A 72,089-nucleotide genomic window follows, 5' to 3' on the forward strand; every position below is an offset into this window, starting at 1 on the left:
TTGCTTTTATTATTTGCTTTATAATTCATATATTCCTCAATTATTATTTCTTGTTTGCCATACTAATTAATCGGTAATTCAGAGTTTAATCCTAACAAACTGGTATCAGAGCATTGTTTTGGGATTATTTACCGATTAATTTTGTTACTAATGGCATCAATGAAGTTTGACATTGAGAAATTTGATAGATCTGTGAATTTTGGTCTATGGAAGCTCAAGATGAGAGCAATTCTGATTCAGAACGGCTTGGAGAAAGCCTTGGCAGGGCAAAAGAAAAAGCCTGAATCCATGCCTAGTGAAAAGTGGGAGGAGATTGATATGAAAGCCATGTCGGCTATTCATTTGTGCTTATCAAACGAGGTTCTTCGTGAAGTTGCTAAAGAAACCTCTACAACAGAATTATAGTTCATGTTGGAATCACTTTATATGACAAAGAGCGTGATTAATCGGCTTCTGCTGAAAAGCAGACTTAAGGAACTTCGTCTTTGGGAAGGTAACTCGATTAAAACCCACCTTGATGAGTTCTTCTCGATTGTCATGGATCTACAAAATATTGATGTTGTAATTGATGATGAAGATCTGGCTATCACTCTTTTGTGCTCTTTACCTGCATCATATAAGCATTTTAAAGAGAACTTATTGTATGGGCATGAGGAGATTACAGTTGAAGATGTAAACAATGCATTGTTACAATGCGAACTGATTGATAATCAACTGACCAATAACCCAAGTAACTCTATAGCCGAGGGTCTCATTGTTCGTGGCAGACCACTTAAAAGAAGTAGTAGCAGTAAGTCAAAGGGTCGATCTAAGTCAAAGCATCGTAATTTGACTTGCAACTATTGCAAAAAGAAAGGTCATGTTAAGGCCGAATGTTTTAAGTTGCAAAATAAGTAGAAACATCAGGCAAGTGGTGACACAAAGAAAGATCCTCATGCCGAAGCAAGTGTTATGACAGATGAGTGAGAGAATGATCTTCTGCTAATTGCAGATGCAGTTGCAAGGAAGGGTTTAGAATGGATTATGGACTCAGGATGTTCTTACCACGTGTGTCCCAACAAAAGTGCATTATCCACATATGAAAATTTTGATGGTGGAGTTGTTTTGATGGGCAACAACGCAGCTTGCAAGGTTGTCGGTAAAGGGACCGTCCAGGTGTGTATGCATGATGGTATTGTGAGGACATTGAATGAAGTCTGCCATGTTCCTAATCTAAAGAAGAACTTGATTTCTTTGAGTACACTCGACTCCAGGGGTTGCAAATATTCAGTTGAAGGTGGAGTTCTTAAGGTAACCAAAGGTGCTTTGGTAGTTATGAAGCTAACAAAGTTGGTAGATTATATGTATTGCAGGGAAGTACTGTAATAGAATCTTCTGCTTTAGTCTCGTCATCCATGTCCGAGGAAGATCTTACAAAGATGTGGCATATGAGGCTCGGACATATGAGCGAGAAAGGGATGACTTATTTGAGCAAGCGGGGCTTACTTTGTGGGCATGCCATAGGTACTCTTGAATTTTGTGAACATTGTGTGTTTGGTAAACACAAAAAGGTTTGCTTTGCAAAAGGGATACATAGGACCAAAGGTACACTTGATTACATCCATTCAGATTTTTGGGGCCCTTCTCGTGTTTCTTCGAAGGGTGGAGCAAATTATCTTCTGTCATTCATCGATGATTTCTCCAGAAAGGTATGGGTGTATTTTCTCAAAAATAAAAATGATGTGTTTGAAGTCTTCTTGCAGTGAAAAACTATGATCGAGAAGCAGACAGGAAGGCAGATTAAAAGGTTGAGGACAGATAATGGGCTCAAGTTTTGTGAGTTTGACTTTACAAATTATTGTTTGAAAGAAGGTATCATTAGACACCGCACCTGTGTTGGTCGACCACAACAGAACGGTGTGGCAGGGCGGATGAACAACACACTCTTGGAAAGGGCTCGTTGCATGTTGTCCAATGCAAGTTTGGATAAGTCCTTTTGGGCCGAGGTAGTTTCCATGGCAGCCTATTTGGTGAACCGATCTCCGCATTCAGCTCTCGAGGCTAAGACTCCATTTGAGATTTGGTCAGGTACTCCTGTTGACTATTCATCTTTAAGAATATTTGGTTGTCCTGCTTATATTCATGTTAATGATGGAAAGTTGGAACCTAGAGCCAAGAAATGTATTTTCGTGGGCTATGGCTTTGGTGTAAAGGGTTACAAGTTGTATTGCCCTTCGAGCAAGAAAATTATTATTAGTCGTGATGTTATATTTGATGAATCACACATGTTATCTCCAAGGAGGATTCTATTGCTGGTGATTCAGGTATATCACAGGATGATCGGATGCAGGTGGAGGTGGAGCCCAGTCCATCTTCACAGCCTTCTCAGTCTATTTCAGATGAGCCAATCACATTGGATGATGTTCATCCCAGTCAGGAGTCGCATACTATTGCCAAAGATAGACCAAGGCGACATATAAGACCACCAAGCAGATTTGATGATTGTGTGTCTTATGCATTGACCGTCGCTTGTGAGGTAGATAGCACTACCAATCCGACCACTTATAATAAAGCCATATCCAGTCCAGACAGTGGTAAGTGGTTAATTGCCATGGAAGAGGAGATTGCATCCCTCGAAAAGAATGGCACATGGGAGCTTGCATCACCACCACCAAAGAAGAAAATTGTTGGGTGCAAGTGGGTCTACAAGACTAAGGAGGGTATTCCTAGTGTTGAAGATGCTCGACGCAAAGCAAGGTTAGTGGCACAGGGTTTTAGTCAAGTTGCAAGTATTGATTATATCGAAGTCTTCTCCCCTGTTGTTAAACATTCTTCTATTCGTACCTTGCTTGCTTTAGTAGCTATGCATGACATGGAATTAGAGTAGTTAGATGTTAAAACTACATTCTTGCATAGTGATTTGAAAGAGAAGATTTATATGAAACAACCGGATGGTTTTGTTGTAGAAGGAAAGGAAGACCATGTTTGCTTGTTGAAGAAGTCTGTATGGCCTTAAGCAGTCTCCAAGGCAATGGTATAAGTGCTTTGACGCTTTTATGACTTCTAGCGGTTATCCCAGGAGTGCCTTTGACAGTTGACTATATTGAGAAAGTTCTTGATCGTTTTAGCATGTCAGATGCCAAACCTGTCTCCATTCCTCTAGCAGTTCACTTCAAATTATCGACGAAGCAGTCACCAAAGTCTAATGAGGAGAAGGTCTATGTGGCTCGTGTGCCTTACTCTAGTGCTGTTGGTAGCATCATGTATGCTATGGTATGCTCGCGTCCAGATATTGCTCAAGCAGTCAGTGTTGTGAGCCGTTATATGTATTGTCTGGGGAAGGCTCATTGGGAAGCCGTGAAGTGGATCCTTAGGTATTTGAGAGGTATATCTAATTTCTGCCTTGAGTTTGGAAGATCCACGGAGAAGCTTGTCAGTTATTTTGGTTCTGATTATGCTGGAGATCTTGATCGGAGGAGATCTCTCACTAGCTATTGTTTCACTTTGGGGAGTACCTCTATTAGCTGGAAAGCTTCACTTCAGTTGACCGTTGCTTTGTCTACGACTGAAGCTGAGTATATGGCTGTGGCTGATGCCACTAAGTAAGCTTTATGATTACGAAATCTGGTTGGTGAACTCACAGGTAGACAAGAGGCAATAGTGATCTATTGTGATAGTCAGAGTGCCATACATTTGACTCATGACCAGATGTTTCATGAGAGGACCAAGCACATTGATGTGCGTTATCACTTTGTTCGTGATATTGTTGAGGATGGTCGTGTTTTTCTCAACAAAATAGCTTCTATTGAGAATCCTGCTGATATGTTGACAAAGCCATTACCATCATCCAAGTTCGATGCTTGCATCGACTTGGTAGGTCTTGTCTCATTTGATGCTTGATGCCCTTGGGGCATTTGGAGAGGGAGATTTGCTATTTGAATTATCGCCAAGGTGGAGACTGTTGATGTTTGGTATGGCTAAGTAATTCAATAGCCTCAATTATACCACCAAAACTGCTACATTTATCTTTTGGTATGAATGTTGTAACAGTCTCAATTTCACCACCAAAACTGATACATTTATCTTTTGGTATAAATATTGTAACAATCACAATTACACCACAAAAAACTGTTGCATTTATCTTTTGAGATGAATGTTGTAACAGTCACAATTACACCACCAAAAACTGCTACACTTATTGTGACTTCTCCACTTCCCTATTTTCTTCTATAAAAGGGGTGCCTCCTAGGGGTAGTATGTGTATGGAGAGAGAGCATTAGAAGGCTGAAAAGATTGGGAGAACTTCATCACCATCTTCTGACAAGATTTGCTCCTACTCTGTTTGGATCATTCTTCTTCTTCTTTGCTGCCATTAAGGGTTTCTCTCACACTAGCTCAAAGCAGTCATCTATGCCCTTTTTTTGAGTGCTTCAAGGCTTTGTTAAAGGCATTTCGGCACTAGTAAGGTGGTCAGTTTGTAGTTCTCTCATCAAGGACATGAATAAACATATTTTTCTTTCTTCTCCCATGGATGTAGGTCACTTTGACCGAACCACGTAAATCTGGTGCCATCTTTACCTTTCTTTTGCTCTTATTATTTGCTTTATAATTCACATATTCCTCAATTATTATTTCTTGTTTGCCATACTAATTAATCGGTAATTCAGAGTTTAATCTTAACACACAAAAAAAATGACATCATTTTTTCAGAAAAAGGTGCTTCCAACCCACACATCAGCAACTCCATTTTCTAAGAAAACGGTACTGTATCTGTAGCATCGATGCCAAACATATACTTAAAATTGTTATGAATATACCATAAAATAAAAAATTATGGGGTGGATTTCAGTGAGATATCTCCGATTTTTCTATTGGTTTGTGTATTTAGACAAACCACGGCGCTAGGGTGCCCAATTGTTGATACAATCTGAAACCAATTTGCTCTTAAGTTTTATCAATCTCGATTCTCGACCAACATGCATTTATCCAATTGGTACATTTTGATTTGTGCAGTATTCACCTTGGACCAACTTTTCACTACTCTGACCTGACTCTTTCCGTCTCCAGCTTGTGAAGCCTACCTTGCTGGTGAAGCTCGACTGTTTGATCAAATGCTTAATTGTGTCTGGGTTGGCCTAGTGGGCTTTTTGGACCAGTGCTGTTGAGTTCAAACCTTGATATCCATCTATGTTTATGGGTCTTTTCCATTTTTTTTTGGGTAAATAGACAGATCATTTGGCATAAGCAAACTTGCTTGGTACAAAGTGGGCTTGTTTGGCAAGACATTCTAATCTTCTTTTGTACTAGAGCCCAACATATCTGCATCTGCCCAGCCCATAAACATCCGCATACATGCTCTCATTTGAATGGTAGTTTAAATGAATAGAGTGTTGAGAGTAGGGGTGGATTCGAGTGAGTCGAGCTGAATACTTGGTTAGTCAAGCTCGACTCGCTAAAATTTTGTTAGGTTTGAGTTCAAGATTGGGCTTGGCTCAGTTCAAAGCTTGTAAGTTCGAGCTCGGTTCGGCTTGAGCTCGATTGCAAGCCAAGTTTTTTTCTAAAAAATAAAAATTATACATATAATTTTTTATTTTATATACAAAAAATTAAGAATTATAAAAATTATTTATTATTATACATATAAAAAATAAAAAATAAAAAATAAAAAATATACATATAAAAATGTTTTTATTTTACATACAAGAAAATATGAATTATAAAAATTATTTACTATTATACATAAAAATAAAAATATTATATATATAATAAAAACTATTTATTATTTTATATTTGTATATTTATAAGTATAGGTATGTATGTATATATGTATATAATAAAAAAAAATATTTATTTATTATACTAGGCTTGATTAATCTCATGAGCCTCATGAACCAAACTTCACTGGACTTGTACTCAACATGAAGCTCGATTTAAACCGAGCTGAATCGAGTTTTTTACAAGCCGAACTCGAATAATTAGCCACTCCTAATTGAGAGCAAAATAGATTGCCCCCCTTTTGTAACAAATATGATCCATGAGGCCTGAGGTTGATCGCTACCTTGAAAACTGATTTATTGGGCTTGGACCAACATTTGGGCTTTACCCTTGGCTTCCAAGGTCTGCCTAACCATAGTCCATAATTCAGATGGAGATCCAAATGCTGCCAAATGTAAGGCCTGTTAAATTCTTTCTCCCTGTTACAGATCAATAACTGTCTTTGTTAATATACCGATGTGAATGCAAATTTGGTCCAGTATGAGCACAAACTTTATTTGCTTTTGCACTGGTAAATTTAAGTGTATTGTTTAGTTGTGATAGGTGCAAACATCAATAATCTCAAGGTTGGAACCCACTTGTTTTACATTGATCAACTTTGAGTGCAAAGTTTGCTTAATTTTTTGGTATTAAATTTTGTTTCCATTTTGAAGCAAAAACGTTGGAGCAAACAGATTTATTTTTATTTTCAGTAAAAAAACACATTCTTACCAAACACCTGCAAAACCAAATCAGAGTGCAAATTCACCTCGATTCTGCATTTGCAATGGTGCCCAAAGCAGTAAGAGGGCAATGTGAGAAGAACGTGTCTCTTAGACCACCAAGTGAGTTGTTACGTGTAAAATTCTTGACCTGTTGAAGCTCAGATGCCAATGTGAGGTCGGAGCTAAGCCTGTCGCTTGCACGGGACCGCGCACTTAGTGAGGGTGAGGGTGTTGTAATCAGCTTGACCAAGCACCTTTGGTTGCATATCTCCAACCGTTCTTTTTAGCCACAAGGTGGGCTGATGTGGCTAGTTCAGACACTCACTCCATTGGATTTAGATAGATAGATAGATGAGACCCATTTGGATGAACCAACTCATTCGTTTGCAGTGGCCCATATCAACCCTCAAACCCAATCTACATTAGTCTCTTTTCCCAGTAATTACACCCACCTATCAAATTATTAAAGCAATTAAGCTTTCAGTTGTAAGATTGTCAAGTCTGGACTAGCATAGCAGTCCCTGCACCGGCTAGAAAAGGCACATTTGTCAAAAATGGCGGAGCTGAAACCGATTGGTTATTTATTGGAGCAACGATTAATCGAACTCATGGCAGTTCAGCGGGCTGTGGAACACATAGGACCCGCCAACTCAACAGCCATCGCGTTCATCTAATCCGAATTCTATTTATTGGCGTAAGCCACTTTTAAACGGTCTTCTAATCGGGGCCAAGCCCGCCCCATGACATGAAGTCATGAACAATTCCTGCTGCATCACATCGAATGGAGAAGCAAATGAGCCCTCAACATCTGAGAAGCACACGCCTTAGCTTGTTGGTCATGGCGGCCATGACATTGTTGAGCAAGGAACAGAAATCGTCATTGGGTGGTCATTGGTTTTGGGGTGATTAATCATGAATGGACACTAGCCGAGTTTTTTACGAGTTATTCGAGCTTGATTCATGAAAAGCTCAATTCAGTTTGATTTAAATTGAGTTTTGAATTGGACTTGAGTACAATATATAGGTTCGTTTGCTAATCATTCTGAGCTTGAGCTCAATAAAGCTTGGCTTATGAGTCTATTTGAACTTTTACATATATACATGTATATATGCACACAAACAAACACACACACATGCACATACATACATACATACATACATGCATGCATACATGCATGTTGTACAAATAATAAATAATATATGACTCAAGCCAAATTTAAGCTCAAGTCTCATCGAGCCTTATAGTTTATTGGGAAGTCGAGTTTAAATAGTTAGATATTTGGCTTAACTCGGCTCGAGTCCACCCCTACATTTAAGTATATGTAGAACTCATTTCATGGTGGATCAGTGCTTCTTTATGCTTGTTTAGAATATAGGACATGCAACACTTTGGGAATGAGAAAAACAAGGCCAGGTTATGATGTTTCATGCTAGAACTAAATAAAAACCTATGCAAAGGAAAGAGAAAAGTTTTGTTTGACTGAAAGTTGATAAAGAGGAAAGAAAGTCCAAAGAATGAGTGTGGTAGAAATGCAAATGTTGAAATGGATGAATAGAAAAAATTAGAAACATTAAACCAAAAATGATTTCAATTGAAGGAAGCCTAGGTGTAACTATAATATATTATAAAATGATATAAAGTAGGTTAAGATGATTTAGTCACATATATAGAAGACCATCTACAACACCTGTAAGAAGAAAGGACATGCTACAAGTTGAAGGGGCTAGAAGGACTATGAGCAAACCAAAACAGACGTGAATTCAACTAGTAAGAAAGGATTTAAACAATCATAGTTTTTAAAAAAGGATGTAAACAATGCATTCTTTATTGTTATTCCATGTAGAATATTATCCATTATCCCGAAACAATAGATTTAGGCCCCGTTCGCTTTTTGGTAAGTTACTTACCTGGATAAATGCAACAACCTGAGTAAGTTTTTCTTGGGAAATACTTACTCAGGTAAGTGCAGTTTCCCATGTTCTTTAATTTCCCAGGTAAATAAGGTAATGACCATTTTAGCCATAAAAATCCATTATTAAAAGGGGCATTTTTGTCCCATTCAAGTGTTAGTAACTTTCCCCTTAAGTGGGAAAGTTATTTACCCACCTACGAGATGGGTATCACTTACTACTTGTGTAAGTGATTCCCAGGAAAATAAACTTTCCCTCATCCCCACATAAATCTGAAAAATGAATATGGGATTCTTGGTACCAACTCCCCCCTCTCAAAATCTAAAAAAAGAATGCCCCCTTGGTGTTACAAAATGAGGTAAGAAGCTGTGGTTAGAACTCATGGGCCCACATGTCACATACATGACTCTATTAAATAATTTATTTTATTTAAAAAACATAGTAAACAACTGAATAAAATACTTCTTGAAGCAATAACAACAACAATAAATTCAAATTATCACAAGAAAAAATCACAGCAAATTCAAATTATAACTTCAATTATAAATAAAAAAAAAGTCTACTACCAATTTTTTCTAATTAATCACAAAAAAACTACAATATCGGAAGACAAATATTTCAAGCACCAAAACAAATTCAGATTAATATTTCAATAAAAATAAATAATGTTTTTCTTGATTAGTCACAAAAGAATTGCAATCAATATCATAAGCAAATATAAAATGTTAACCACATTTTCTATATAAATAATTCAGGTATTAGCATTCTCATTCACAATGATAGCTAGGGAAAATAAAAAAAATGATCATATATTTGTAAATAGCTAGGAAAAAAAAGGTTTAGAACTCACCAAACTAGAGACTGTTGTTGGCTAGGTGGTTTATCTCCTTCATAAATTGTAGATCTAGGGAATAATGGCACAAAACTAAAGGATTAGATAAAACCACCAGGGAAGCTTGCCCAAAATGAAGAGGAAATATAGAAAAGTGTGGGAAATTCCCATACCTAGAATGTGAGTTCTCTTGGGTTCCTTATCGTAGCTGTTGTAAAAATTAAAAAGGTCTTCACACGCAAATGGAGCTTTTCTATAACAAGGGCATTTGGTGTAAATTTGAAAACTTTATCGGGATGGTTTTGTCCTATAATAAGTATTTAAAATAAGTGATCCCAAAATGCTATAATAGTTTCCTTAGTCCAACCAAGATTTAGAGGATTGGCCTTAACAATATGTTATAATTGGGCTATTTAGGACAGACACACACCTATTTTATTGGGGCTGCAATGGGTGTCAGACAGTGTATGGCCTTAGCTCCAATTAGATTGATGTACATATACATTTATTGTAAACGAATAAAAATACATTATTGTTTCATGTTGATATTAATATGTTTATGTGAAATTACCCCTTAAACTGGACACTTATGAGACTCGTGCTAGTTTAGAATATTCTTAGCTGTTGGATAGGTTTGAAGAGTTTATCTTACCAAGACTAACACTGATGTGCTGCCAAAGAAGTTGGGGTAGCTTGTCTCAGTTGCTAGGATTAGACTTAAAGCACGTACAGTGTGTGTTTGGATGAAACACTGAGCTCGTACCATTTTCAAGTTATGCCCTATACCTTGGAGATTGATGAGCAAAACTAAAAAGTTACACATAATCCATAAACTTGATTATGGTACTGCACTTGGTGTTGGATTGAGCTGTCTTTGATATGCCAATTAATGAAATCCAATAAGAATCAAACTCATGTATGTTGGGGAAATCTAAGAATTCAATTGAGTGGGTTATCATAGTGATAGAATCAGCCCCTTTGTTGAACAAAGTGAATGATTGGGCTTACACACTCTCTGATGGAAACCTAAATTGTCGGTAGTGGATTTCAACTTTGTTTGAGATTTGGTTTTGAAAAATATATTTATAATATATATATATATATATATATATTATGTTTTATGAAATATGTTTGTAAAAGGTTTTAATTCCTAGGATTCATCCGAGTAGAGTGTGACACTATACCCTGCAGTTAGGGGAGATGTCCTTCCTTGTTGGGCAATGTTGTAATCATTATGGACCGAGATGTTAAGTGTAATAGACTATTAAGGGTTGATTATTTGATGGGCTTTATCTTACTTAAGTTCATTATCCTTGGGTCTTCATAGGATGATTGAATTCAATGATCATTTAAGTGTAAATATTGGGCCTATATTGAACTCTTAGTGATATGCTTAGGGGTTCATTACGTTTATTAGTGAATTCGGCCAAGCCTTTTTACAAAGGCTGAGCTGAACCCACGTGGACTTATGTGAGGTCATTGTGGGGTCCCACGCTATACAAATCAGACCTAAGTTGGCCATTCGACATCTTGGGTCATGAAACTTTGAAGGAAATGGGCCTAAGACCCATAATTAATAAGATTACATAAGGTGTCACATGATTTGGGTCATGTGCTCTTGATCAAATTTGGGTTTAGAAATGGGTATGGAGAACCCATCTTCTTAAGAAGATAAGGCTTATCTCTTGATAGAGTCCAGATCCAAATTAGATTTGGATAATCTCCTAATTTGATTGGGAGAGTGCTCCATAAGGAGATAAAAGAAAAAGAGGGTGAATCAGACTAAAACACCACTCTCTCTTGTTCTCTCTTCTTCTGTTTTGTCTTCCAAGAAACCCTATCACAACCTAGGCTTTCAAGGACTGATAGATATAAGTTTTTTATCAATTTTTGCAAGAAAAATTTAGAGGAATTTCAGGCTCACCTTCCCTAATTCTATCAAAGCAGTTAGGTTACAGTTTTGCTGAAACAACTTCACCTATACATTGCACCATCTTCAGTGGAGACTGGTTTTAGGACTAATTTGGGCATGAACTTCCACCTTGGGATCTGTGTTTGTGGTATCCATATTAAGTATAAATCTCCCTCCATGGTTTAAAGTATTGATACGCCCCTGTGTATTAGTACGGGCGTATCGGTACTTAAAAACACATGCTCAATGTTTTTTTTTTTAGTTTTTTTTTTCAAAATATGATTTTTAAAGATGTTTTTTAAAGATTTTTTACTGAAATAAATTAGGGTCCCGAAACACCTGTAAATAGGTGTATCGAGACCAAAAGATACGATCCAATATGCTCGATATGGGGTGTATTGTATCAATACTTTAAACCTTGTCTCCCTCTTTATTTGGCTTTAAATCTGGTCCGGTTCAATGCAAGACCGATCCTGGAAAATATAGTTTTTCAAAACATAGGGAATTCAATTCCCAAAAAGATTAGGAAATTTTTGAAATTTCGTCCAGCCATCTAGCATAGTTCGGGCATTCATATAGTGGATCCTAACCCTTTCAACAATGGGTCGGGTAGACTCGATAGTTGATAGTGTCAAACCTACCCAATTATATAGGTTTTAGGTCTGGATTATGTGTCTGAATTGGGCCTAAATTAGGTTTGGTTATTGGACTGATTAGGACTTGAACCGCTTATATATAATTATGTATATGTATATTTATCTAAAACCTATTTTCTCGCGCTATAATATTAACTTATTATGATATCCAAATTTGTCAAAAAATAAATAGGTTTTTTTTTGGTCAAATTACAGATTAAAAACATGGTTGTCAATTATACTCGGTTCTTGTCCAGTTTGACCCAATGGTCTCCATTAATAATTGGTTTCAGGTAATATAGGGTCTAGTTTGGATTGGTTTTGCAGATTTATTTATCTGGCCAAGACTCGGTCTACCCTGACATAGATCAAATCCGACTTATTGATGACATTATAAGCCTATTTGGGTCATGGGAATAGGGGTTTGGAATTAAATTGAAATAGTTCATTTGATTCTAACTATTTGGCTGGGTGGAATTAGAATGCAATTCTCATTCCTAGGGAAATGTCATTTTCCCATTTTAGAGAATGGCCATTCCCTCTCCTTCCTTTAGGAATGAGATTCCATTGTAGTTGATTCTAATTTTGAGTCTAATTCCCATTTGAACCAAATAGGCTATCGAAATAGACTATTCTGGTTTTGATTCCAAAGGAATTTGGTACGAATTTCGGGTACAAACCAAACGGACCCTATATATTATAGTTCACTAGGTTGAATTGGAAATTTTTGATGAGCCAAACCACCCAAAAGGAAGAGAATTTTTTAGATATTAGGAGGCCGATGAGTGGCAAACTTAACCCATGAAGAGCTGCCTTAGGCAACCATCAGTAGTTGGGCCCAAGTTGGATCCAAGCCCGAGGCCAAGTCTTATGCCCTATTTAGCACATCTTTCCGTGTGAGTTGTAGGCTATTTAGAAGTCCAGTAGCCTATGCTTTCATCTTTTTCCATTTGATCGGGAAAGATCTAGCCGCTGAAATATTGTATCTAAAAAAGACATGAAAGACTTGATTATAACTTTTTTTTGAAGGTGATTATAACTTATTTTGGAAAGCTAGAAATAAAACTTTTTGCATTTAAATTTCTTAAACTACCCTTGTGGTTTATCTAATTGACTAAGTGTACCCTTACTATTTTAAAATTGACTGATACTATCCCTACTATTTCAAACAATTGTCTAAACATTACCAGGGTCGTTAAAGATATACCGAAAAATGTAAAATGATTGTCTTACCCTTAAACTCAAACCCCTTCCACTGATGGGATTGTGCCCGTTGTTGACCCATTGCGAGCAACTGAGCGACTATGACATCTTGGTTGGTGGCGACAGAACCATTGCCGGAGACGCCATTGACCTTGACGGGAACTAACCATTCCCCCAAAAATTGAGTATATGGTTTGCTTCTTCAAATCCTACACAGAGATGCGGCGGTGGTGAAGTTAGACTAGGAGAAGTTGGACAACGCTTTGGCTGTTGGTGAAGTTGGATAAGGAGAACCAATCTTTACAGCTACTGCATCGTTGTTGGTGCCTCAGTTTAAAACCTTCCCCTCAATCTTCTTTGTAGTTACTAGAACCCGCCACTTGAAAATCTTCACCAATGGATCTCAGATTCTCAAATGGCAAAATGGAATGTTCTTCATCATTGTTATCATCATCAGATGAAGATGAAGTCAAGACCAGTGTTGTGCCACTGGACTGGGCTGCGAATCTTGCTTGGGTCTTTAGATTGCATGTGAGGGGTGCTTTCACAGGGGAAAACATCAACAGTAGCGGCAAGCTGTGGTGGTGGCGCTCAGTCCCAACCTTCACAAAACTCTGTTGACTTGAAACCCATTTCTTCACTGTTTCCCTCTCGTTCTCTTTCTATGGTGTCACAGGGGAAAGCACCAATAGCAGTGGCGAGTGGTGGCGGTGGTGCTTAGTCCCAACATTCGCAAAACTCCGGTGATCTGTGACCCATATTAGAAAGGATCTTCTTGCCCGCCACTTGAAAAGACCCTTATCCGTCGTGTTTGAAGGTCAGCCATAGCTTGTGAGGAGCAAGGGTAGGAAACAGAGCAAGAATGCCTTTACAAGATGACATGGTTTCCTTTTTTGCTGTAGAATAAAGTCTTTTTAACAACACTTGACTTGCCCAAGGAAGCATATCAATAGCATCAGATTTGGAGGAGCCTAAGACCTAAGAGCAGAGGATCAAGGGCCCTTCTGCATCGCTGAATCTCGACACTGGAAGACTCAAATCTAAAAGATAGGAGGAAGTATTCCTCTTCAAATTGAGGAACACTTATTTTTGAGAATCTAAAAGATTGGAGGAAGCGTTCCTCTTAAAATCGAAGATGATGAATAATATGAGATTTCCAAGGTTTGAGAATGATGAAGACAGAGGAAGAGAGGAAGAAGAAGAGTAAGAGAGAGAGAGAGAGAGAGAGAGAGTAGAGGTGGAGGAGTTGCAGTGGAAATCTCATATGGTCATTGACATCCTCTTCAGTTCTAGGTTGGGATGCCGATGCCCGGTTCTGAGAGATGTCGATGGCCATTCGGATATTTTTTGTGACTGCTCGTCCCCCAACAAATTCTTTCTAGTTAACATTATTTGATCTGAGTAGGGAATCAACCTATGTTATCTTCGTAACTCAGTTCTTCATCGTTTTATTGTGGTGCTTTGTTTTGCTTACTTGCCTCTTTTCTGTAATGGACTAATATTCAATTTGATTTTGGGGGAACTAGGATTGATGTTAGGGTTGTTCATAAGAAGACCCAACCCGACCAAACCGACCAACCCGGACCGACCCAACCTGAGTCGGCTGGGTTTTCTTCGGCACCGGTCGGTTTCGGGTTATAAAAAATCATAAACAGACCCGAACCAAACCGACTTAGTAGTTAGTTTCTAGTTAGTAGTTACAACATACTTAGTTCCTACTTAATTAAGTTGTCTCTATCCTAGTTACAACCTAACTTTACAGCAACTAAGTCACCATTAAGTAGAGTCGAAACTGACCCAAACCAACTCAAACCGATCAGGTCGGTTTTGCTTAACACAGGGTCGGTTTCGGTTTCAATTTCAGGTAACCCGACCAGGTCGGGTTGGTTGGAAAAACATCAGTAAACCGACCCAACCCGACCCGTGAACAACCCTAATTGATGTTTAGTTCTAGGAAGTGGGTGTTGTTGGCACCAAACAGAGTTGAGGCGTACTTTTGAGGTTGGAGTATCAATGCTGACCGAAGTTGAATATAGCAAGACATAATTTTTAGCTATGACGGCGATCATTGTGGGAGCCCAGTCCTATCAATTCATATGTGGACTCAGCAGTTGCTTATGAACCCACAAACAAGGTCACCTTCTCCACCTCCTCAACCACCTTCATCGTCATCTACCCCATCCATATGTTGCTTCCCAATCCATCCACTACTACTTATCTATAGAGATTTCAGTTGGACAGAGTTGTGGCTATAGCCGGAGTGGGCTTTGGTACTAGCTCAATTCATCTAGCACAATTCACTTGGGTCCAAGTTGGTGGCGGAATTGAGGACAGGAGATGGTGGGGTGTTCTATTACAATCTCGGAGGTGGTGTTTCTTCGGCCACTTCGTGCTAGTGGAATCCCAGTTGGATGACCCATCCCAGTTGACCAATCCATTAATGACTGCCGATGATTCACCCTGTGATGATTTCTTGCATTCTCCAGATTCCAGATAGCCGGCTGGATACATCACATCTACAAACTGCAGGGTTAAGAGTACAACTACATGGATATCTCCCTTTCAGTAGTTTAAAACTACAGCCACTTCTGGTTCCCACTGCTATGTATTCCCAAGAAACTCTAATCGGTTGCATCAATCAACACCTCAATGGGATTTCTTCCAAGAAGAAACTAGACGATTATGGGCCCTATGGCGATGATTTCTCTGATTTAGTAGTATCGGCGAGGATGAAGAAAGATAAAATCGATGTTGTTTATTCGTCTAGAGTGGAGGAAAGCAGATTAAGTCATAGCCTCAAGGGGAATGATGATTCCAGTGATGCTGGAGATGGGGTTTCCCATGCTCTATCGGAGCCTTGCAATAGTAGTTTGAGTGTGGGAGAATTACAGCCGGTGTCAGAGTTGAAACCTGGATTCATCCCAAGTAAAGCATGCGACAACAACAGACACAACTCTGGTCATAGAAAGGCGTTGTCGATTAGAGGAAGGGGATGAGGGAGGGGTAATATTGGGTTTTTAAAGAATTTTAAACATTATTAACACGGGTTCTGACGAAATATTAACGGATATTAATGATATGAGTAGAGTTAGTCAATTGTCAGAAACAGCGGGAGTAACGCTGGTTAGTTTGAAAACAGTAAGGGTACATTTAGTCAATTAGCTAAACCATAAGGGTAGTCTAAAAAATTTATCCTTTTTTATTTTATTTTCACGTACAAAAATGCACGGAAAATATGCCTCCAATCAAACTATATATAAACTACGAAGATCTTTATCTAAAACCCACCACGTCTGTTGGATTTTCAAAAAAGATTTTCTTTCTCAATCATCTCAACCTCCAAATCCAAGTAATCAATATTTAAATGTTGCATTTATCCTAATGAGTAACGTCACATACTACTACTAGAAAGGCAAACAATTATATAGGTGCCCATATGAGGATGGGCAGTTGTCCTTTCAAGGGGCGGCTAATGGCGGGAGAGTCCTTAGAGACAACACACACAAACGCCAAAAAGTACAGCACACGCTTAAGCCTATCCCACTTGTGGTCCGAAGTCCTAACCATAATTTTAATGGAGGTCGTGTTTTTCATTGCTCAAATTCTAAACTCTTCCGAGACATGATTGTACACACCACCCATAGATAGTGATACACTCCATTCCCTACCAATAGTGCCATTATCTGTTACCAAAAGCTTCTAATTAATGAGATGTGGTCACTCAAGGGTTAAAACCTTTGAGAAAATTTCACCACAAACTGCCTTATTTCTTTAGGTAAGACACAGACTGCATTGTTTTATTTTAAATATATCGAACTTGAATTAGGGTTTGAGGCTTAGAGTCCATTGAAAATTTAATAAATTCTCAACTTAACTTTACCCAATAGCACCCACGATTATTTTGTGTAAAATCTTGTATTTTATATTATTTTATATATATTTATATTATACATATTTGTATTTATACTATTTTGAAACTGAATTAGGATTTAACTTGGGCCGAATACAGCCCAAACTTCACTACTCAACCTTATGAAAAAGGGTAGATCGGGTTGATTTTGTTGTTCATTATATTAGGGTTTATATCAGAAAATGAAAAGAAAAGGCTGTTTACATAATTTAATGGTATTGCTATTGTTGATATTGACGTTTATGTATTACTTGTGCATGGTGACATGTGTTAGGTATGGTGGGGATACTTAACAAGATCCCAACCTCAACTAGAATTGGGGTGTTTATGTATTCCAATTTGTATTTGCGCGTTTGTTTGATATATAAAAAAGTAATGATTATCAGAGTAAAAATGTATTTTCTGACACTTTTGTATTTTGAAGAGAACATTATTATACCTATTTTTTGGATACAATTTTGTGTTCTTTTGATAATTTTTTTTATCAAATTTAAGGCATTTGAACATAAGATAGTTGGAGCATTTAATGATGGGCTCACACTTTTGCACCGATTTCAAACAAACAAGATGAACGCAAATATTGTTTAAAATATGAACTACATTTGCATTCATGAACCGAAAAATGGATAAATATGTAGTGTATATATTTGCATTTGCATTGCAACCAAACACGATCTTAAGAACAAAGCTCAACAAACGAGATTTTTTTTTGGGGAAAGATAGTAGGAATTCATTCATAAAAGAGGAAGTAGGATATTTCACCCAATCATATCTATAGGATCACAAAACCTCTTCCTATAATTGATCACTAAGAAAATCTTAACTCATAAGCTTGCCAAAGATTAAGTCTATACCCAGACGAAAAATACTTGGCTCCTTTTTGGTTGGAGGATATGTGCATGACCAATGTCATTATATACACTAATTTTAAGGTTCAGAGTGTCCGGGGTGATTTATCAGCTGTGGGCACTCTAATGCTTAAGTTAGTGAACTGGAGGTTTTTGAGAGAGCTGAAAGTAATACTGCTAGAGTATTGAGAGGGCTGAATCACGTGTACCTTGTAAGGTTAGAGGCGAGGCCTTTATATAGGCGAGCTGTCGTGGGCCTCATGATGCATGTCTAAGATCCTCAGCCCGTTTGGTCCGAAATTGGTTTCACACCTGAAAACAGACTCCACATAAGTTGATAAGACTTCTAAGCCTGTCCCAATCGGGTGGGAAGAAGATAAACTCCGTTGACATGGTACTGATCCCGAAGAGATCGGAGATAACTAACTTGTTTCTGAATCGAGGTTATGTGACATTTCGGTCTAAATGAGTGATCCGAGGTGCGTGAGATGATTGGAATCACTGAGGTATCACCTCATCGTTCTACCCCTCTACGTGTCGTCACATCATTTAATGGCCAAATAATCTCTCTATCACTAGAAACCAAAGTTAAGTGGTTAAATTGCCTTGACCCAACCTTTAAGGGTGGTAATTTGTTTGTTTGTTTGTTTGTTTTTTTTCACATTTGTGTTGTGTTGAGTATTGCCCTATCCAATCAACCTTAAGCTTAAGAGTATTTGGATATATGGGTCGATATAAATATGACATGTACGATTGTTTAATTATGCCAACTTTTCAAACATGAAAACAACATATTTATTATTTGTATAACAAGCTACGATCCGTATAATCCGAATTAATACGATTAACTTGTTTAGTTATTTATTAAGGCTCAGCTTGGAAAGATTATAAATACAAATATGTAGGATATTATTTTGTATGCATGTGCACTTTGCATATTTGTATTTGTACTCTTTCTAAGCAGAGCCTAAATGACACATATAATCTGAATTAACACAATTAACTTGTTTAAATCAAATAATAAATTGATTTAAATAATAAAATAAACATTTAATTATTCATTATCTAAACAAATTCATAAAAATCATTCAATGTCATACTTATCTATCACAATTTAAAACCCATTAACCTTGTGTTGTATTCAAATTGTATTCGAATGCCGTGCTCAAACCAATTAATTTCTTTCTTATTTTCCATCAAACCAAACATAACTTAAGGGTAGAATCATAATTAGAGTATAGGGTTACCATTGAAGGACGGGGTAGGGATAGGGTTCCGTATCCCATTTTATTTCAGATTCAAGTTGGAATAGCTTTGGGCCAGGTTTGGATTGAGCAAAACCTGCATTGGACCGGACATGTTGACATGTCTATCTAAGGCGTGTAAAAAATAACTAATAACCTTGAGTTTATTTGATTAATATAGTCTAGTGCCATCTTTAAGCCAAAAAAAAAAACTATCTATATATGGCATTTAATTTATGATTCGGACTTCGGACTTGAACCAGGCAACAAAAGCATAGACAAACAACACCATTTTCATTAGGAAGGACAATGAGGAGAGGGCAAGGCTGGGTTTTGCAGGCTCTGTCGCCGCCCCTGAATTCAAATGCCCTTCCCCACATCCTTTTGCTCATCGTTAGTGGGGAATGGAGATTCTCGAATTTTCCCCGCACTACCCCAATCATTCATACTTTCATACAAGATTTATTTATTTTTATTTTTTTGAGACTAGAACTATATTATATTTTGTAATATAATATATTATAATATAATATATATTAATATATAGTTGGGATGGGCTCAAGGCCGAAATCAGGGTTGGGTTGACAAATACCACCCCTGATCCCTAAAGTTATGGATTTTGGGGCAGGGTTGGGCGGAGCCCTATGGGAACGGATCAAATTGCCATCTCTAATTTTCGTAGTACAAAATAAATTCAAACTCTAGCCTCCTAGTTTCCTCTAAGGGACCAATTTGGGTTGACACTCAAAGTTCTAGATTGGCGACATTCACAATGAACTAACCCCAGCCTTTTAATTAAAAATGGGTGAATTACAAATCACTACTCTTGTACTTTGGGTTGTAGAGGCAATTATTCCCCTAAATTTTCATTTTTGACAAAGTCACAAAGACTCTTAAATATTCAGATTCTGACAAAGACCCCCCTCCATTAGCATTCCCTGGTTAACTCTGAAAAAATATTCTTATGTGATTATTTAACTTATTTTAAATCTCCAAACTATCCTTTTTTTCAGGATTTTTAGCAATTCTTTAATTTCCATTTGCTACTAGTTTAATTGATATTAATCGCATGTTATGTTAGTTGCAGTTCCAAGCTTTCATATAAATTTTCTGGTTTTCTTATTGTATTTTCCATTTTATAAAAGTTTCTTGAATGGATATTTTGGTAAGTTAACTTCTTCCGTCACTCAACTTAACAGAGGTAAAGGTCTTTGTTGGAATCTGAAAACTTAAGGGGTCTTTGTTGCAAAAGAAAGTTTAGGAGGTAATAGCCTCTACCCTTAAAGTATAGGGTACTGATATGCAATTTGCCCTAAAAATGCAAAACAAAATTAAAAACTAACAACTTTTTTAGATCATATTAGGGCAAGTTATAGATCTTTCTAAGTACATAAAATCATAAATGGCACCAGTTCTCAACCGCAGGTAGGTTGGGCTGTAAATGAGCCGAGCTAACTAGATTGCCTCCAATATTAAAGCGCATTTGGTTAAGGCTGCGTTTGGCATAAGAACTTAGTCATTTTTTTACAGTTAAAAACTCAATATTTATAAAGGCATATTTTAACTGCAAAAAGAATGCAGCCTAAATGAAATCGTAGCTCCATTGGTTTGGCTTTAAGCTGGGCTGGTTTGCTGCTGCACTATACATTCAATTTCTTTTATTTTCCTCTCTTCTGATGATGGATATTAGTTATCGACTTATCATGGAGCTAAAGCCTGTTCGGACTCAAATTTTAGGGCTTTCAACGGATTTGGAAAGTTCTATATTCAATTTGACTCTCGGATTATCCCAGATTTAGATATTAAAAGCTGATTTGATTATGATTAATAATTAGATTGGTTCTTGTTGAGATGTTGAATTCATCTGGTTGGGACGTTGTTGCGACAGTGCATTTGGACTCAAGACTCCGACCCTTTTGGGGGCTCATACCAACTTACCTAGTGGCACCTATATCTAAACAGAGTTGGATTGATTAGACCACTGAACCAATTTGTTACTAATCTTTTCTCTTTTATTGTTATTAGGGCAGGGCCAGCCAGTTTCTGCCATATAAATGACCACTCAACTTGTCAATCCAAGTAGGTTGTACCCACTTCACATTGGTCGTTTGAAGTTGGATTCGGGATCAATGGATCGATGCCAATTGTTCTAAATGATCTAAATTGATTGGTAAATAAAAATATATTCGATCAGAATCATATTGGTTTATTCCTCGTACCTGTTTGGTTTAGATATGAATCAGAATCTGAATCAGAATAGGCAGGAATGGATTTTTACTATCTGTTTGGTTCAATGCCTTTTTCATTATGAATGAGAATGGGATTTCGGTTCCACCCAATCAAACAATTGAAAATTGAATTTTCGATTCTAAACTCCTATTCCCACAAACCAAATGGACCCTTAATAGCATACAAGAATGTAACATGGTTAAACCTTGGCCTATGCCTATGCCTCTATGGGAGACCATACTCTCTCCATGCACGTTTGAAGCATTCTCTATATTGAAAATAGGACCCATATACAAAGTGGGTTGGACCCCAAGCCCTTGCATTCACCACGGACTTTGACAAAAAATGCCAATTTGGTTCTTCTTCACAGTAATGACCTAATGGGGCAGAGACCTTACTCTCCATCCCTGACCTTGACTTTAAATAAATCCCCATTCCTCACCTTAATCCTTGTCGGGAAAAAAATTAACCTCCATCTTAAATCTCCGATAAAGACAAATACCTCATCCCCATCAAAACAGTCTCCATCCCCAACTCGATAGGGCCACGAAGGCCAGGTACCCAGCACTGCCATCCATATGAAAAATGTCAGATCAGATCATGGAATGGGCCACGAACAAGAATAAGGCAAGAGCCTAAGACTCAATGGAGATTAATATAATTACAACAAGGTGGAGAGCCATGTGATGGGAGACTGCTTATCTACTTAAGGAGTAAGGACAGGTGATAAAGACGTGGCTCAAGGTTGATAAGCTGTACTTCAGCGTAATATGTACGTTCCTCCATATCACACTCCTTGTTGGCCAACCACCCTTCATATCTTATTTGGAAGTAGTTTCTGATGGGGACACTGTATATGAGACAAAGGATCATTATGGGAAAATTATAATGCCAAATCACGTCTCAGTGTTGTTAGTCCTGGATCGACCCAACGGTTGCATCCTTCAGATCGAGAATGACCCAACCAAAATTCAAATGGGTCTTGGGTTGCCCAGTTTTCAGAATTTTCCTTTTTGGACAATGATTTTTAGAAATATTGGCTTATTATTTTGATATCAAATGGTCTAGTCTACAAGATAATCTAAAACCATCTTTTTAATAATTTTTTTTTGACATTTAATCTTGTATAACTGAATGGTCGAACCATTCGTCCACCGACCAGTTTTAGGTGCACGGCTCTCTTGGGGCCCAATAAAGCGAATACAGAATTACAAATTGAATCTGGATTTTTGTGTCAACCCCTTGTCTCCTAGTTCACTAGTGCACATATTGAGGGTACATCCATGTGCAAACCCTATAAAATCCGAGTTCTGGCCCAGCCTATTCTCCATGATGGAATCCCATTTAAAATTGCCTAATTGAAGTGATATCGCCCGTATAAATTTGTTTTTTGTAGGAGTGGTAAATGGGTGGGGTGGGCTGGGTTGAATAAGGGTTGAACACCAATCCACTCATATTGATTCACCAACCCATCATAACCTATGCATCACCAATTCTTGTTAAAGAGTCATAACACACTTTAACCCTGACCCACTCATATTGATCAACTTGACCCATTCATATTGACCGGTAACCACCCTCACCCATACTAATCCATCTATTCTCACTTATAAATACAAAAATGGGTTAGGACAGCCCGTATATTCGAAATAATAACTTTTGAGAGAATAATCTCTCTTAAGATTGCCACATGACAAAAACAAGTTAGGTCAATCCGTATACCCGAAAATGCAAAAATTAGTAGAGAATTGCAGAAAATGCAAAAAATACTAAAAAATAGAAGAAAAGTCCGAAAAATACAAAAAATACCAGAAAATTACGAAAATGCAAAGAAGTACTAAAAATTGCAGAAAAATCAGAACACATGCAAAAAATACCAGAAAAATTGCAGACAATGCATGAAAACACCAGAAAAATGCAAAAATTATGCATTAAAGCACCAAAAAATTGTAGAAATGTAGAAAAAACAAAAAAATTGCAAAAAAAGCAGAAAAAATACCAAAAATTATGGAAAATGCAGAAATTAGCAGAAAATGAAAAAAATGCATAACTTTCGTAAAAGTGCTTTCACAAAAGTACTTCTGTAAAAGTGCTTTTATGCTTTCATAAAAAAACCAAATGGATATTAGAATTTTCAAAACCCTCATCTGCCCCCACACTCCCACAGAATGCGCCTAAAAAACGCCTCACATGCACATCTCAGAGTGCATTAAAAACATCTTTTATATACACGGTCACGAGCCTTGCATCGAGAAACCAATGATAGATCTATTAGTGGAAAAGGCTAAAGAAATCAGCTCCAATGAAAGAACAAAAAGAAAAGATATTGATATTTTTATTCCATTACCTTTTATAATGTTTCACTTGTTTCTTTAATTTTATTTTGGTAGATAAACTAACTATATTATAATTCCAAAATATCTACATAGTTTTGCACATTGGGAATCCCCTTGGGGTACTTTGAAAAATAAAAACAGTCATGGTCTAAAGTTTTAGCTATATTGACTATCATATGACACATAAGAGCTTGAATTTGAAGAAATCTTACCTCATTTACAAAAATAATTAAATCAATATTTGAGGTGACTTTTAAATAAATATTTGAGAGATTGAAAGGTGGTACTAATTTTTTTAATGATTCTATGAGGAACTAGTTTTCTATCTTTGAAGCACCTTTCATTCCTTGCAAACCAGATAAAATACAAAGTAATTGCATACCAACCTATGGCTAGATTGCATAAATTCTAATTAAGTAAAGACAAAAGTAAACCATTCACACAATTCAACCAACACCTATTAAAAATAGTCTATAGATTAATGTTCCAGGAGCTATAAGTGATTAATTGTTTCAGAGTTTTGATTACATAAAACACATCAATGATCTTGAGGACCTACAAACAAAGACTCTTTCACTAGGACATGGCTATTGATTGCTCTCCAAAGGAATAGTTGGTTTGGAGGGTATCAAGAAGGAACTAACAGCTTTCAAATGAATTTAAAACATTTTCTTTGAGTGAAAGAGACTAAATTAAAATGATATTGTTAGGCTTAGAGATAGTCATGTTTCATAGTAAATTTGCCTAAGGAATGAGGGGTCTAAATCCAATTAATTGAATTATCCTCAAGAAAGATAGGAGTATTAAGAATGTCTCTCATAACCTCCTCACCAAAGTGGTGCTAAAGAGCGTGATGATCCCAAGAGCCATCCACAATAAAAGCCAAAATTGGGATATTCACCAAAACTAAGGAAATAGGTTGGGGAAGTAAATGAGAGTTGTTGTTACTTTTCACCCAAGGAACCTTATCTACTACGATTGAAGAGTTTGAATTCACCAAATATCCCACTTATTGAGCCATCTCTCAAAGTTTGGGAACCATGGATTTCCAAAATAACGATCTAGAATTTTTGATGGAATAAGGAAAGAATAGATTATCTCTAAGGTATTTGGATTTCCAAAACTAAGCCCAAAGTTTATGTTGTTCATTAATGAAGTGTCAATCCAACTTTTTTAGAAAAACCAAATTCACTATTTTGGAAACCCTAAAACCAAGACAACTAAACCCTTTCAGCTAGGTTAATTTATTCCATGCACACCATCTATGGGGATGAGGATTTGACTTAGACTTAGCCCACCAAAAATTTTTAATTTGATTATCAATTTTTGAGATGGTTTTTTGAGGGAATTGAACAATGCTCATAGGATAGACATGAATAGATTGAAGAACAACTTAGATTAATGTACACTTTCAAGCCTAATTAAAGACAAAAGATTTCCATTGGTTCAATTTTGCTTTTATATTATTTGGCACAAATGAAAGACTGCTATTTTTATTCCTAGACCAACAGAAAAGAATCCCTAGGTATCTAGCTTGAGAGTCAAGGGCTTTAATTTGAAGTTGGTGTTTGATCATACGTTGATGTTTGTGATGTATATTTTTGCTAAAAGGATCCTTGATTTATCAAGATTAACTAATTGCCTACATAGATCTTGGAAGTAATGTATAAGTGAGTTAAGGTTGTCACGATCTTCCCTATGGGCTTGAATAAACAACATGCATGATACCATAAAAAAAGAAGAGATGTGTGATTGAAGGAGAGAATGGTAAAATTTTATTCCTTGAAATTTGTTCTCAGATTCTACTTGAAGCAACATTCTAGAAAAACCCTCCATAGCCAGAATAAAGAGATAAGGGGATAAAGGGTCCCCTTGTTTGAGACCTCTAGAAGGGTAAAGATGACCTTACGAGGTTTCATTTATGAGGATAGAAAAAGATACAATAGATATACACTCCTTAATCAATTGACAGAAATCAGAAGAAAACCTTAATAGGCTCATGACTTTTAGTAGGTAGGGCCAATGCAATTTATCATACGATTTTGCCATGTCTAATTTAATTGCTACAAAACTTGTACCCCTATTGTGATGCTTTATAAAATGTAACATTTCATGGGTAATTATTGTTTTGTCAAATATTTGTCGACCAAGAACAAAAGCAACTTGGGTAGGAGCTATGCATTTATCTAGGAGAGAGTAGAGATGATTAACAATAATCTTTGCTAGGATTTTGTATAGAAAATTAATAAATTGATGGGTCTAAAGTCCTAGACTTTGGAATAATCTACTTTCTTGGGAATAATACAAAGAAAATTATGGTTTAGCTATTTGAGCATTTTCTTGTTTTGGAAATATTCCTAGGAAAATCAAACCAAGTCATTTCCCATTAGATCCCAATATTCCTTATACATCAAAGCCGGCATGCCATAAGGGCTAGGGGACTTAAGGCTTCCTATACTGAAAAGAGCTTATTTAATATCTTCTATTGAAGGATTGACCATTGATTACTGGTTTTTCTCCTTTGAAATGGATGGAGTAAACAGAGAAGATAAATGTTGCAAATCCCCAGAAGTTAGAGCCGTAAAGAGCTTCGAAAAGTAGGAGATAAAAACTTGAGCTATATCCTTATCTCTAGCACCCAAGTACCACTGTCATTATTTATTCCCTCAATGGAATTCATTTTTTGCTTAAAAATGGTAGTTTTATAAAAACAATTGGGGCTTATCACCTCATTGTAACCACAATTGTTTAGACTTTTGTCTCCAAAAACTTTCTACATAGTTAGAGAGATCCTCATATTGTCTATACATGTCTTCAATTTTCTCATTATCCTAAAGTGAGGATTGTTCAACCACCATAATTTGATTCTCCAAACACTTAAGTTGTTCTTGGGGTTTTTTAAATGCAGATTCATAGAATCTAAAAGGTTTTAAGAGTTGTTGAGTTCTAGGGTTGATTTGTAAAATAATGGGACGGTGATCAGAACCCCACTTTGAGGTTAAAGACAATGAGGCATTAAAGAACTGGGCAATCGATCTAGGAGAGGAAAGAGCCCTATCCAGGGTATGGACCAGACAATGACCTTTCCTATATTTATTTGACCGATTTAAGCCCCCCCCCCCTCTAACACTTAACTCTAACATATTTTGGTCAAAAACAAGACTTCGATACTTACGAGGTGTTAGATAGTTAGGAGCATGGGAAGAGCCAAGGTCTTGAACTTGTACAAAAGCTACTTATTGAAGTCACCAATAAGAAGGAAAAGGAAGATCAACAATTTATAAACAACTTTTCAAATTTGCCCAAAACCAGTTTCAATGGGCTTTGAATGACACAATACCAATAAGCCAATGGTCCACAAGAGGAGGAGAAGAGATTTTTAGAAAAAATATACCTTTCACTTACCACAAAAAAATAGAAACAACCAGACCAAACTTCCTAAAGACCACTAAACTTATGGCTCACCCTTTAGGAGGAATTAAATAAGAGTTAGCATATTTCAACTAAGAGGCTTAGATGATCCATCTTTTCTCTAGGGATTTTGGTTTCACATAAAAAATATAAAATCCGGATTGTGGCAATGTACCTAATCCTAAAGGCCCTGAATTGCCTTGGGATGAGCTACCCCTCAATAGTTCTAGCTTAGGATTAACATTGGTGGTAGTGGGGCTCTTTTGGGCCAGTCATCACTACCCTCATTGATAAAAAATGCAAGATGAGTCAATACAGACTGTAAGAAAGTCCACTCAACAGCCATCACTACCCTCAAGACTTAAGGAGTTTCAATTGTAGTATTGTCTAAGGAGATCAGGTTGATCAAATAGTGGGAGATCAAGTCTTTCATAATTTCAAGACTTGAAATAAAGTCAACATGTGGTCATTTTCCTTGTAAAATGGATGATGTACTTAGGGTATCATCCAAGGGGATGTGATTAAGCATAGCTTGCATATTGGAAGCAAGATGAAAAGTTTCAGAAGAAACCCTGACTAGAGAAATTGATGGATGCATGGAGGCCTCAGCTCTTTTTGATTGAGGGGATAAGGTAAGTGCTAGAATGTCCTCAGATAAGTTTTGGTTTTGTTTAATGGGTTGAGGGATTGAGTGTTGAGCAATATGGATGGATTGTACCTCAGGTCAAGCTTCTGGCTGGGGTGGAAGGGGAAAAATTCATGGATATAAGGTCGGTGCCTATTTCATCACATATTCAACTCAGCTCTCAGCAAATGTCTAGGAAGGTTCATTGAATGCCAATTAAAAAGTTAATCAAGGGAGTGGCCATTACTACGTGGAAGAGGCTGGGAATAGAGCTGGAAGGGATGGCCAACTTTACCACAGATGTAATAAACCCAAGGAATGTCTTCTTATTTGAAAGTGACATAGTTTTGGGCATTGAAAAAACAATGAGCTAGACCATTTCTTTCAAATATTTCCTATATCTATATATAGGATTTCAAAAGGCAAATTGTGTAACTGACCCCATATTTCAATTTCATGGAGGTTCCACTCATACTAGAGTCTTCTTGGTTTGTAGGGTCTAAGGATAATCCATTGGCCATTCAATTGCCAAGGACCATTGTCTCTGATACAAATGAAATCATCTTCGTAATGGAACCTAAGACGAAAGTGGCTTCTCGGGAATGGGGCTATAAGTAACATGTTGGGACTAAGATTTCAAAGATAATACAAGCCTTGTTTTAGGTCCGAGAAATGGTCCATCAAATGTTGTAACAAATGACAAATGAAGGAGAATTATCAATGTTCGTGTAGGTTTAGAGGAATATGGTTTTGAATATTCACTACCTCTATTCCCGTTGGCTATTTGCCATGTAGAATGTTTTGGAAGGCCTCATTCAAAGTGTTGAGGTCCATGCTAATGAAGACAAAGAAAGCAAGGGGAGAAAAAATGACAAGTGGGGAAGGAAGTAAACTAGAAATGAAAGCTAGAAATGAAGATGGAAAAGCAAAACTAGAGTAAGGAGAAGCGAGAACACAAGTATCAGGTGGCAAGAGAACCTCAACCGCAAATGAGAACTCCATCGCCTCTCTCCACCTAGACAACAAAACGACTTGATGACAAGACCTCTAAACTAAACCACCAACTAGCACAAGAGCTGGCTACAAATCCGCCCTAGCCAAACTTTCCTTAAGTCTACTTAGCAAGAAACTAAGAGCCTAACTAAAAGAGGAACTGATTAGAACCAAACAAAACTAAACTTAAAAGAAAGATCTTGCATTTAATGAGAAGAGTAGAGTAGAAGGATGAAAAGATATATGTTAGCAATGGTGCTGGCAGTACCATTACCGGTGATGCACTAAGTTGGTGCCATTTTGTAAGAGTTGGTGATGAGTAATGGAACTAGTCTTTTTACATGTTTCTTTAGTTAATTTGATTTTCAATGGAATATTGTGGTCTAATGGACTTTTTATCACGAGTTTTAAGTCCCTTTCGAACTATACTCATTGTAATATGTTCTTTTCTGTTATAATGATAACTATTATTTTTGTTAGGACTTAGTGCCCATTTGGGAGGGTTTTTAGTAGAGCTATAAATCGGTCATGCTGGGCCAGCATGGCACGACCCGCACGCTCGTGTTGTGCTATGCCATGCCACTGGCTGGGATGGTCCGTGGGTCGAGCCTTAGGCCAAGTCGGGCCATGGACTTGGCCAAAACTATTTATTTAAAAAAAAATTGAAAAAAAAATCTTAAAACTATTATTTTATATGAATTTTGATGTATACAATTGTTTATATATACAAAAATTAAATAAAATAGTATAATAAGATTGAAAACAATTGTATATTATATTAATATATTATATACTATATATTATTATATAATATATAGTATATTATATATAAGTATAATATATATAAATATATAAATGTTATATATATATATATATTAATAATATATATAGGTTGTGTGTGGCACGACCCGCCATGCCAGCCCGACTCGTGGACTTGAAACCCCAAGCCTAGCATGGCCCGTGAACCATTGTGCTGAGCTGGCTCAAAATCATGCTAGATTGCGGGCGACATGACCCGATTTACACCTCTAGTTTTCATAATGTGATTTTTGGCATTCTAATTTGGGCCCCACACTGGGAATGCCATTGTATTTGGTGAAAATCCAAAAAGTCAATCATTGTGTTCCGGATGGTATGGCCAAAATGGGAAGCTACTCTAGGTACCTTATTTGAAACACAAGTGCTCAATCGCCATGGCTAAATCACCACACCTTCCCTCCAACATAGAAGCCCTCTCAAATGGCCTCAATACCAAAGAAAACATATCCATTTAGACCCTTATCAAAGGAAAATGTGTTAATTGGGACCCATTTATTGGTTGGTTCATTTACTAGATACTACTCTCTACATAGGATTAAGGGGTTGAGACATGTGAGGTCCATTTAACTTAACATATAGAGCTTGCAGTTATGTGGATTTGATGATTTAATCATGTGACATCTCAACCATTAGGTCACCAACATAATTGTACTCATCACCGAGACCCAAGTTGCTCCTCATAGATCGCTCCTCACACCAACTTTACAATGTCTCCGAGCCATACATCAGGAACATCTCCCATACTTTGTGTTATTCATAAGGAGATGTTCCCGATACATGGTGGGATCGGGATGTGAGGTTGATGTGAGATGCACTCTATGAGAAGCAAATCCTGATTCATCATCAAAATAATTATACTAATAGAAAGCATAATAAGATTATCACCATGAAAAAAAAAAAAAGGAGTTGTTGATTAGAAATTTACTTTTCGTATCACAATTTGTCAGTATAGTATATTTAGTCAATGGTTCAAGTGGGAAAGAGGTCACAAGATGCATTAAAATTTCATCAAACCAATGTACCTGTCTTAATTTGATAAAGAGAGCAATTTTTTTATAAAACGAATGAAGAGAGGCTACACAAGACCGAAATAACATATCCCCAAAAATCAAAGCAACGAAAAGAGCTAAATGCCTAGGAATGTTAGATGCAGTAATAGGACTATAACAGTAGCTTAATGGGCTTTTAAATTAATGTTTAAAAGTGCTTGAACTGAGTTTTGATAGCATCAAATACAATATTCAACCATTATAATAGTAAAGCATTTATTTGGCCGTTAGGAATTAGGACTTGTTTGTTAAATGGTAAAGCATTTATTTGAGCAAATGTTTTATAGGAAATACTTGCCCAGATAAATGCTTTAACAATGTTTTTTTGTTTCTTATATAATATTGTACAATGATTGGTTTATTTGTAAAAGTGTCATAAATGAAGGGGCAATATCGTCACATCATATATTAACAAATTTTCATGTAGCCAGAAAAGTGATTTATGCAAGTCTCAAGTTTTTGTTTTTTTTTCATTTGACACAACACACTATTAATTTTCAAAGGTGTGGCAATAGTGGGACTCGAAACCGCATAATCATGGAGTCTAGGCAAAGGAACTAGGACCATTGGAATTGTAAATGGTATGTTTTCTATATGTTCATTTAGGTCTACCGGTGGTGTCTAACTGTTTATCTAATTCAATTATTTATTATTTATTTGATTTATATATTTAGATTTTAGAATTTACATCCATAATTAAATATTTTTTTTCTTTTTATTTATTTTATAAATAATAAATTGAATCAAGGATTAAAATATCGATACAATTACCCTTTGGGTGTATCATATTTGTATCAGTGTGTCCTAATACACGTGGATACACTTATACAAAAGTGTTTTAAAGTACTTAAAAGTTTGGAGGTCTCTTTCCTAATCCCCTAACAATTATAAAAAAAAAAAGTAAAAAAAAAGAGAGAGTATTAATCATGTCCATACGCACCAATACCCAGCTTTGGGTAACCGATTTAATCATGTTGATATGCACCAATATTGATTAAAATATAAATATACTCAATACCAAAACGTACCTCACTAAATACTGACATTTTTTTAAATTTTTATTTTTTATTTATAATGAACAAAAGATTGGGACCCACATCTTTGAAAAGTCAAATCTTACTAATAAAAAGTCTTTGATACATCAATATGGATATATGTGTATCTTATCGATATTTTAATCCTTAAGATTATAATGTTTTAAGACTTGGCCTGGACTATATTGTAGGATTGTGAAAACGGAGACCAATGGCTTTTTTTGGGTCCCAATTAAATGATGGTTTTAGAAGGTTTAATGGGCAAACTGCTCAATTAAGAAGTAAAACCGGGACCTAGAGAGCATTTCAGTTTTACTCTGACCTAAGTCTTAAAGCATTGCTTAATAGAAGAAAGGAAAAATCTATGATGCAGGAAAGATATGATATGAAACAAGTTTTGATCAATCAAAACCCTAAAAGAAAATGGTGAAGTGAATGAGATTCATGTAACTGATCACATGTGTTAACAAGGTTTGATATATTGAATGTTATATTTTCAGTAAAATAATAGTTCGATGTTTTGTTAGAATTTATTTTCAAAGTCATATTATGCATGAGAGACGAAACCAAAGTTTATTTTGTTTATATTTTCCAAAAAAAAAAGCATTTTGCTTATAATTACGCAATATTTTGATCATTTTCAGTTTGATCCGAATGAGATATCAAATTTGGACCAAATACATCCAATATTGTTCGACCCGATCTGTTATTTTATTCTGTTGTAACTAGATAGTCTAGATAGGCACGTCCATCCAAACGTTAGTTTCTGGCCGTGGGATCTGTTTGCCACGTTGTGGTAAAGTTTGGTCCGTGACTCCGTGTCACGCGACGCAATGGAAATGAGGGAGCATTCCAAACGGAACCCCTCGAAACGAACAGCCAAACTCGGTCTAAACTTCCACCCGGTATTTCGCCTATAAAATATAGATTAACCGATTCGTTCTGATTCACAGTTCACAGTTAGTTGAATGGGAGATCCAGTTTTTAAGTTCGAACAGGAGAGTTCGTCACACAAATCGTCAAAAGAAGATCACCTGGAACTGATCGATCAAACAGTCTCTCTCTCCCTCTCTCCTCCCCAGTTAACCTTCATTAGAGAGAAAAGAAGAGAAACAAGAGATTAAAGAGAAGCAAATCGCTGATCTTTGAAAGAGTAGAGTGTGGTCTTTTGCCGGTGAAATTTGACCCACATTCACTCATAAATGACAAAAGGTTTCACCGGTTCATTTGGCTCTCCGGCGTGGCCACGTCTGTTCCTCGACATCCGTTCATCACCCTCGCCGGAGTCCGGCAGAAACTGGGAACACACCACCTTGTCAGTTACCAAGTATCGTAAGAAGGGTAGGCCGCCGCTTCTCTATCTTTGACTGTTTACTTCTCGCTTTTTCTAACTTGTTATAGGATCTTGTTCTGATGCTTTCTTCCTGGTTTGAGGGACTGAGATGTCCCCAGAACTTTTGAGAAGTTTTGGGCAGTGGCGAGAAGTCAATAAGTGAGGTGGGGTTGGTGATGGCAACCCCTCCGATGAATCCCTTTTCCTATAAACGGTTCACTATCTCATCCACATGTTTTATCCAATCCACTAATCATCTTGATTGCTTAGTTAATTAACAATTCTGGTAATCTACCCTTTAACCTGTAAAACTCTCATCGTATTTACTGCCCAGGGGAAAAGCTCATAGAAATGGCTAGCCCATGTTTGGAAGAGCTTATTTGAAAAATAACTGTTTATTAAAAAGTGTTTAAAAATAAGTACGACTAAAAAAAATCATGGCCTTGTATCTAATGCAGTGTACCTAACAATAAGTCATTTCATCTAATTCAAGGTGGGGCTCATGACAACAAATCAAAGATCCTGATACTGGTATGGGTGTTTGGTGAAAAAAACACTTATTTCAAACACGGTGGTATAGGCATTTTTTTTTAAATGATGTGGCAAGTCAAAAAGGAAATACGCAATTAAAAATTAGAACAAAAGAATTGGATTTATTTTTAAGTGTTTAATTTTTGGACTTATTTTCTAAAGACAAATCCGCAAATAAGCACTTATTGATATGGTCCTGGCCCAAATTGAGGGTCCATTTGGTTTGCATCAGAATCAAAATTCTTTGGAATCAGAATCGGAATGGTCTATTCCCATAATCTGTTTGGTTCAGACAGGAATGTGAATGGGAATTAAAATCAGCAGGAATAGGATTTCATTCCTAAGAAAGGGGCAGGGAATGACCATTCCCTCAAATGGGAGAATGTCATTCTAGCAGAAATGGGAATGAGATTCCGATTCTGCCCAACCAATCAATTCCAGACCCCTATTCCCGTGAGCCAAACGGGGCCTAAGTGTTTATTACAATAAGCATTCCCAAAATTAGATTTAGATTCAAACATGCAATGTCTTGGTGAAACTTTCCTTTTTGTGTGTGTGTGAAATCTGGATAACTTCCGTAGTTCTGTTAATATAGTTTCGGAAGAAAGGACAAGGAGAATGCTATAAACTCGTCGGTTGATTCTTGTCATCTTGAGAATAATTTGGATTCTTACCCATAAATCATCAGCCATGGAGTAGCATATTTTAGTATCTTTTCTTTGGTAGATGGTGACATTAGAAGTGGATCTCTCTCTCTCTCTCTCTCTGTTACTTTACATGAAGAGAATGGGTAAAAGCAAGTTTTGGATTTTCTGGAATAACATTTACTCTGTTCTTTTTGTGCAAAAAGACATGATTACTAGAATTACAAAGAAAACAGGGGATAACAGAGGAAAATAAAGTTTACAGAAATATATAAATCCAAAAATGATTCAAGCAGGAAAACATATCGCTTTCCACGAGAGCGTTCAATCGCATACCCGCCACTAACCCAAGAGAATCAATAGAAGAAGCAACCAGTTCGTGGTAGATACTGTTCCAAACCACAGTCTCTCCTTCTCTGCCATCCACCACTTTTGTCTAAACAAAAATTAAAATCCTGAAAACGACCCTTTTCGTCTCTTTGCTTCCCTATATATTTACCTTTCTCACACTCTTCTCTCCTCACTTCTCTATTCACTTCTCTCTCTGTCTGTAACGTCTCTTCACTTGCTCAGGTATTTTCAGGATACTTGTTTAGTCCTTTAATTCTCGTTCTGTTTATGTAATCGTTCTGGCTTGTTTGTTTGTTTGTTTTAAGTAGAGTTCTGTCAACGAACAGTTTGGTTTCTCAGTAATAGTGCTCCAATTTTGTTGGGTTGCATCTGAAATTTGTTTCTGAGATTTAGTCTTCTAGTCCTTTTCATTTGCCACCTAAACGTCCCAGAATGAATCAGTACGTTAAGCTTGAACAGAGGAAGAGAATCATTCCATGTTTACAGTGAAGCCTTTCAAGAATGAATATGCAGTCCTTTAAATTATTTTCTTCACATTTTTTTCAATAAATTTTAACAGATATTTCCTGTTTGTGTTTTCCAAAGAAGTAAACCATGGAGGCTTCGGAACTCGGCAACAAAGATGTTGTGCTGAACGTTGGAACTTCGGTGAGTTCTTGGATTAATTTGTGGATTGTGATCCAGCTGAGCTGTATGAGATGGTTCCACCTCAGCTTTCAGGGGATGCCACGTAAGCATGAGTCTACGTGGCAAGCAAGGACCTGGTCTATGGCCCAGCTAGATTGCCAACATAGCAACAAAATGGAGTGCCCTTCAACCATTTTGTTCAAGTCTGTTGCTTCAGAATTCTTCTTACTTTTCTGTTTCAGTTTCAATCATTTATTATTATTCCTATATTAAATAAAGCAGGTGGTAGAAAGTGGACATGGAGAAGAATTGAACAGAGACTCAACTGAGAATGAACATGTAGAGGTTTCTTCTACAAGAGAGAGCTCCATTAATGGGAGACAGAACAGTGTAATCAGAGGGAACTCAGGAGGGTGGAAGCCTGCATTTCTCTTGCTGGGTAATCACCAGATTAGTTTCTATGTATATTACAGTAGTTCTACTTTTCAGATTGTAATCTTTTAATTTGTTCAAATGGGTGAATGCTGCAGCAAATCAGGGTCTAGCCACGCTTGCTTTCTTTGGTGCGGGTGTGAACTTGGTCCTGTTCTTGACTAGGGTTCTTGAGCAAGAGAATGCTGATGCTGCAAACAACGTTAGCAAGTGGACTGGGACGGTTTACATGTGTTCACTGATCGGTGCATTCCTCAGCGATTCATATTGGGGCCGATACTTAACCTGTGCAATCTTTCAGTTAGTCTTTGTGCTGGTACCCAAATTTCTTTTTCTCTTCTGATTACTGAAATATTAATGAAATCTTCCTGGGTGTTTCTATTTCATTTATCAGAATCATTTACCCAAACCCAGAAATCAGAAATGATGGATTTTTTTTTTCCTTGTTGAATAGGGTCTGGTATTGCTATCACTGTCATCTTGGCTGTTTCTGATCAAGCCGGAGGGCTGTGGAAATGGAGTAATTGACTGTAGGCCAGCATCTTCAGTTGGCATCGCCATCTTTTACCTGTCAATTTACCTCGTTGCCTTTGGATACGGCGGGCACCAACCCACCATAGCCACATTGGGATCCGACCAGGTTGATGAGCTTTCGAAGCCAGCTTTTTTCTGCTATTTTTACTTCGCATTGAATGTTGGCTCTCTCTTCTCCAACACCATTCTGGTCTACTTTGAAGATTCCGGCAAATGGACTCTGGGGTTCTTGACCTCCACAGCTTCTGCAGTTATAGCTCTCATCCTCTTCTTGGTGGGAACGCCGAGATATAGGCACTTCAAGCCATGTGGCAACCCATTGCCCCGTGTTGCTCAGGTATTTATGGCAGCTTTCAGGAAATGGAAGGTAACTGCTCCTAAAGATGCCGAGAAATTATATGAGTTGGAAGGTCCAGAATCTGCAATTAAAGGGAGCAGAAAAATTCTGCACAGTGATGAATTTGGGTAAGATAGCAATTGACACAAATATTCTGTATGTCGACTCCTTTTTTTTGCAGTAAATTCTGGTTTATTTTTGCTCTCAACTCATCATTTGCACCCTCTTTTGGCTTGTTGATCAGTTTTATCTGGGTTGGTTAGTACTTAGTACGTATAGTTGAAGCATTGTTATCACATGTTTACCTAATTGGATGTGGCCCATTTCCTCCATTTCATTACTGCAACCACCTTCATTTGTGTTCTTTGAATATGTTCAGGTTCTTGGACAAGGCAGCCACCATGACTGAGAGTGACCTACATGGACCAATGGACCCCTGGAGGCTCTGCACGGTGACGCAGGTAGAAGAGGCCAAATGTGTCCTGAAGATGCTGCCCATATGGCTCTGCACCATCATCTACTCTGTCGTCTTCACCCAGATGGCTTCACTCTTCGTTGAGCAAGGAGCCGTCATGAACTCCGACGCTGGCAACTTCCACCTTCCCGCTGCAAGCATGTCTGCTTTTGACATCTGCAGCGTTCTAGTCTTCACCGGCATTTACCGTCAAATCCTCGTGCCGGTCGTCGGTAGACTAACCGGGAACCCAAAGGGTCTCTCAGAGCTTCAACGAATGGGCGTAGGGCTGGTAATCGGAATGCTAGCTATGGTGGCTGCCGGAATCACAGAGCTACAAAGACTCGAAAAGGTTACTCCCGGAAATGAGACTAGTTCACTGAGCATATTCTGGCAGATTCCACAGTACACTCTGGTGGGAGCGTCGGAGGTGTTCATGTACGTGGGGCAGTTGGAATTCTTCAACGGGCAAGCACCGGACGGAATCAAGAGCTTCGGGAGCTCGCTTTGCATGGCTTCAATCTCATTAGGAAACTATGTCAGTAGCTTGCTGGTTCACATGGTGATGGGGATTACAGCCAAGAATAACAAGCCGGGATGGATCCCCGGAGACCTCAACTCCGGTCATATGGACAGGTTCTACTTCCTCCTTGCCGGGCTGACGGCCATTGATTTCGGTGTCTACTTGTTCTGTGCTAAGTGGTACAAATGCATTAATCTTGAGTGCCATGCGCAAGGCACTGAGATGGCGGAAGGCCAAGCATCAGATAATGCAGTTAGACAAGTCTAGTTAAGACTGAAAATCTAGGGAAATGACTGTCTATAAGCATGGTATTAGAGCGTGGAGTTCTTTCATCAGGAATTAACAATCCAAATTAGTAGTTCAGATGATGAATTATGTAGTGTAGATGGACAGTCATTTCATTTCTGATCAGTATCAAAGGGATAAAGAAGCATGACCCTAAGGAGAAAGCTGCAAGGGATGGTTGCTTCCATTTTAATGCAGGATTTCATACAGTGAGAAAGGTTGATTCAAAATTGAGAGATGGGTTCTAGTTAGTAGGCTTTCTTTTGATACTTTTAAGGGTTTGAGATGGGGTTTGCTAGGTGAATTGATCTAAATTTTCTTTTTCTTGCTTTTCTGACTTAAGATTTAATTAAGATGGGTTGTATTCCCAAACTTTTAGTTGATATTAAATATGAGAAGCCCAGATTATTTATATCTGTTCTTTTGCAACTTTTATCCATCTATATTAAGTCTTTAAAGCTGTGTTTGGTTTGAAGGAAAAAGTAGGAAAAGGTAGTTCATAAACCTTGTATAAGTTTTCCTACATTTTCCTTCATTTCTCTACCTTTTCTTTCAAACCAAACATAGGCTAAAACTACCTAGTTTAGGAGATCAGGGTTGGCTTGTGCCATGTCTGTTATATGGGCGAAAGAGGCTCCAGAATTATAAGATCTACAAATTAGGGGCAATGTCTGTTCAACTAGGGGGTTTCAAAATCTGGTTGATGGGGGTTGCAATCCAAGCTCCAATTGGGTTTGAGCAATTAAAGGTATAGGTGGTGCAAATATGAGACTGTTCAAATTAGGGGGTGATTATGGGCTGGGCCAGACCTGGCTCATGGCCTATGTAGCAATATATACATCATATTGACTATGATACCATACAGACATAATATTGGAAAAGCTCATGAACAATTATTCATCCAAATTCACGGGGTGCTTTGATTGCAAAACTCTTCTGGTAGTATTGATTTTCCTTTAAATAATACCAGAACACCTTTGATCATTAACCCCCCACCCCCACCCCCACCCCCTTTTGAATTTTCATGAATACAACCTGATTACCAATCAACTGATATCATAAAAGTAGTAACAAATAAGTAGTATTCATCAAAATTCACATGGTTTTGATTGGTTAAGGCTCTTGCGGATATCATACTTTTCTATCATCATAAATTTATCTTATTTTATATTATATGACATAAAATATGTTATAATTTATATAAATATAAATATTATATATATGTTATATGTGCCTTTTTATGATATTATATATAAAAATATTACCCAATGTTAAAAACCAACCCAAAGGTTTAATGGTTTTTGTCTCTATGTCGTGGATCACCAATTCAGTCATTTGGATTGAACAGGTAAGATTGTGATACATCAGCATATTATATATACATATATGTGTATAAACATGTATTATATCAATAATTTAATGTATAATTTAGGATTGTCAACAGGTTGGGACCAGTTAGAACCAGAACTGATCTGACATGAAATACTAAAGACCAGGAAGCTACCCCAGACCCGATAGGGTCTATAATTTTTAGACCCAGAATCGAATCAATCGATTCTCAATACAATCGAATCTGACCCAATGGACCTGATTATAATAAATATATATGTTTAATATTTATTAAGTATTAAATATTATAGATTATATATTATGTATATAACTCGGATCAGGTCTAATGGTGATCCAGAGAGAGAGAAACTTTGGCTTTCATTCCTTCCGTTGCAGTCTTGATGAAGTTCAAGACCCTCGACAAATTCAAAGGAGCCCTAGAAAATGTTAAGGGAAGCTATTTAGGTCTTTTACAATTGAAGGGTATTTTTGAATTTTATAAAAAATAAGAAAAAATGACATGGAAAACCATGTTCTCTTCCAAGTCATCAATATAGACAAATTGCCTTACATAGTGTGGGAATCTATCCTTCAAATGTTTCAAGTAATTTTGGTCTTTTGAAATCTGACTGGGTTGGGATTTAGAAATCTGAATCAGGCCTATCCGTACTTTTCCCAAAAATACAACCATTAGAGGTGTAAAAACAGATTGGGCCGCCCACAGGCCATGCCTAGCACAACCCACCAACTATAGTGAAGGGTCGTGCCAGGTATGGTACAACCCTTGGGGCTAGGCTAGGCCGATGGTTTTTTCTACCCTTGCGGCCGTGCCAGCATGGTTTGCGACATGGCCCAAATCCCAATACATTATTAAATCATTTTATTATAATAAATTTTCAATTTCATTTAATCATTTTATATTTTTATTGTAGGTATTGATTGTTACAATCACAATGCAGGCGGCACCCCAACCTACTACAATGCAAGCAGCACCAAAATGTGGGCTGTGCCAGATCACTTTCTAGTTTTTAATAGAATGTTTTGAACATCCTAATGAAATTACATTTTTAATAATTAATTTTCAGTAATTATTTATTAGTAATTTTTTCTAGTAAATCACACCTAATTGTTTTTTAGTAATTATTGAAAATTTTCAGTAAATATCAGTAATTATTAATCTTTTTCATTAATTATTGATGTTTTCAATAATTACAGATATCAATAAGTTTATTTAAAAACTTTTGAAAACTAATGCTTAAGTGCGATATTAATTGAAAATTTGATATTTATTGAAATGATTTTTTTTTCAAACTTAATGAAATTTAACTTGGTTTTATAAAATTTCTAAATATATCAAAAATTAATTATTACTAAAAATATCAAAATTACTGAAATTGAAATTAGTTTTCTTAAATTACTAAATTTGAAATTAATTTTCAAAAGTTGATTAAATTATTGTTTAATGAAAAATATCTAAGCAATTATGGTTTCATTACTAAGAAATTATATATTGTTTAATTAATGAAGTTTAGTTACTAATGAATTAATAAATTGACTGAGAAAATATAGGAAAATCAATTAAAATGGGATAAAACTGACCCAACGATCCAAAGCTCTACCTTCTTCTTCTTCCTCCTCCTCCTCCTCCTTTCTCTTTCTCTCTCAGTTTTCTTTCTTTTCTAAGTTCTCTTAACCGACAATGCCTCTTCTCACTCTCATTCTGAGCCCTGTTCTCATGATATTTATATCCATCTTACCTTAATATTCCAATTCAATGGGTAAGATGAGATGATTTTATCTTGTTAAAACTTTTGAACCGTTTGACCTAGATGATCGAACCACTAACCAAAAACCAATGGTCAAAGCGGTTTCGTTTCCATGTTGGTTTTTAAAACCTTGCTTTCCATTGACTAACTCCACCCTGACTATTTACATATTATTTTAATGTACCCCTACTGCTTCTGACAATTGACATTATTGTTAAATGTTAATGGAAAAAACAAAATGTTGAATTTGTCCTCTACTATTTCTTAAATTTTCAAAATAAAACCCAATCAATGAAAAATTTTAGAAAGATAGGAAGCAGATCGTTGCTCTGCCTCGGCCTCCGTCTCCGTCTCTATTTTTGTATCCATCTCCTCCATCTCCATTTTTCATTTTCCATTTTCCTTATTCGCCCCTGCCTCCATCTTCGTCTGTGTCCTTGTTGTCTCCATTTTTTACATATTTTTTTTTTTACTTAAAGATGTTAAGAGATGGTTGTTGGATCTGTTAATGCTCTAATTTTTTTTTTGAGGAAAAAATAAAACAAGAGACGCAATTAAGTAGTGTAATTTAGAATTAGTAACATCTAAATTGAGATCGAAGGAATACAAAAGGGAATAATGGAGACTTAGGATAAGATCATCCCCTGCAATGGGTGTGATAAGGTCGTCATCCACCAAATCTTGCCATATTTGTCTTGTATTTCCTGTCAATTGATTTACAGTAAGCGCCATTACAACTGTTTGCACCAAAGAAGAAATCATTCAGAGAAATGAACAGGCGTTATAGTAAGTGAAATTACCCACTGTTTTCAAAACTGGATCGGACTGGACGGTCGGACCGGAAAAATCAGGAATCAGTCACTTGATCGGTTTCGTTTTCCTCTAAAATCGCTTTTTCCCTCAAAACCGTTGATTTTGGTCAGTAAACCGCTGAACTGACCGGTTAACCATTCGAACGGTTTTGACTGTTTTGCAAATTTTTAATTTTTTTTGCCAAAATGGGCCGGTCGTTCGAATCGAATAGTCAGACTGTTCAAACTGATAACCGGACCCCTGACCGATTCGATCGCCGGTTCACTTTTAAAAACCATGCAATTACCTCTTATTTCCTTAAGTCAAAGCATCATCCACATTTGAAGACTCTCAGCTAGAGATCAAAGAAGAAAAATTTTCCTTGATTTCTTCTTAGCTAAAATTCTGCTAAATTAGGTTGGAGAAAAATACTTTGGGGGAGAGTTGTCAGTAATCTCTTATAGGACGAAGAAATTTCTTGTGTTTTATCTTTTGACTTCTAAGTAGTGGACCTTTAATGGAACTTTCCATCTCACACGCCCTCGAAAATCTGTGAAAACTCTAGTTCAGAGTTCAGACGTCGCCCTTTCTATTTATTTTGCTCTTTTCTCTCCATAGTCTGTACTCTCTTCTTTGGTGTTGTCATCCTCCCTTTGTCGGACTCTGCCTCTTGAGATCCTTCTGAGCAGAGGAAGAACAATATTAGGGGTTGTTCTTTTTTTGGATTTTGAGATGGGAGAAAGTTGATCCATGGGATTTTGATTTTCATTGACCAAGAATTCCATGTTCATTTTTCATATTAATGTGGAGACCAGGGAAAGTGTAAGTGGTACCCATTTCCTAGGTGGGTAAATAACTTTCCCACCTAGGAGGAAAGTTGATAACACTTGAATAGGACAAAAATACCCCTTTTAATAATGTATTTTTATGACTAAAATGGTCATTACATTATTTACTTGAGAAATAAAAGAACATGGGTAAATGCACTTACCCGAGTAAGTGTTTCCTGGGAAAAACTTGCCCCACTTACCCAGGTAATTACATTTACTCGAGTAAGTAACTTACCAAAAAGTGAACAGGGCCTTAAAGAAAAACGTAGTAAGAAAAAATGTATTGTCTTCTTTTTTTATTTCCAAAAATGTACGTTACATAGTGACAAGCTCCTATTGGATTCCAAAACTTCACCGAAATGGGAGAGGAGAGAGAGAGAGAGCTATTGAAAACACTTCAGCACCGGAAAAGTTTTCAACGATAAATCAATACCAATAATGAAAAGGGCATTATTGTTATTTTCTCAAAATATAACAATCACTTGGTGTAGCATGTAAGCGGATTGTGAACCCTAACGACAAGGAAGTAATTAGTCAATTGTCAGAAAACTTGGAGTATTTTAAGACAAAATATAAATAATAAGAGTAGAGTTAGTCAATTAACTAAACCATAAAAGTAGTTTAACAAATTTGCCCAAAATTAAATGAGAACTTTGTTTTTGTAGAACATTCTTCTTATTTTAATCTTTTCTTACTTTTTTTTTCCATTTTTTACTACTTTTTAGAGGGAACCATTATTTTTACTATTGATCATCGTTATTATTTCCATATTTCATGCATTACCAATAGCCAAATTTATGTTCCCAATTTGTAGTTTACATTTTACAAAAAGATGCCATGCATCTTCATTTTCGTCTGCAAAATTTCCAACGAGGGTCAATATCAAACCTTCTTGACCTTACATATGCTTTTATAGGAATTTTCCTAACAATATGTCTACCATTTTGAAACCTATAAAAATCAGTATGGTTTATGTGGGAAAGAAGTTTATATTGTATATGTAATAAAGATGGCTAGGTCTGTTTATGACTTCAAAAAATAATAATTGATTTGTATATTATAAATCTCTGTATAATAAAATTAAAGAATAATAAATCTCTGTATATTATTTATTTATCAATATGTATTTATTCTTTTTATTTATTTATTTATGCACGCTTTGCTTGAAGTGTTGCTTACAACCCATCAAGGAAAAATTGGTTTCAAGCGGTGAACATCTCCAAACTTGAGATGTCAAGGTCCAGGAAACAAATCACTACAGTAGAGCTTGGTTTGGTGTTACCATTAATTCCTCCGGATAATAAAATTAATGAAACACAAAGCGATTTTTTTTTTGTTTATTACTTATTAATTTTTGTTAACAAGAATTCAAATGATGAATTGGTTTTGTTCAATTTAGAAAACAAGCTTGCTAGAGTCTAGACCTTATAATTTGTTTTTGCTTTCGATCAATGGGGCACCAATGGGCTGAACTGGCATTTTATGCCCTTCTATTCCACTTTTTTGTTGTGTGTTATATGACATTTCTAGGTGGGTAGTGGCCATTTGATTTATCCATGATTGGTTACCAATAAAAACACAAGTGAAGTAGGAAATTTGAGAGCAAATTTCATAGAGTGAACCATTCAACAATTCTGTAATTGAATGCAAGACATGCCTCAATGTCCATTAAACAGGAATCAAAAGAAAAAGATGGCTGCAATTACTGTTTTCATTTAGGGCAAACTTTTTAAACTATCCCTAAAGTTTAGGAAATTGATTAACTCTACCCCTAATGTTTCTGTATTGTCTTAAAGTACACCTAATGTTTCTGATAATTGTCTAAAACCTCCTATATAATTAACCGCCCATCACACTTGCTTATATATGATATCACGTGACCTTTTTTTTCAAAAATTCCAAAATTACCCATTGGCTTTCTCACACATTCTCTTTATCCTCACTTCCTTCGCACACGATGGATTATTAACAAACTAGTTCCACTGGAATCGAATCAAACATCAAACCATTTTTTTTTTTTTTTTGTTTTTGTTTTGCTGCAGATCACACAGAGATGGCTTATTGGAGACTACATCGGACCCTAAACCCCCTACAACCCCTGAAATGCCAGAATCTTGGAACCCTGCAACCCTTAAAATTCCATCACTCCGATGCATCGCGAACTTTATCAGGAGATGATGTAAATGAATGGTTGGTGCTTAAGTGATCAAAAGAGGAGGACGCAAGCAATACTTGTCCAAGCTTCATTGGAACAAAGTCGGCAAAACTCCAAGAAGGACTATGATCTGATAATCCTAGGAACTTATATAGTTTCACTGCCAAATACGTGATAAGAAAAGCTATCAAGTTCCTTAATATCGATCACCGATGCCGCTGCAACTTCTGGCAGCAACGGTATTCCCGTGAGTTCTCCTCACTGCCTATGAAAGAGTTATGGGTTTCTGGGTATTTGTCGATTGACCAATCAACACCAAATGCCCTTTTCATTCTTTTTTTTTGTGGTTTTTGGTTTTTCTTTTATTTGTTTAAGATCAATCACCGCTGCCGCTGCAACTTCCGACAACAACGGTATTTCCGTGAGTTTTACTCATCGCCTATGAAAGAGTTCTGGTCATCGATTACAATAGCAAGCGATGTGTTTGATTAGATTTATGTATAGTAGGTGTGTTCCATCCTCTATCATCACGTCGATCCATGAAGTATGGATCTTTTATGTTTAGAACTTGTTTGGCGTTTCATCTTTGTGGGAGGACATTTTATTGATTTATATTCTTAGTATATAACTTGTTCTTGTCTTTGTCAATTGACCAATCGGCATAGAAGATCTTCTATGTCAACCTGAAACACAGAAGAACATATATATAGAGAGAAAGGGTTGATTTGATTTATGGGTTTTTGGGTATTTTTGGTTGTCCTTAATGGTGTGGATAGAAAAAAAATTGAACGGAATGTAATCTCCTCCTTGCTCTGCCTTGCATCTTTTTGCATCCTTAAGCATTTTGTCATCTCCTCCTTGCTCAACTTTATCGTTGTCATTTGTGATCACCGACGATCTCGCCTTGCTCAGCCTACTGGGTTTCTCTTACCCTCTCTTGTTTTATCCCAATTTCATTGGAATCCAACACTCACCGGCGATCTCTCCAGTGACGACAAATGACAGATGGTAGAGGTCGGCTGTCGTTCTTGATTGGAAGATTCAAAAGACGCCTGTTATGTTAATTATAGTAATAATGATTGTGATAATTGTTAAAAGCAGTACACGGGTACTTTAAGACAATATTGAAACAGTAAGGGTAGAATTAGTTAAATTCCTAAACTTTCAGATAGTTTAAGAAATTTACCCTTTCATTTATTATGAAATGATGATGCAACATATTTATGTAATTTGGTTGCTATTATGATTGCAATGAGGAGGAAAAGGATGATGGCCTCTAGGGTATTGTGTAATTATGATGAAGAGGGGATTGAGAAAGAGTCATGAGAGGAAAGGCTTATGAATAGGCTTTCAAACCTTAAGACTATAGTCATGGAATCAAATTAATCATGTATAAACCATATATGAATGGATAAGACAACGGTATTTGAGGTTACGTGAATTACTAAGTAATGTAAGACAGATGTAGTAAATATGTAGGGGTGGAAGAAATGGTTGCATGCTTCCTAAATATTTTATTACATGATGTCAAGAATAGGGAGCAATAATGGAACTTTAGGAGGTTTGGGTCCACCATAAGCAAGTACCTCAACATGGTGTTGAATGCAATGTTATGCCTACATGAAATCCTACTTAAAAAGCATGAATTTGTGCTTGCAAATTCAAAGGATGAGAAATGGAAGTGGTCCAAGGTGTGCCCATTTTTTATTTATTTTTCCTACTCATTATAAATAACAAACCTTTAAGGTTAAAATTTTTAATTTTATCTCTCTTGTTTTGTTCTATAGAATTGTCTACGTGGAACGTATATTAGGTCTGAGTGTTTGAAAAAGATAAGCTTAGATATTTAACGAGAAAGAATGAAATTGCAACAAATGCATTAGGTGTTTGCTCCCCATGTATAGAATTCATTTACATATATACCTTGTACTTCTTTGTGTTGCCATTTCAAGGAGAAATGACTTAAAAGTACTATAAGGTAAATAATAAACCTTGAGAATTAGGATAACAAGATCAAAGGGCTAATATTAGTATTTGATAAATTAATATGTATTACCATATTTATTTAGGTTATTATTATTACTTGTGTGATGTTGGGTACTCCAATAATGAGGGGTTTCTAATACCTTATAGGGGTCAAAGATATCACCTAAATAAATAAGGGCAAGGACATCAACCAGCTCCCCAACTGAGATATGCAACATGAGGCATGAACAATACTTAGGAATTGCACCGCAAGGGTCCCGACCTATTTTTTCATAAATTGGCAACCAAACAGTTAAAAGCGATTTTTGAATCGCTTAGTTCTGAGTCTTCTGACGTGATCAGGGCCCAAAATGCAGGTCCATGGGCCGCTATCCTCGACCCAGTACAAAGATTCGAGAATACTCAAGTGAGGCGGTGACATAAAAAGCCCATGACCCACGACTTGAGCAACCACGTCCACGGGTTGTTTGGGATGATTGGATCCAATTACCCAATAAATCCAATTAATCATTTAAACCCTAAATTTGAAATCCCACCCTGCATTTATTTCTTTCTCTATCTTCCCAACTTGTTGCGTGTTTTGTTCTTTCGTATCCTTCCCTTCCCTATCGTTTCTTCTAGAAACCCCGGCCCTTCGTTTGCTCTGTCCTGCTGCAAACCCTAGGGTTTTGCTTTCTCTAGCTATCCATTTTTCCGTGGGATTTTTTTTTTTTTGCTTTTTTTAGGATTTTTGGCGATCTCTCTTTTTTCTTCCCATCACTCTCTTTTGCTTCTTTGTTCTAGCGGTTTCTTTCCGATCTCGATCTGCGCTTATTGCCATGGACTTTGGAGCTGCGCGCAAGAGAGGAAGGGGTGACCCGGCTTTTAATGGCAATGGAGGAATTAAGCGTCCTAAGCAAGGTTCGTATCTGTGGTTTCTCATCATTCACTCTATTTAGCCAGTTTTTTCTAGGGTTTTTAGTCCCTTTGTAATGTTTGTTACTCTTTGATCTTTGGGTTTTCTTTTCTTTTCATTTTTTTTTTTTTATTTTTGGGTTTGACGAAGTGGTCTAACGCTATTTTTTCAGTCTTTGCCCTTTTTTCCCTTCTCTTTTGAGGGAGTTAAATTCTCATTGAAACTCTGTTCTGATTAGTTTATGTTCTAGTGTCTTTAGGGTTTCATTTAGATCCTTCATTCTTGTATCTATTTTTTTGGGTGATAAGTTAGATTCTTGTGTCTTAAAGAGTTCTAGTATCTATTGGATGAAGCATGAGAGCATTGGAGTTTCGTATTGTGGGAAACTTGTACGCGGGGTTGGTGTGACTTGGAGTACTTGTTTATTTCTAATTGACTGTGTCTGTAATTTTCATGCATTAAGAAAGTACTGCAACGTGTTTACTGCTATCATCGTTATTATCATATGTGCATATGTATATTTACTTTTGCATTCTGTTGGTTCCCCCTTTTTATTTGTTTGATTGCACGAACCCTAAACCAGGGGAAATGCAATTCCATACGTTCAATTGTAGTTGAAGATATAGATTTTGAATATTTATGGTACCCCTATTTTAGCTAAATTATTTGATACCTTAGGACCATAGCCTTAACGTAGATTAATAATGATTCTCGTTCGTCGAGTATATGTGAGCAAGGATCCAATCCAACTTCTTCATAAGTGTATACGTGGTTCCAAGCTTCAGAAAAGAAGTTTTCGGATATAAATTTTGTTAAAAATTAACCTAAGAAGAATATGAAGAATCGGAAATTGCACCATTCTTCTTTGTCTCTCACCTTCTCAGATCTGTATATGTTTGTATGGTACGAGGCAAAGCTGAAATAATTTTAACTTACTGCTTGAGAATAATAGTTATTCTGTCTTGATTCAATTTAATATCAAATATTATTAATCTTTATAAAAGGGTAACTTTTTCTAATTATGTTAACTACTAAATAATGTTAATGCAATCATTGGATATTCATGGAGTTCCCGGATTAATAACTCACTCGAATTTTAACTGAGGAAAAGTAATTAATGTTCTGCAACAGAAATGGAGTCCTTTACACCTGGTATAGGAAGCAAATCGAAGCCATGCACCAAGTTTTTCAGGTTCTAATCTTAACTTATCTAAGATAAATTCTCTAATTTAATTTGTTTCTATTCCAAATGTTTACAACTATTAATAATAATTTCTTTATATCATTTTTTGTAATTAAGTACAATGTTATCAAAAGGCTAATGAATTGGTCATGTAAAGTTGTGATTACAGGTCCACACCACTTATTGCTCTAATCAAGTTAACAAAGATTATTTGAACAGAGATAATGGTTGATATATGAGATTACAGTTGGAAAAAATCACTTGCGAGGTTGTCTAGCTCACAGGCAGTTGTATCGGGTTATGAAAGATTTCCTCAATAAAAGTGCATACTATTCTAATAATGCCGCATTTAGTTGTTTATCAGATCTTGTGAACTCAGTTAAAGTCTTCGATTAGTTTGGCTACCAATTAAAATACTGCTCATGAAGATAAGATATTGGACACGTGCAGAACATAAAAGAGTCAACCGGCTAAAACCTATTGCAAAATTTGTGTGCTATTACTTTAATTTCAAACTCTAAAACTGTATTTTTTTTTTGCTTATGTTGTCCTACCTGACCACACCTGATATTTCTATTTATTACTTTACCAAGTCATTCTCATATCACTTTCCAATACCCATATTCTTTTCTGTAGTTGAAGATAATAGTGCCGTGAGTTTTTACTTTCCAATAGATTACGATGCATTTTACAAAAATGCTATATTTAATGTTATCTAAAATGTGTCAACATGATAGGGGCAGTGTAATATAAACATAATATTATATTTTACTAAATGTTGAATTACTGCCGTTCACACGATATCTGCATAGTGGTGGTAATATGAATGCACTTTTTTATCAAATGATATATTAATCAACTATTGATATATGAAGACATGGAAAGCTTAATATTTTACTTTCTTCAGTGAGTTTATGCATGTACACCATGAAAATTGTGTCCTCCATTCTTTTTGACTTATGTGTTTTACTGTGTGAGTTGTTCATTGTGTGTTGGTTTGGGAGTTGAAAATGGCTGAACAGATGGTAAGTAATATGCTCTTTCTGTTTTTTGAAAAGGTAAAAGTATTGATTGCAGGAAAAGTATACACGACATATACATAGGGAGGCAAAAAAAGAAACAGCCTCGACAGAAAAAGAAAAAACCTCTAGAAAAGGCCTAAACCCAATCCCACATAGCACTGTGACTAGGCCCAATTCCCAAACAAAACAACACAAAGACCTTAAAATAGGAGACCACTGAACCAGCCACAATCTGCATACAGACACATCAGAGCACACTACTAGACTAGTTGAAAGTACAAAGCACACCTTCATTCAAAAAATTGCCACAAAAGGCCTATCGAGCAATCTATCCTTTACCTCTTCTATTACTGCCTCTAGTACTGTGAAGACCTCTATGTCTAGGTTTCTGAACCATCACATCATCAAAGAAATCCAAGAGCTTTTTGGACCATCGACAACCTGGCAGAAAATCTACATTAGTGAAGGAGTAATCAGATGAAGTGCTACCCGAATCTTGAGTCTTCTCCCGAGCTGCAAAATGAACCTGGTGGATGGGCCATAATGTTGGATTTGAACCAATCACGAACTTGGACCTCTTGCTTCTCTGCAAAAGACAAAACTTGCCAAAATCAAGGGCCTGATCCACTCATTACTCAAAACAAGGTTGGATTAGAGGAGCCATCTTTGGAACACGGTCCCACCTCAAACAGCTTCATGGTTTCAGCCTTGAGACTAGACTGAGGTGAAGCTACTTCCCCGGCACACTCCCAAATAGTCAAGATAGGGCCTTTGACTTTATCTTGACAGTAGAGAAATTTCTTGACTTTATCCTTCTTTTGCTTACAAATTACTCATGTGAGAGTTTATTTTCAATTAGAACTAATCTTTAATTAGAAGTATCTACTGGGAGCAATTTTGTGTGCCTTCTCACCTTCTTTCTGTAGAAGAAGCATCATTCTGACTCATAGTTTAACTATACTGTGAAACTTCTCTCATCACTGTTGAAATCAGTATGTTTATGCTTGTTCTGGGCATGTCATGACTATGGAAGTTATTTTAAACCCCAGCTCCAAGCTTTTCTGAGATTTGATTTGGCCTGCATTTATTAAATGAAACAGCAAGTTGAACCAGTGATCCTTTAGCTTAACTAAGGGGAGATGTCTCATTGTCATTAGACCTGTTCATGGGTCAGGCCGGGCTTTCACTCTGTATTAACAGAATTTTCTAAGGCCCGAGTCCGAGCTCGAGCCCGAGCCCGGCCCAACCATCGGGCCTACAACTTGGGCCCGAGCATGGCCCTCATAAAAAGCCTGAAGCCTGGGCTTGGGCCCGAGCCCGAAATTTAGCCCATACTGTTAGTGGCTGAATAGAGAGAGAGATTATAAAGAAAACAATAAAAAATGTATATATTAAATTATAAATATATATTTTAATAAATATTATATTATTTATATATTTTATAAAATATATATTGCTGAGTCGGGCCGGGCTTGGGCTGGGCTTTTTTGACAAATCTCGAGCCCAGCCTGAAACACAGTTGGGCTTACTGTGTTAGGCCTGAGGTCAGGCCCGCGGGCCTAATTACATGACCAAGCCCGACCGGGGTGCGGGCTGGACCATCGGGCTACCCGGCCCATAAACCGGTCTAATTGTCATAGCTTTGATATATTGCAGTGTTTTTCCAGTTTTGCAACTTGTTCAAAATTTACCTTTCCCAAAATACTTGTCAAAAAAAAAGTTTACCTTTCAAGTTTTGCATTTTAATATGCATTTGACAATAGGTATACATATTGGGTTGGGTAGGGTTGAAGTTCGATTTAGGGTTAGGGTTGAAAGGTATGAACACAACTAAACTTTGGGGTGGGTAAGGGTTGAGGCTTTGGCCAACCCATCTCAACCCAAACCTGACTTGGTATAAATGTTACACAAACATGTATTCGTAAAGGTATTTGTATATTTTGTACATCAACCATTTTAAGTTTAATGGGAAATTTTTTCAAAAGCCTAATAACTTTGCCCTTCTATATATAATAATGCTAAAACTGAATTGGCCTCAATCCTCGAGTCTTTAGGAAACAAGATCATTTGAAGTCGGGTCAATCTGATCCCAGCTTCAGGATGGGTTAAGTTTAGGGTTGGGGGTTCCACAGCTAAGGTTTGGTTAGGGTTGACCTCAACCTAACCTGTACTGATCTGACTTGCACCCCTAATTTAATCCATGTAGTGTACACAATCTCATAGCTGTTGCTTATGTTATATTCCCTGTCAGGTGGTAGTATCTTTGTTACCTAGGTTAGAAGACCCTGGATCTGTTACACCATTCTCTGCACTTCACTAGGGCAATTTGTGTGTTAGTTGTCCAGGACTTTTGTAATACACGGTTACTCTAATGTGTATGATTTGTTACACTTGTATAATGTAATGCCAGTTGTGTACTGTCTGTTAGTGTAGGAAAAAAATGTGTATCAGGTATAGTACTCAGGTTGGAACTTCAAGTTTGATTCTTTTGAATCTCTATACAGTTACATTTTCTCAGTGGTTAAACAGAATATGGACTTGCATAGTTTGCAGATAATGGTAGATAGAAGTCATTTATTTTAGACATAATAATGAGTTAAATAAAGAAATGTGATGTTGTGTCAATTGTAACTCCTTTCTCCATAAAGAATTTTGACATCGACTGTCTCACTAGTTGGACAATATTGAGATAGTTGGCCATGTGGAGTTATTTATATTTAATCATGAGAACAAATAGTTGCCCTTTGACGTGTATTTTTCAGAGCAATATTGTAAGACTCGATCAGATTTGGAGCATGACAGTTAGCCTGTTCAAACTGTAAAAGCTGTTATTTAACTGGGACCTGAAAAAGTCACTGGGTAATGAGTCAACCATCCGTTCTGACCTGTCTTAGAACGCTGTTTCAGAGCATCACCAGCCCCAATTTGTTTAAGTTCTTCATATGGTTGCCCTGCTGACATAAACTTGTCTGTATGTATTAAGTTGTTTCAACCAAGTGCATATTTTGGGATGTGTTCTCTGCTGGAACATTGGCACATAGTGATGTTGTTTATGAATTTCTTGCTCGACTGCATGCATCTGTTAGTACACGCTATCGTGTATCGTGTATGTACTATTTTTGTGCTGTGTCTGATCGCCTTTTTTCTGCTTGTGTAGGTCTTTTTTGTTTTTTATTTGTTTCTTTGTTGTAGTTATTATTTGTGTGCATTTAGAATTAGACATGCCGGTTTGGCCCTACCAATTGGCTGCTGCACTGTAGAATTGAATATTAAATTACTTGTTAGGTGTTTGTGTCTCAGTTCTTAAGAAAATGACTTTAATTGCATAATCCTCCTGATCTCTTACTATTAAAAAAAGAGTCCAGATAACCTGTCTCTATTTTAGAAATTAAGTTGTCTATAAATTTTTATAGCATTCTTGGAACTGTTGCACTCACTCTCTCTCTTCAACAATTATTGTGCTCTAATTCGTGGTTTCACTTCTAACGTCTCCTGCAGCACTGCGGGATGCCCATTTGGTGAGGGTTGCCACTTCCTACATTATGTTCCTGGTGGAATAAACACGGTGGCTCAAATGACCAACTTGGGCAACCCAGCTATTCCGTCCTCAAGAAATCCAGTGCTCCCGCCACATGTTCCTGATGGTGTTTCTCCCTCAACTGTGAAGACTCGCATGTGTAACAAATTCAACACGGCTGAAGGATGCAAATTTGGGGATAAATGCCATTTTGCCCATAGCGAGCGGGAGCTTGGCAAGCCCAATGCCAATGCCCCATCCCAAGAGGATCCCCGCATCATGGGACTGATGTCAGGCAGGTTAGCTGGCCGACTTGAGCCCCCACCCCCGGGCATCACCGCTGCAGCGAGCTTCGGTGCCTCTGCAACTGCTAAGATTAGTGTTGATGCTTCCCTTGCTGGTGCAATAATCGGAAAAGGAGGTGTGAACTCAAAGCAGATATGTCGCCTGACAGGCGCCAAGCTCTCCATAAGGGAGCACGAATCAGATCCTAACCTGAGAAACATCGAGCTCGAGGGTACCTTTGATCAGATCAAGCAAGCCAGCACAATGGTCCGTGAGCTGATTGTGAACGTTGGTTCAATGGCAGCAGCAGCCGCCCAAGTGAAGGCCCAAGCCGCACCAGCGGCACCTGCTGTGCCACCAAGCAACTATAAGACGAAGCTGTGTGAGAACTTTTCAAAGGGCTCCTGCACATTTGGGGATCGATGTCACTTTGCTCATGGTGCAACTGAGCTTCGCAAACCTGCAATCTGAACACTGTTTCCCTGTTCTTTTTCCCTCCCAATCTGGGGACGAGCTCTTAGGCTATAGTTGTAGTAGTAATGGGAGAATGGTTTGAGGATTACTTGTTAGATGAGACTGTGTGGTAGTTAAAAAACATTGCCTGTTCAGCAAATTATTCTTTTCATCTTCGTTCCGTACCGATACTAAGTAATTTCACGGGTTCACCCTTAAAAATTACACTATTAAGAAGGTGGGCTCTTTGGTCTTAAAAGCCTGCCATGTTAAAAAGCCACTGTGCAATGTCAACTCAGTGAATAGTAGCCACAAACGCCTAAGATTGTAGCCGCAGTGGAGTCGAATGTTTTTCTTGAACGGGTCAGTCTTGATGCACCAAAGTGGGTTACACAAAGGTTGGAAATTTCGTACGTATCGTTTCGGGGGCGTGTAGGCAATGCGGTGGCCAAAGTGATTCTGGTTCCATTTCCATGTCGTTTTTAAGCCACAACAGAAAATAACTAAATACTTGTCATCACGACGAAAAGAAAGAGTATAAATTGCTGGATGAGATTTCTAATTTCACACGTCCGGGTAACGCATGCGTGTAGCCCCCGTATGACTTGGCAGAAGTTTATTTGCAATCAATACTCTTTTAGTCGAAGACACAAACAAGGTTCAAAAAAATCTTTACGTATCGGGAGCAGGGGGTGGAGGAACCTTAAGCCGCCCTTTAAATTGGATTTGAGAAAAAAATGAAAAAACAAAAAAACAATACCAATACTGTTCGATAATTAGAACCTTGGACACAAACGGACTTGTATTGTTATTGCTTTTTCTTTGATCCATGACCCCCAACCCTGATATAGGTGAGATTTGATCCCAAGTCTCCGTTATAATCAGCAGGATAACCAGTTGGCATGTGAAGACCCGAGTTTGTTAATGTGTCATGTGCAAGAAGTTAGATCTTTTTCAAATAACTAAGGATTTTCCCTTTCCACTTGCCATTCAAGTCGGTTCAAAATAATTCGTTACATATCATTGCTGAGCAAGGTTTGAAGTTTTAGAAATACAAGGTACATCGGAAAGACAATTTTAAGAGACGCATTGAAATACGCTTTGGATACACAAATACTGACAAAAAATTAATATATGTATAAATATGTTAGGAAATTCAAATATATTCTAAAAATATATTACTAAAAATAATTTTATGTTTTAAATGACTGTAAATAAGTTATTTAAATGTAAAAATCCATATTTACAATCATTTAATTGTAAATAATTACAATTAATAACTGTTGAAAAATGATGGAATAAATAAAATGTGAAAAAAAACTAAAATATGAATGTGTATACATCAATTTTCAAATAACCAATATAACTGTTATGTGTGTACATCAATTTATATTAATATTTATTAGTATATAAATTTTAATAATTAATTCTAGCATTTATTAATAAACATCCATCAAAAAAAGAGAAAAGTTACTTAAAAATAATAATGTACATGACCATAACAAACAAATGGGTGGATGTCTTATAGTTTTGAAAAACCTAGTGACTAATGTTTGAATCTTGCTATTCTTTAAAGTTCGTAGTTTTTTATAATGACAGAACGAAATTAACGTGACATAATCATTATTTAGCGGAGTTAATGAGAGAGTATCATTAATTAGTGGAATTAATAAAAGAATTCGAATTAGGCACTAAAATTCAAATTTAAATTTAAAGTAGGAGTAATTGACCAATTAATGAGAGAAAAGTAAGAATTAAATATAGAAGTAATTAAAGAGATTAATGAATGAAGGGCACCCAAAAAAAATCAAGTGCATTGGGTTGTATTGGACTGTTTCAGGCCTATATTGGTGCCATACATATGAAAAGAAATGGAATGGATGTTTTCTACACGCTCCACATATCGGGCTCTTGTTGGAATATTACGCATCAGCCGGTACGGCCCGATACGTTGCAAAATTTTGAACCTTATTGCGGGAAACTGTTGTTTGATTACCTAGAATCAATGAATTATTTTTTAAGTTTTTTATTTCAAGCATTTATACGGTGAGTTTGGCATAACAATGAGACGAGCTCTTTTGTGGAAAAATGGAGGCTTTTTCTCTATAATTTCTTGGCCCGCCCCGTAAACCCGGCCCAACCCAGCTCACAAATTTCTAAGCCTGGGCTTAGGTTTTTGTGAGCAAGCCCCCCGATTCGAGCGCACGTCAAACTCAGAAACTTCTGGGTCGGGCTTGGGCCCAACACTTCAAGCCTGGCCCAGGCCCATCCAATAATATAATATATACTTAGTATTTTATATCTTATATTTATATTATATTTTATATATTAACACATGTGCCAATACATGGGTCAATTTAATTATTAGGCATGGCTTAATTTGGCTTCTATAATTTTATAGATGTAGGCAACGCTTTCATTCCCACTCTTGAACGATGTGGACTTGAAACAACAGTCAATAGTGATGCAGAGAGCTTCTAAGTTAATGTAGATGACTTAAAGAGAGAGATTCAACTGTACAAGTCAATCCTTTTACATGGATATAAATATGCAGAGAGCTTCACTCTAATTCCAACTGACGGAGTTGGAAATGACGACATCCGTGAGAGAGAGGGAATGGAAGAGAGAAGAGAGTCGTCGCACAGAATCGGAAATGACGACAGAAACAGGAAACTCGATGGTGGAGGATATCGGCGAAGAAACTCGATGATGATAGAGCAGGAGGAAGAGTGCCGTTGCTTTTTACACCGATGGGCAGTTTGATAGATTTTTACATAAAAAAAAAATCAACGTATAAAATACATCAATTATTCATGTAAAAATCTTTCAAAATATAGTTTTACACCGGTCTTCGATATTTCTTTACACCCATCCAAATGACTGCAAAACTGGACCAGAGTGTAAAAGAAGAACGAACCGAGATTTACAGTACAATGTGCAATACTTTTCATGTATTATATATTAATACATGTAAGACCCATCCCTAGCCAGCAGGATGCCTTGACCGGACCCATGATGAGCCCTAGACTCATGAAGCCAAACCCATATTGGGATAAGGCTTAGGTGGTGGTGGTAGAGGTGTAAATCGGGCCATCCCCTGAGATAATTTTGGAGGTCGGCCCGGAACAGCCCACGACCCAAGCCTGTGTGGGTCCATGCTGTGCCTCAGGCCGGGCTGGTCTGTGGGCCAGGCCGAGCCATAGATTGGGCCAAAGCTATTTATTTAAAAAATTAAAAAAACTTAAAATTTTAAGTTTATATGAATTTTGATATATGCAATTGCTTATATACAATAATTAAATAAATTAATATAATAAAATTAAAAACAATTGTTAATTTTATTAATATATTATATATAATATATATAAATATATAAATGTATTATACATAAATATATATAAATAATATATATGGGCTGTGCCAGCATGCGGGTCACGTGTGACACAACCCACTTAGTTGTACCATGCCAGTCTGGCCTGCGAACCGAAAATCCCAGGCCCAGCATAACCCCATGATCATGCCGGGCCTGACACGACCCACATACCATCATACCGGACCGATCCAAAATCAAAATCAAGCTAGACTGTACTGGGCCACGGGCAGTATGGCCCGATTTACAGCTCTAGGTGGTGGTGAGGACGATGATGATGGTTGGCACTTCTAGTTTTTCCCAGTCAAGTTACGGCCTGTCTATCAATTAACAAGTCTGTCAAAGAAAAGATTCTTATTATTGATACTAGTACCCACCGTTTTTCATGTATGTTAGAGGCAAATGGGGGCGTGTGAAAACATTATTCACTCTACATGAAAGTGTACTGTGACTATACTTTATGATTTCACCTGACCTCAACTTCCATAAAACCGTGACCCTTTGGTTTCTTGGCCTCAATTCCTTAATCAATCTGCTGCTGCTGCATTTCCTTCTCTACGCTGTGTCTGTAAAAGATTTTTGTTCATGATTCGACTTAAGCGTTACGGTTATCTGTTATCGTTAGGGGTTATTCGAACCGTGGGTTTATTTTTCAAATAAAATCAATATTATATTAATTTCTAGAAAAGCAGTAATTAAAACTGAATCGAAGCTGATCGATTAAGCGGTTGACTGGTTTAGTTAATTGTCGTTTTTTAGTTTTTTATATTTATAATAAAAAAATATAAATATATAATAAAAATTAAAAAAAAATATATATATATTATTATATTTTAAATAATAAATAACTCATTATATATTATAAATATATACAATGTATAATTATTAATTTATAATATATAAAAAATATAAAAATATATATAATATATAGAAACATATGTATACCAATTGGTTCGATTAACTGCCAATTTTCTATATTAATTAATTGAAATTAAACCGATACCTTCATTTTTTTAAAAACCGAACCGACCAATTTTATTAACCAAATTTTCGGTTCTATTTCTTGGTTCGGTTCAGTTTCCCTAGATATGGTTTGGCATCTCCACAAAATCTTTACACTTTTCTGAAGAATTCTGATGTGTAGAAGAGAATCACTTTCCATGATAATAGAAGTGCATTGAACTTCGGTAGCAAGCTTGTGGGCCTCCAGGGCAGCCCACATTTTGATGAAGTGTTTTACCAGGCAAAGGGCTGGTTTTATCGGTGATTTTGTGCTACAAACGAAGTGGCTTATGTTTTTTAAGTACAAAACAATGTCTATATATACTTGCCACTACTAGCATGTAAGCTTCTGTGTGGACAAATGTCTCAAAAATACTTATCATGCTTTGATGGTGTCAGTTGACCAGTTTACCTGGTCGGCCGGCCCGGTTTGAGTCATTGATCCTTGATGGCAAGCCGGCCCCATGACTTCGATCCATTTGTATGACAAATTAGATGCTTTTGTTGATGTATTATTATTCTTCATGACAAAGCTGACACCAACATGGAATAGTACTAAATGGTAAGTGGAACCTTTCTTGACCCCACCTTCTTGTTCTTTTCTATGATCGATTCTTTGGTCTGTTAGTTGCCTTGAAAGAACCTTCATAATCAACTGAAGTTCAAACTAAAGTTTGACAGTGGTGGATGCTGGCCATTTTGTCTATGGATTTTTCTTGGAGATGGAAGCAGACAAGCAGTTTCTATGTTACCTTTGAAGCATGCCCACCTGAAGGGTAGCTAATTGGGAGAGAGAGAGAGATCGCCCAAACAGATTGTTCCTTTACTAAGCAAATATGGAAAGTGATAGATCTGTCTCCTAAGGTCGCGGAGGTGTGCGATCTCAATATAATGGATTGGTGGATTAAAATAAGCAAAGGAAAAGAAGGAATATGTGTACAAGAGAGAAAAAAATCATTTGTATTTTATGGGAAATATGGAAAAATAGAAATCAGAAAGTGTTCAAGAAAGTAGCTGCCCCACTCCAATTACTTATTGACAAGGCCCTCAATCTGTTTAGGGAAGACAATGAAAAAGCATTTGGAGACCAATATTGACAAATTGGATAAAACATGGAAGACAATTATTTGGAAATCTCCTAATATCGATTGATAATGATGGGTGATTTGGCATGACCTAGCAAGAAGGGGACACGTAGGTGCAATCTAATCAAGGAGTGATAATTTAGCCAAGCGAACCTAATTCGTAACATTCGAAGCTCGGGTATTCAGCCACCTCGGCCCAAGAAACCACCTCGGTGTAGAGGCACCTCGACACTCAATATAGTTTGGGAATAAAGAATCGAATTTCCAGCTCGGAGTTAATAAGCCAAAACGCTACATAACTGACTCCAAAGGCCTCCCCAATAGATCCCAAATTTCTCGAGATCACAATGAGAATTCGTCCTAGCTCCGCCTGAATCGGAGGTAAACGATAAACCTTATCAACATATTACTCTAAAAAAATGAAGCAAACCTTATTTCCATATCTTGGAGATCCTGGAGCTCTTCCATAAGGCCCACAACTACTCCAGTATATAAAGACAAGAAACCTCAAGGCAAATGTACGTGTGACTATTCTACTCACTAGCACTCAAGTTCTCAAGCATTCAACTCGCATTCACAACATAAGTACTGACTTAAGCATCGAAGCGAGCTTGCTGGGTTAGCTACCCTGGGTTTTTTGATCCACTATTTTGTAGAACGGTCCATCTCACCACCCAATTAGAGTTCGGATCACTTTCCAGCTAGGAGTAGCCAGATTGCGTGCCATCAATTGGTGCCGTCTATGGGAAACGATCGAAAAGTCATCCCTATATCTTAATAGTTTCAAACTCAATCGCAACCTCAATGGCATCTTCCAGCCACACTGGAAAAAGTATAGAGATGAACGTCACCGGGGGGCAATCCTAGCAATCAACTTTCCCCCAAGGTCCTACGGTATGCTTCGACCAGTTGACCATACAGCTCACGGTGTCTAGAGTCCCGTCACTGTCCGCACCACAGAGCACCATGCAAGTGAGCATCCCACTTCCCCCAGTGGTAGGCGCGACTTTCTCTGAACCATCTGTGGTTCCCCCTGGAATCGAGCATTCCTAGTTCCATGACCTCGTTCAGTGCGTCCGGGCAATTCAGATTCAGATGCAACAATATCAATAGTACTCTCTGTACTAGCAGTATCAGCACCAGTTCCCTCCACTACACCCAAACTAGCAGCCGGTTCCGCCCCGACACCTAGGGCCCCTTCAGGGCCAGAACCCGAATCAGACTGGAACCAACCAGAACATCACCCGATCTCCCCATCGGGATGAAGAGACCTCGCAAGTACCAATTCCTCTCAGGAGTCAGGTTTCGCCCCGTGGGAGGAGAGATGGTCAGCACACTCCTCCAGTCTCGCAAGGAAATCTCAGAAACAGGTCCGGGGATAATCAGCCCAACAGGACCAATCCACCTCGGTACTCTCAAAAAGAAAATGACAGCTCATGAGCAGATAATAACCAGTTCAGAGTTCGAAGTGCGAACTAAAGACAAGGCCTCTTCGTCCCTCGTGATAACCAGTTCGAGCCCCACAACCAAGAGAATCCAACGAGAAGGAACCGGGATCTACCTTGCGATAAGGCCGAAGTACCAGACCAGACTGAAGTCATCAGCACCAAGGCTGAGTCGGTGAAGAAGCAACAGCGGTGACGTTGCAAAACACGCTGCCCCTCGTCCAGGAACAGCCCGCCAACGAAGCCAGGCCAGCAAGAGGAGCAAGCCAAAGGAAAGAAAGAAGTGGGCTCGGTGGCTACGAAGACTGCACCTCCACTACTTTGTCGATCATCCCCTCTGTCTCCCGAGCTCTTAGCAACTCCAATGCCAAAAGATTTTAAGATGCCCCCATTAGACAAGCGACCAATAGAGTATCCACTTACTATTTAGCGATGAAATTCCCAATTGAATACGGAGTGGGAGTAGTGCAAGGTGACCAGCTCGAATCTCGCAAATTCTACATAGTTGCCTTGAAAGGGAAAGCAAAGATAACAAAGGATGTCGAGCTCAAGCGACCAATAGAGTATCCCGATGAACGAGCTACCCCAAAAGAAGAGACAGTCCACATACCAGTCTACACTGTCGAACCGGTCGGTGCCTCGATCAACGAACCACTCTGAAATCAGCTAGTAAGTTTCTTACTTAAAAATTTAGATATTTTGGCTTGGTCCGCAGCAAAAATGCCCTGAATTGATCCAAAAATTATAACTCACAAACTTAATACCGACCCCCTTGTCAGGCCAGTAAGGCAGAAGAAACACAACCTCGCCCCGAAATGTTGGAGGGTAGTCAATGAAGAGGTTGGGAAGCTCCTTGTGGCAGACTTCATCAGAGAAGCTCATTACCCGAGCTGGGTGGCTAACCCAGTTCTGGTGAAGAAAGCCAATGGAAAATGGCACATGTGCATTGACTACACCGACCTGAACAGATCCTTCCCGAAAGATTACTTTCTGCTACCCAAGATCGACCACCTAGTGGATGCGACCTCAAGGCACGAGTTGCTGAGCTTCTTGGATGCCTATTCCGATTACAACCATATTAGGATTGATCCTACTGACGAAGAGAAGACCACTTTCATAACTGAACTCGGGTTATATTGTTACAAGGTCATGCCCTTTGGATTAAAAAATGCTAGGGCAACATTCTAGCGCCTTGTATATAAAATTTTTGAGTCATTAATCGACAATAAAGTAGAATGTTATGTTGATGACATGGTCGTGAAGATCTAGTTTTCAAATTCTTTGTTGAATGGTTTAAAAAATGTTTTTCAAATTTTATGAAAGTATAAGATGAAGTTGAACTCGAATAAATGCATCTTTGGAGTCACTTCAGGTAAATTTCTAGGCTATATAGTCAACCGACATGGCATCGAGGCCAACCCGGATAAAATAAAAGCGATTTTAGACATGAAACCACCCTGAAAAATAAAAGAGGTCTAGGGGCTGACCGACCGGATAGCCGCTCTAAGCCGCTTCATGTCCAAATTGGCAGATCGATGCTTTCCCTTTTTTAAATCTATAAAAAACAGTAAGGACTTCGAATGGATTGAAGAATGCCAGCTCAATTTTGATGAGCTAAAAAGATACTTATGTACCACTCCAATTTTAACTCGACTCGAAGAAGGGGACGTGTTAAAGCTATACCTCTTTGCGAGTGATGAAGTGGTTAGTTTGGTACTGATCAAAGAAGTAGATAAGGTCCAACGGCCCATCTACTATGTTAGCAAAATTTTGTAGGATGTAGAAACTAGATATCCGGAGATCAAGAAATTAGCATACTTACTAATCATAGTAGCCCGAAAACTTCACCCGTACTTCCAGGCCCACACTATCGCCGTTCTCACCAATAAACCCCAGAGGCAGATTCTGTTCAAGCCTGAGGTGTCTAGGAGATTAACGAAGTGGTCCGTCGAGTTGAGCGAATACGATATCCGGTATGAGCCTTGGCCAGCAATCAAAGCTTAAGTCTTTGTCGATTTTGTAGCAGAATGCACGTTTAGCATAGAGACCCCCGAGTTGACCAAGCTTGCTCACGCGACAGGAGCTTCAACCAGTGTGGCGCCAATCCCAGTCAGAGTGGAACCGACTTGGGACGAGGAGCCTTGGATCCTCCACATCGATGGCTCGTCCAACTAGCAGGCAATGCGGCCCAAAGGGTAGAGCGCCAGCCAGCAACACCATGAAGGCTTGTGCGGCAAACACTTGGGGGGCAGAGCCCTTGTACAGAAAGTGTTGTGGCAAGGCTATTATTGGCCCACGATGAAGGCAGATGCAATCAAGCTCGTCAAAAAGTGTGACAAGTGTTAGAGGCATGCAAATATTCACCATCAACCTGCTGCTAATTTGAAATACCTCACCAGCCTGTGGGCCTTTGCGCACTGGGGAATCGGCATCCTTGGTCCTTTCCCGCCAGCAATAGGGCAAAGGAGGTTCTTGGTTGTAGCAGTAGATTATTTTACGAAATAGATGAAAGTTGAACCCTTGGTAACGATCACAACCCGCAACATACAGAATTTCTTTTGGAAAAGCATAGTATGTCGCTTCGGACTACCTTGAGTGTTGATATCCAACAATGGGAAGCAGTTCAAAGATGTTAATTTTCAAAACTGGTGTGCCGAAATGGGGATTCAACAAAATTTTGCCTCGGCGGCACACCCCGAGGCGAATGAGCAAGCAGAAGTAACTAACAGAGCAATACTTCGCGGATTGAAAGCTCGCTTAGCTCGAGCCAAGGGATTGTGGGTGGACGAACTACCTAGTGTCCTTTGGGCCTTCCGAACTACTATTAAGACTACGATGGGTGAGACCCCTTTCAACCTCACGTATGGTACAGAAGCGGTGATCCCGATGGAAATAAAGGTTCCCACATTATGATTTGATGCTTATGATGAGGAAATGAACGATGACGAGCTTCGTACCAACCTAGACCTAGTAGAGGAGGTACGAGACCTAGCTTACATTTGGACCACGGCTTACCAACAAAGAGTTGCTTGGTACTATAACGCACAGGTCAAAAAATGACACTTCCGTGTCGGTGTCCTGATTCTTTGAAAGGTTATGATACCTGAGCCCGGTGTTGGTAAGATCGAACCGAAGTGGGAAGGTCCATACCGAGTAAAGTGGGTTTTGAGGAAGACACATACGAGCTCGAGACTTTGGAAGGGAAGCAAGTACCTTGAGCATGGAATATCAATAACCTAAGAAGGTACTATTTATGAACTTGTAACTCCAAGGAAAAATTTTTTCAAGTCTATGTGACCGCCGAACTGGTAAAAAAAGGCAACTGACTAGAGAGAGGACTACGAGTCACTCCCAGAAGCCTAAGGGCTATAGCGCCGAGCTGATGGAAGACATCGACACTACGATAAGTCCTAGTCGCCTCTTTGGCATAAACAAACAAACCTATTTGCCTCTTTGGCGTAGGCAGACAAGTCCTAGTCATCTCTTCAGCATAGGCAAACAAGTCTTAGACACCTATGAGGCATAGACAGCTTGAGTGCAAATCCTACAGTGTCTAATTCACCTTGGCGTACAAGAACGTAAGGTTAATCCCACTTGGAGTCAAGCTCGTTAGCTTGACACTTAGGGATAACTTACACTTAGGCAAATGAGTGACCCAGGCATAGGCAGATCGGGTATGTACCTTACAGTGTCTGTTCGCCCTGGCATACAATGGCAATTAGATCATTCCTACTAGTGTCGAGCTCACCAGCTCAGGAGTAACCTATACTTAGAAAAAAGTTCACTCCTATTTGGTTTAGTTCGCCAACTCGAGAGTAATCTACACTTAGAAAAAAATTGCACACAAAGATTGTAAAAACAGTTGTATTTCATTGATATAGGACTTCAAGTACAACAAAAAAATAAAAAAAGAAAGAAAGAATACAATTGACCAAGCTCGGAGGCTTGGAATATTGAGCATTACAAAAATAGGGGGTCCAAGAAAAGAGGCTTCAATCACTTCGGGGCTCTTCATCCTTATTGGAGACTTCGACAGGAGGATTTGTCTCCATACGGTCCTCACCAGCACTGGTCTCCTCTTCCTCATCAAGCTAGTCATCATCACTCTCCGCTTCAGAGTCTGGATCTTTGGCAACTTTGATGGCCATTTCCTTGGTGATCTTTGACGTGGTTATGGCACTGAGGTCGAGGTGGGGAAATTCATGTCGGGTCAACCACCTGTTGAGTTTAAACCCCTTGCGGTAACCCGCTGTCTCTGCCTCGAGCAGCCTTTCCCTGCTTCAACAGTCTTAACTTTGGCCTCCTCTATCGCCTGAAGCAGTAGTTCGGTTCATTCCTTCGCATGGGCCTCGAGGTTCTTGACCTCCCTCTTCAATGTCATTTCACGATCCTCGAGCTCCTTCTTCTCTGACATCAGTAGAGTTAGTAGCTCCTTCTTAGTTTGCGCATCGTTCTTCAGTTGGTTAATTTCATTGCGAGCTAAGTTTAGTTCGATGTGGGCATTTCAGGAAGACTCCTCGGCTTCGAGAGCCCGCTTTAGGTTCACCTTGGACTGATAAGCCAAGGCATGAATGGAGGAGTTCACCTGCCAAGAGAAGAAAATGAGTATCGATATACAAAAAATCTAAGTACGAGACAATTTGAAAGACAAGTTCAAGAACGTACCACCATACAGTGTATAGCTGTACAAGCCCCGAGTTGAGCGACTGGCAAGTCGGCCCAACGAGTGACCTCCTCAGTGAACACCACATCCTTGCTCTTGAGAAGGCCGGACTTTGGAGTCGAAATGCTCTAAACTGGAGCATCGCTACCCAAAGAAGTGGCGTTCACTGGGAGAGTTTTTAAAAATGTAGCCCCCTTGGGCATGCGGGGTGGGGTGGGCTTGCCCGAGTCCTCCTCGGCCAGACCGATCACGGGAGGCTGCTCAGCAATTGGTAGGTGCTCGGGCTTAGGAATGGCAACCTCAGTTGTGGCTGCTTCACTCTCGACGTGAGCCTTTTTGGAGGCTCTCTTCTTTTTCTTCCCCTTCTTCATGCTCCCGAAGAGCTCATCAGCAAGGATGTCGTCCATGGTAGGTGCGGTGAAAGTGAGTTAAGTCAGATACAGTACCAAAGTAAAATGAATAGAAAAAGTACAACAAATAGCGACCTACCAGGAGGACTTAGCCCAACCTGCACAAGCTTCTACTCAGTCACGAAGTTTTCAAACTTCAGGCCGAGCTCCGCCCAAGATCGGACCTCCTCCCTTGTCTTCAGGTCTAGTCTAATGTCGGGGTCTTGAATTGGCTACCCTCCAATGAGTTGGGAAGGGCCACCCCTCAGTGTTGTGGACCATAAGTAATGCCTCTTCCAAGCTGGGACCTTATTAGGGAGCTCGTGCAACAGTTTGTATCCAAGATGAGGTGACAAGTAGTAACTTCGTCTTTGCTTGAGCAGAACATGGAAAAGAGAAATGGCCCCTACAATATTACGGATAGAGTTCGGGTGTAGCTGATTTATGGTAATGTTAAAGAATTTAACAATCTTGATTATAAGAGGGTGAAGTGGAAGACGCAGACCGGCTACAAACTACTCATCGAAGATCACGATCTCGTTGTGATCAAGATCCCAAGGAAAGTTTTCTAAGGGGATGCTATATACAAGGTCGTTAGGGAGTCTGTACCGGGCTACTAAGGCTAGGAGCCTGTCCTCCGTCATTATCAATGGACCAAAGTTGTTTGAAAACCGACCTCGGTGTGAGGTGGAAGTCGAGTTACCAAAGGCCTCTCGCTCTCATCGAGGTGAGTTCACCCCGAGCGGACTGAGGACCCCGTCCTGTCCTGAAGTGATTGCCTCGGTAGGAAAAGGATCCACGGTCTAAGCTGAGGTACCCACATTGGCCCCAGTGGACTCGTCGCTCCCGTCTAAAAGGCTATCTAATCTAAGGCTAGACATATTAAAGGAAAGGACAACGGAATCAAAAGAAAAAAGCAAAGGAAGGTGGACTCACCAAAAGGAAGATCGAAGAAAAGAAGGCGACCTCGGACCCAGAAAAGGATAATATCGAACTGAAAGGCTTGAGCACGACCTTAAAAATTACGGATTTGCAGACTTGTGGTGAGGAAAATGGGCCCTTTGGCACCTATTTATAGCCAGTATATCCGGGAATCAACGGTTAAGATCAACACGATCCGATGGCTCCTAAGGAAACCTGTTGCACGCCCCCCAAGGTTGAAATCGATTTAGCGCTTGTTTTGACATCCGTGGAGTTTGTAAATAGTGTGACGTCCGCACGTGGCTGAGACGCGACCTGGGTCATTTCATGGTTGAGCCATGTGGTTGAATAGGCCCGACCAACGGTTCTTCCTTCAAGTCGTCTAGACGTCGTGCCAAATCCACTTAGACTCGTCATGAACTCCCCGCACCGGGTTGGGACCCCTGGCATGAGGAGTGGGGGGCAATTGATGAAGGGTGATTTGGCACGACTTAGCAAGAAGGGGACACGTAGGTGCAATCTAATCTAGGAGTGACAACTCAGCCAAGCGAACCTAGTTCGCAACATTCGGAGCTCGAGAATTTAGCCACCTCAGCCCAAGAAACCACCTCGGTGTAGAGGCACCTCAACACCCAATACAATTTGGGTGTTCGCAACATTCAGAGCTCGAGTATTCAGCCACCTCAGCCCAAGAAACCACCTCGGTGTAGAGGCACCTCAACACCCAATACAATTTGGGAATAAAGAATCAAAGTTCTAGCTTGGAGTTAATGAGCCAAAACGCTACATAACCGACTCCAAAGGCCCCCCCAACAGATCCCAAAGTTCTCGAGATCGCAATGAGAACTCGTCTTGGCTTTGCCTGAATCGGAGGTAAATGATAAACTTTATCAACATATTACTCTCTTTCAAAAATGGAACAAACCTTATCTCCACAGCCCAGAGATCCCAGAGCTCTTTCGTAAGGCCCACGACTACTCTAGTATATAAAGACATGAAACCTCAAGGCAAAGGTATGTGTGATTATTCTACTCATTTGCTCTCAAGCATTCAGCTCGCATTCACAACATAAGTATTGACTTAAGCATTGGAGCGAGCTTGCCAGATTAGTTACCCCGGGTTCTTTGATCCACTGTTTTGCATAACGGTCCAGATATGCCCCACTCCAATTAGTTATTGACAAGACCCTCAATCTGTTTAGGGAATACAGTGAAAAGCATTTGGAGACCAATATTGACAAATTGGATAAAAGATGGAAGACAATTATTTGGAAATCTCCTAATATCGACCATATCAAGATCAACTTTGATGCATCTAAGAATGGAGAGGGTTTTTGCTCAGTTGCGAGCATTGCTAGAGATCATTTCGGGAAAGTCTTAGACATCAAGGCATTTAAGCTTGATATTTGTCTCAAGCAGAAGATCCCAGTTCCTTGGAAGATAAGACACATCATTAATAACTGCATCAAGTTAAAGAATGAGTTTCGAAGAGGTCTGACATATAGGCATTTATATTGTGAGGCAAATTAGGCGGTTGATTGGCTGGCGCCCAAAGCCCTATCTTTTCTATCGGAGTCCGTTAAAACAGTTGGAACAAATCTTGAGGGTGCCAATTGGTTCAGTTGGTTGGGTCTTTTGCTGATTGTAGACTTGCGATAGATTCCCACCTTTTGCGGGTTGTAGCCTCATGAACCAAAAAGAAAGTGGTTTGACTATGACACCAGAAACTCATAGTATCATAAGCGTGGTAACCATTCAGGTGGAATTTATTCAAATTCACCATTAGGTTATGATCTGCCAATGCTTTTCTATAGTATCATCATCATCATCAAACTATATTTTCTCAAGGCCACTTGCATGTAAGTATAAATAAGATAATATTCAGATTTTAAAAACTTTTCGTTTTATTCTTAATTCCACCTGGCAGTCATGATTTGTAAAATAGGCAATTATTAGTATTATATAATATAATAAAAATGGTGAAAGACTTAAATTTTTTTATTCTTTATTTTCTTTCAAATTTTTAAAATATACTCTAAAATTTCCAATTCATGTGAGTGATAGGTGCATCGGTAAAAATGTCAAAGCAGAACAGATCTCCAACCCCCAACAATAGGATGGGAAAAAGAACATAACATGGTAGTGCCCATTGAAATTTTGTTAATTTCTATTTGTGACTCCATCTTCTCTCTAACTCCAACTTGGTTGAAGAACAAGAAGAAGAATATTGCTAGTTCAAAATATCTTACACAGTAAAAGGCATTTCTTATGGGCAAGTTAAAAGTTGAAATAATCACCCCTCTTTCAACTCATCAAATACATAATATGAAATGGAATAAACTCTTTCTCTCTCTCTCTCCTATTTTTCATTATTATTGAGCATTCCCTTTTTCTCTTTCTCTCTTCCCATCTCTCCTTCTTCTTCTTCGGAAAAATAGGATTTTAGGTATTTTAAATGAGGTGAAATATAATGTTTCATTGATAGAGGATATATTTTAGTCTAATGGGGTAAGGATAAAATCCAAGAGGTATATCAAGTCAATTTATGAAAACCCAGGTATTTTTAAGTCTTTTACCCTAATAAAAATACTTTTTAATGAATTATCAGATAGATAACCAGATATACAATAATCCACTGAGTCCCTACTTCAGGGATTGTTACTTATAATGAATCCATTTAGTCAGATAACCAGATAGATGATCATCCTTCCTCTCTCTCTCTCTCTCTCTCTCTCTCTCTCTCTCTCTCTCTCTCTCTCTCTCTCTCTCTCTCTCTCTCAGGAACCTACAAGCAAATAAACTAAATACAATATCAAACTCACGAGCCTGCAGAAGAAAGACCCAGAAGAGAGAAGCCTTATTTTGAAACCGAAAACTTTATTCAAATTACCACCAATCATCGAAGCATTCAGCATTCCAGTCTGAACCATGGCCCATTTAATTTACAATCCTAACAAGAAACCCTAATTCCAAAGAACAGATGGAAAAAAGAGTCAGATAGCGGAAAGAGCAACATGTGTCTTAGAACTTGGGCTTCTTGGTGGAGTCTCTTCCCTTGGCAGACCCACCAACCTTAGATTTCTGAGGGCTGTCTGTGCTTCCCGAAGCCTTCTTCTCTTCTTTCTTATACCGGATGCCGCAAGCATTGCACAGTGACTGAAATCCAACGCCAACGTTACCAACTTACAAACATATCAATGGTTGTTCGTGTGTATGTGTGTAGACTCTAGTCGATTTATTGCCACGTGAAATGGGCTCGTTTCATTCTTGTTTGGCAAACTCAGCGTTTGCACCCAGAAGCAATGGATTCGTTTTTCATTCCCAGCTGGGTTCTGGGATTTAAGGTCCGTTTGGGAAGGTAAGTTGAGCTGAAGATTCAACTACCTTGAAGTGCTCAAGCATAAAGCTTATATGCAGGCAGTCCTTCATATCACGATGGACAGCCATAATTTGGGCTCTCCGTGTTTTTCAGCAAACATAGGTTATAGGTTATAGGCTGTCCGTGTGGGGTCCATCTTAGAAAACCCCAAGCAACTCCTAGGGTGCCCGTTTGGGATTCACCTGGACAGCTAGCTATTTTAGTGCTCATTTGGGAGGAATATAAGCTATGCTTATTGAAAAACCACGAAAGTCAAAATACCCTCTCATTCTGCAAGAATTTAGCCTTAATGGCAATTTAAAACAGTTAGATTAAACTTTACCCCTCCCAAACGGATAAATAGGAAAATTTACCTTGGAGCCCTTGGGGCCGTTGCGCCACAATGGGGTGGTGGAGGTCTCGCAAGCAGCGCAACGCTTGACTGGACCAACGGCAACCGGACGCTCCGGCTGTGGTATCATCTGAATTATGTTGTTCATTACCGTGACGTTATTCCGCTGCATCTGTATCGGAAGCAGACCCCCGGCACCGGCACCGGCATATCGCCGGAAATCATTCATCACAGTTGGATTATTGCTACCTGAAGCAGAAGACGAACCCACATAGTAACTGAACCCATCCCTCCTATTGCCGTTGTTGCTCGGATGGTTCACCATGGCCGGCAACCAGGTCAGTTGGTTCGACCCATTGACTCCCCAGCCGTTGTTCATTGAAGCTCCCCTTGGATTCATCATCACTCCATAGTTCCCGTTCACCATTCCGTAGTTCCCCATCACCTGTTGAGTTCAGGCCAAGCAAAACCATGGTTAATATTGATTATCTTATCCACAACCAGCAGACCAAACCGGTTGCAAGACTCAAGCCGGACTAAAAACCGGAATGCTCCATGGGTCACAGTTTTTCCGATTAATCGGGCAATTCACCCATCAGCCCATAAAAGACCATAAAAATCATCATATCATCTATTTTTCAATCTTTTGAACCATGTACTACCACCAAACCCGGTAGGGATATGCTACCAACAAAACGCTCCCAACAGGTCAATGCAGCTACACATTACGAATATCACTTATCATTCATGATAAGATGTTACCAGTACATGACTGTCATTAGTCTTGTGAGTGTTCATTGGTAGCAGATCTGAACTCCACAAAACCAAAGATGATTAGTGATTACTGATGAGAGGGATGAGACTGGTCCACTAGATTTCACTCGGCCCAATGTAGAAAACCACAAGGACACGGACGAACCTATGATGAACCAGACCAGACCAGCCAGTCGAAGGAAATGGCCAAAAGTACCTATCATTGGGCTTTGGCCCCTTTATTTTCCGAGCAGGCATCAATACGTCCAACGTCACTTCGACACACTCATACACATAATAAGACACATGATTGAGCCAATCCGTCAGCCGTATTCATCTGGTCGGTCTTGAATGCGACCAACCAAGTGGAACCAAAAGTACATGATCCGATGGTTCGGATCGCCCAATCGAGCCTAGACGGTGGGCCAGGGGCGCAGGGGATCCAGCACGGTGGGACCCGCGGGGATCACCCATCCTTGGATATGATGACGAAAGTGAATCTATCTCAGCTTGAGAAGCTCATACCAAGATAGGAAACGCCAAGGTCAGGTCAAAAGGACCTAACCGTGAGTCATATCGAGTCAACACTTTCCATGTATGGCAGGTTCACCAGTCCACGTGGACAGACAGATTCCATGACACGTCACCTAACATAACCGTCACTCGATGAGCATGCGCTGTATCAAGCACCAGCTTTTATGATACTAGGCGGAGCATGATTACTCCATCGTACATGTTCACGAGGCAAATACATACAACCCCCAATAAGGAACAAGGTTCTCTCTTAAATCATGGTACCGATAACCTGCCGTACCGGTGAAGGACGATACTCATCTCCACCGTCCGATCGAGATTTCTTCTCTTCATCTACACCACCTGATTGGGTTCTCCCCGGGCATCCCCACCGCCGCCGGTGGATTGTCGCCGCAGCTCTCCAATACCCAGAATGGGATAAGATATCGAAACCTGGGAACAAGACACGGAACTGACGGAAGACCGGTTTATCTGTCTGTACCGAATAATCTTTTTATGCGTTGTA

The 72,089-nt window shown here is 38.3% G+C and overlaps 3 protein-coding genes across 8 annotated transcripts; 2 read left to right on the top strand and 1 right to left on the bottom strand.

Annotated features, from left to right (window-relative positions):
* The first annotated feature begins 32,410 nt into the window (after window positions 1-32,410).
* Window positions 32,411-37,912, top strand: LOC148872715 (protein NRT1/ PTR FAMILY 7.1-like). 6 transcript variants are annotated; one of them, XM_088968286.1, is made up of 6 exons: window positions 32,411-32,790; window positions 34,894-34,956; window positions 35,215-35,374; window positions 35,466-35,683; window positions 35,822-36,366; window positions 36,618-37,912. In XM_088968286.1, the coding sequence occupies exons 2-6, from the start codon at window positions 34,903-34,905 to the stop codon at window positions 37,480-37,482; spliced, it is 1,842 nt and encodes a 613-aa protein (XP_088824412.1). In that variant the 5' UTR covers window positions 32,411-32,790; window positions 34,894-34,902; the 3' UTR covers window positions 37,483-37,912. The 6 variants fall into 6 exon arrangements, with proteins under 6 accessions (XP_088824412.1, XP_088824414.1, XP_088824416.1 ...); XM_088968288.1 differs by having other exon boundaries at window positions 32,412-32,790; window positions 35,218-35,374; XM_088968290.1 differs by having other exon boundaries at window positions 32,412-32,790; window positions 34,897-34,956; window positions 35,218-35,374.
* Window positions 37,913-46,806: 8,894 nt separating this feature from the next.
* LOC148872716 (zinc finger CCCH domain-containing protein 14-like) lies at window positions 46,807-53,873 on the top strand. The gene is made up of 3 exons (XM_088969641.1): window positions 46,807-47,258; window positions 48,385-48,445; window positions 52,957-53,873. The coding sequence occupies exons 1-3, from the start codon at window positions 47,177-47,179 to the stop codon at window positions 53,729-53,731; spliced, it is 918 nt and encodes a 305-aa protein (XP_088825767.1). The 5' UTR covers window positions 46,807-47,176; the 3' UTR covers window positions 53,732-53,873.
* A 15,567-nt stretch (window positions 53,874-69,440) lies between these two features.
* Window positions 69,441-70,859, bottom strand: LOC148872717 (uncharacterized). Its single transcript, XM_088968642.1, has 2 exons — window positions 70,320-70,859; window positions 69,441-69,743 (listed from the first exon to the last, which is right to left on the bottom strand). The coding sequence occupies exons 1-2, from the start codon at window positions 70,737-70,739 to the stop codon at window positions 69,609-69,611; spliced, it is 555 nt and encodes a 184-aa protein (XP_088824768.1). The 5' UTR covers window positions 70,740-70,859; the 3' UTR covers window positions 69,441-69,608.
* Between the last annotated feature and the right edge of the window lie 1,230 nt (window positions 70,860-72,089).

The sequence above is a fragment of the Nelumbo lutea genome, chromosome 2, assembly GCF_056320005.1.
Source record: "Nelumbo lutea isolate HS-2025 chromosome 2, American lotus-T2T, whole genome shotgun sequence".
Classification (NCBI taxonomy): Eukaryota; Viridiplantae; Streptophyta; class Magnoliopsida; order Proteales; family Nelumbonaceae; genus Nelumbo; species Nelumbo lutea.

Excerpts from the sequence above, each read along its gene's own strand:
- LOC148872715 (XM_088968286.1), top strand. The coding sequence starts at position 34,903 with ATGGAGGCTTCGGAACTCGGCAACAAAGATGTTGTGCTGAACGTTGGA. Across the intron at positions 35,684-35,821 it reads TTCAGTTAGTCTTTGTGCTG|GGTCTGGTATTGCTATCACT; the intron begins GTACCCAAATTT and ends CTTGTTGAATAG. Across the intron at positions 36,367-36,617 it reads CTGCACAGTGATGAATTTGG|GTTCTTGGACAAGGCAGCCA; the intron begins GTAAGATAGCAA and ends GAATATGTTCAG.
- LOC148872717 (XM_088968642.1), bottom strand. The coding sequence starts at position 70,739 with ATGGGGAACTACGGAATGGTGAACGGGAACTATGGAGTGATGATGAAT. Across the intron at positions 69,744-70,319 it reads ACGGCCCCAAGGGCTCCAAG|TCACTGTGCAATGCTTGCGG; the intron begins GTAAATTTTCCT and ends GTTGGATTTCAG.
- LOC148872716 (XM_088969641.1), top strand. The coding sequence starts at position 47,177 with ATGGACTTTGGAGCTGCGCGCAAGAGAGGAAGGGGTGACCCGGCTTTT. Across the intron at positions 47,259-48,384 it reads AATTAAGCGTCCTAAGCAAG|AAATGGAGTCCTTTACACCT; the intron begins GTTCGTATCTGT and ends GTTCTGCAACAG. Across the intron at positions 48,446-52,956 it reads CCATGCACCAAGTTTTTCAG|CACTGCGGGATGCCCATTTG; the intron begins GTTCTAATCTTA and ends CGTCTCCTGCAG.